The 55,310-nt window shown below is 42.1% G+C and overlaps 1 protein-coding gene across 5 annotated transcripts; it reads right to left on the reverse strand.

Annotated features, from left to right (window-relative positions):
* Positions 1–12,357: 12,357 nt before the first annotated feature.
* Positions 12,358–39,598, reverse strand: NAPG (NSF attachment protein gamma). Of its 5 annotated transcripts, none has more exons than XM_063653402.1 (14): positions 39,352–39,598; positions 34,682–34,749; positions 32,388–32,472; positions 31,625–31,642; positions 30,681–30,711; positions 25,307–25,416; positions 25,124–25,190; positions 24,779–24,849; positions 22,304–22,381; positions 18,776–18,854; positions 16,801–16,880; positions 16,085–16,214; positions 14,928–15,105; positions 12,358–12,917 (listed from the first exon to the last, which is right to left on the reverse strand). In XM_063653402.1, the coding sequence occupies exons 1-13, from the start codon at positions 39,405–39,407 to the stop codon at positions 14,962–14,964; spliced, it is 1,017 nt and encodes a 338-aa protein (XP_063509472.1). In that variant the 5' UTR covers positions 39,408–39,598; the 3' UTR covers positions 12,358–12,917; positions 14,928–14,961. The 5 variants fall into 5 exon arrangements, with proteins under 5 accessions (XP_063509472.1, XP_063509471.1, XP_054316351.1 ...); XM_063653401.1 differs by having other exon boundaries at positions 12,358–13,984; XM_054460376.2 differs by lacking the exon at positions 22,304–22,381 and having other exon boundaries at positions 12,358–13,984; positions 39,352–39,596.
* Positions 39,599–55,310: the final 15,712 nt, after the last annotated feature.

Here is a 55,310-nt window from a genome sequence, read left to right on the forward strand (position 1 = left end):
ACAACTGGGTGGGGCTGAAATTTTAGAAGAGTCATGGCTGAAGATAGGGATTGAAAAAGCACTGACCCAGAGTTGAAAAATTAAAGCCATGAAAAACTGGGGCTAAAAGCAGGTGGAGGGAGAAACAGAGCTTGGGAGCTAGGGTCCCTTGAAAGGCAGGTGGGTCAGGGCCCCTGGAACTGAGGTCCAGGTCTCTGATGACCATCAAGTCAATGCCAGTCCCTCTAGCCCCCAGACTGTAGCCCCTGATGGTGAACTATAAACATCTTGTATCCCACTTCCCATCCACGCCCTGGGGTGCACCCTGGGGGCCGATGACAGTGTCAGGCATTCCTGTGCTTGCCATGGGCCAGCACCCCTGGGTGGGTGGGGATGGGCTGAGAGCCAGGCTGCTGTGGAGGAAACACCTGAAAGAAGGTCTCCCCATCCCCCTTCAGTGCTGCCCCCAAGACCTGAGCTGTCTGTGTTGTGGTCACCCCCAAAGTGGGTGAAGGGAGGATAGAGTTTCCCAGGTAAGATGGAGCCTGCGAGAGCCCAGGGACCCTGTACCCTGGCCTGGCGTGACTCGGGAGGCGGATCTGGTGCAGAGGCTGAAATTCGAGAATCATCAGAAAAATTACCCACAGGAAACACTGTGTCCACAAAGAGAGAAAAGAAAAAGGGGGAGCCCCAACCCCTATTTAAAAAGTCTGGAAGAGGAGAAGGGGCCCCCAAAAAAGGGAAGAGGTGAGCCAGGCTGGGACGGATACCTTTGGGAGGGTCAGCAGACGCCCCCTGTTCTGCTCTGCTCTGGGAGCCCTGCCCTGATAGATCCTGTGTCTACGCTAAGCACACGCCAGCCGGGCCTCACAGGAGAGCACAGGTCTTCCCTCCTGGTGGTGGAAATGCAATCACAGCCTGAGGCCCAGAGCCAGGGCCCAGGGCAGGGCACACCACACATAGAGGCTTGGACCAAGCATAGAAAAGGGGTGGATTTCACCCTCAGGGATGCTGAGCTGAGCCCAGCGAGGACATGGCATTTTCTGGGCTGAGGACAGGTCTGCTGAAGTCAGAGGCAGTGCAGTCGGACTTCAGATTTGTACTCTTGCCACTGTCACCTGGGATAAATGCCGGCCGTTTCACCTTCATTGGTTCCTTTGAGAGACCAGATCTTTCCCTTTGGAAATTCGGAATTTGAAACATAAAACTGAAAGAGCAGTGCCAGCCTGTCCATAAACCGGGTCCCTGCCGTCCAGAAGCTGCCAAACCACCACCCAGCCTCAGCCTGGCGAATGGACTTGGCCATGTCAGGGTTGTTGGGTTCACCTTCTACATCCTTCCCAGAAAGGCCCTTCTAAAATGCCTTCCCAAACGTGTGCCAGGCATCATTCTAAGTGGCTTACATATGTTTCCTCATCCAATTCTCCAACAACTCAGCTGTGAGGACTCCAAAGAACCCCATGTACAGGTGGAGAAACAGAGGCCCAAAGAGGTAAAGTCACTTGCCCAAGGTCATGTGGCCCGGGGCACTGGCATTGACCCCTGCAGGGTGGCTCCAGAGTCCTCTCCGGTAACCACTGGACTACGCTGCCTGTCAAGGGTGGATCAGCTCATTTGGGGTCCTTAAGCTCCTTGAAGCATAAATCGTGTTCTGTTCTCTTTCGTCTTGGCACATCCTGACAACCATGCTAAGCAGGAATGATCACCGAAGAGGAATGATCACCGAAGAGGAAGCTAAGTGTAGAGGGGTTTACAAGTTTTCTGGCATCACACCTGGAATTGGAATCCTTGTCTATTAATTCCAAGTCCTCGGCCTTAACAACAGCAACAGAAGTAGACTTTTACCCTAGGTCTAGGGAGCAGAACTACAGCATGTGGCTGGAAGAAGCCCCTGGCAGCAAACCCCACCCTGGATCACAGCTTGGCAGAGAAAAACACCAGGGACTTAGGAGCAAAAGATTTCATTGTGAACTTCTACTCCACCAACTCAATGATTTAGGGTAAATTTCTTCAATTTGTGGAAACGATCCTGCCCTGATAATGGTCTTCCTATTGCCCAGGATTGTTAGGCATTGAAAACTAACGATGCCCTCTGTAAACTGTAAAGTGCTGTGTGGCTGCCAGTGCGGTTGTGGTTGCCAATGGTAATACCTTTTCTCACTAGGGCTGTGAGGGTTATGAAATGGCTATTTCTCACCACGGTAAAAATTCCTTCTCTCAGGTAGGCAAGAGCTCAGTGCTGCTGTGCAGCAGAAGCTTGAGCTCAGAAATCCTTCACATCACTGCCTTTGAGGTGTGGGGTGCACAGCATGCGGGTAGTACATCATGGTTGTGTATTCCTGGGATTTCGTCCACAGAGTGTGAGTGGATGTTTTCTGATAGGTCACTACAGTCCAGTGTGTTACAGACGTGCTGAGTCACACAATATTCAAGGGCTTTCTTGTCTATAGCAATTCTCAAAACCTTTAATAGGCTGTGGCATGTAGTTCCAGAAAATATTACATAGAGTTTCTTAAACATTTTCAGCTGGGTTTTTTTTTTCGGAATTTTTTTCAAGGAGCATCTCCTCAGAATAACGATCTGTGACTCACTCTGAGAAATGCCGCATGCTGGAAAGAGTTAAGAAACAAACAGTTGAGATGAAAAAAGTACTGGGCGGGCCCTCGATTCTTCAGGAGGCTCATATCTTCACCTGTGGAGCTTCTAGTGCAAATCCATCTCCCCCTCTCGCTCTTTCTCTGCCCACTAATCGCTTACATATCATTGTTACTGGGAGCAGCAAAGCCTGTCTGGGCAGGGTGGTGGATATCCTGAAGTCAACTCCCACAGTTGTTTTACTGAGGAACGTTCATGCCTCGCTGCTTCCAAGCACTTGCTGCTTAATGATCTCTGTGTAACTCAGCCTGTCTTCTCCGGCAGGGTAGGGGGTATTTCTTTTTCTTTTTTCTTTTTTGAGACGGAGTCTGGCTCTGTCACCCAGGCTGGAGTGCAGTGACGTAATCTCAGCTCACTGCAAGTTCCGCCTCCCGGGTTCATGCCATTCTCCTGCCTCAGTCTCCTGAGTAGCTGGGACTACAGGCGCCCGCCACCATGCCCGGCTAATTTTTTTGTATTTTTAGTAGAGACGGGGTTTCACTGTGTTAGCCAGGATGGTCTTGATCTCCTGACCTCGTGATCTGCCCGCCTCGGCCTCCCAAAGTGCTGGGATTACAGGTGTGAGCCACCGTGCCCGGCCAGTAGCGGGTATTTCTATCAGAAACTTTTGAATGTCTCTGGGATGCTAAACTAGGAAAACCTTCCTCTACTCCAATAATCTAGTTGGAAAGGGAAGAAAGAGCCAAGGACTTTGTCTTTCGGTAACATTGTGAACTTTCAAGAAGGAGAGAATAAATCCAGTGAGTCAGACAAAAAAGATGACAGGTTGCTTGGGGGCGCAGACAATATGCACCCTAATGTAGGCCTGTGTAGGAGTCCAGGACTCAGATAGAGGCAGGCAAATGAGGGGTGACCGGTAAGAGCTGCTTCCAGAGCTTCAGAGCAGACCTCCATCCTGCATGACCTGTAGGGGGAAGACGGGTCCTCTGGCTGCTGCGGCTAAATTGCCAGGGTTGGTTTGTCAGACACTCCTGCACTGGATCCTCTAATGCAGGGTTCTGTGGCTTGGGGCTAAAACAGTGCTTAGATGTGCCTCAAAAGAATATTCCAGACCAGGACTATCCAATAGAACTTTCTGCAGTGATAGAGATGCCTTCTGTGTGTGTGTGCACTGTCCAAAATGGTAGCCAGATGGGGCTATTGAGCATTTGAAATGTGGCTAGTGTGACCAAAGAAGGGAACTGTATTTTATTTTTCATTAATTGAAATCCTAACAGCTGGCTATCCCATAGGACAGCGCAGATCCATGATGGTGTTTGCAGACATTTCCTAAGTGTTTACGGCACAGGGGTGAAAAAGAGGGATCTTGTATTTTCAAATCTGTCTGTGGTTCCCAGGAGGCGACAATACCCCAACCCAGGGTGCAGCCCCTGCACACGTGTGAGGACATTTTTGGCTTATCATGGTTCTCGGGGGATGCCATGAGTATTTCCTGGGCAGGGCTAGGGATGCTCAATGACGGGCAGTGAAAGAACAGACCACACAGAGAACCACCCTAGAGAAGCACTGCCCAGGACAGAGCCTCAGCCACACTCAGAACAGCTGTCATCCACCATGTCATTTTGTCATGGCTCAGGGCCAGGAAAGGGACAAGGGGTGAATAGAATAAGCATTTGCATGCCGAGTGTCTGTGCATGCATGTGTACTTCAGAGAACACACCCTAGCTGCAAGTTTTCATCTGATCGGTAAGCGCAAATCCCATGCACCAATTCTATAATTTATCCTCACTCTCTGTCGGTAGGGTAGTAGGCTTGGGATTGGTCCGCATAAAGTCTTGGTCACAGTGGGCCCTGGTGCTTTCAGGACCAGCTTTCTCCCTGCTCTGGAATCTGTAAGCTTGCTCTGCAGCGCCACCTGGTGGTTAGAAAAATTCTGACCCTGGACTCTCCTTGATAAACCTGAATTGTTTCTTATGCCAAAAACAGAGGCAAGGCGGGGAATAAACTGCAAATAAACGTGTTCGTTCCATTCCAAAAACGTTTGCTAGTGGAAGTCAGCATGAGGTGGTTATGAGCTCCAATGCCAGGGAAGTGCTCTGGAGAAGACCCTGACAACCAGAGGGCCTCACTGTCCCCGAGAGCTCACCAGGCACAAGCATCTCCCAGGGGACGCCCTGGCTCAGCTCCCTCCCAGGAAAGCCCCCTCAAGGCTTCGGGACAGACCTAACTTGGTTCCACCATTTTCCCTCCCTCCCTGCCCGTTTCTCATGTGGGCTGCCGGCTTCCCTCCATCTCACCTTCCCTCACTCTCTGCTTCCCTTCTGTTCTGTGATCTACTCATGTCGCACCCCTTGTGGCTTCTTCTCCAGACTTGCAATGTGCCGTCTCTGCCCTGTTTCCTTCATTCCGTCTGTAAGCGGGGGGCTCATGGCTGTTGCTCGGCACACAGCCTAGGCTGGAGCGGGGCAGGGTGAGGAGGCATTTCAAGGGGGCAACCTGCACAGCCTGTGGCGTCGTCACCAAGCCAAACATGCCCTGTACTTCAGAGAGCAAGGGCTGAAAAACGAAGCCTGTGGACACAGGCACGCCAGGTCACAGCTGCTCAGAGGTGAGTCAGGGATGTCTGGCTGAACTCGGGCTCTAACTTCAGCAGCCTTTCCTGTGTACTCTATGGGGTCTCCGGGTTTGCTACTGCAGCCTGAGAACATCCTGGGCTTCCTCAAGCCTCCCCCTGCTCCCCACGATGGTGTCCTCCCCTCACTCCCAGGGGGAATCTCTGAGCTTAATAATTCAAGCACGCTCAACTGTGACAAGGGACCCGTGTCAGCATGGGAAATGTTATCTGCCTCTGTTGACTCCTCAGTAAAGAATCTCAAAGGCCTCAGCAAATGACTGCGTGGCCTGTGAGAACCCTTGCCACCCTCCCAGGGTGGACCTTGGATCTAAGATCCTCACAGCCCATGGCAAACTCCTTCAGGATGGAATAAAAGCCAGGGTCAGGGGTGCAAGAGGCTCCCAGGTGCACATCCAGACATGAAAGCTGCACGCCACAGGGGGCCACTCATGCCTCACCCGAAGCCCCTGCCACCCGGCTTCCACATGCTGAAGTTTGGCTCAGACATTTTGTGCTGGAGTCCCGGCAGCTCCACAGGCAGGTGGCCAGTGCAAATGTACAAGGCCCACACTCTGAAGGCCCTGCACGCGGGGACGTCTTGAAGTTCTCAACAACTATCTTAGAATTTACGTTTTGTAAGCTAAGTTTGATGGGGCAGTGGAGGCTGCATCCTCCTGCAGGGTCCACCCAATAATGGGCCATTGGCAGCCCACTCCCTGACCCTGCCCAGAAAGTGCAGCTGCCCTCCCCATCAGAGATGGGCACAGGGAGGGTTGGGCTGGATGCACACCTTGTGCGTCACAAGGCACACGTCCACGCACCCATGCGAGTCTGTTCCTGAAGCACGACATGGAATAGCAAACGAAAAACACCATGGCAGGTCAACAGAGTGACTGCAGAGGGAGGTCTCTGCATTTCCTGCATTTTCATTTTGCACTGGGCCCTGCAAATCATGTAGCCAGCCTGGCTGAAGAGCACCCCCTAACTCCAGGGTCACTGCTGGCTGGAGTCACCCGGACCAGGATGGATTACCAGCAGCTTCTGGAAACTTTTGGCACCCCTACCATTCCAGCTCATTTGGGGAACACGTACACGCATGACCTGGACCAGGTGGCTGTGCAGCTAAGAGATGTCAGGGAACTCCCTCCAGATGCCTGCACCACTCTGACTTCCACTTGTCAAGTAACTTTTGTCATCCTGTCCCTATTCTCACTGGAATTTCTGGTGACCATCAGAGCAATCTGTGCCTGTGAATTTTCTGTCTCTCCTGTAGCTGTCTACAAGGCACATGGGGGAGGTAAGGAGCTGAGAGGAAGGGGACAGAGCCAGGGTCTGGAGGACAGTGAGTCCCTGTGGGCCAGAGGTCACAGCTCGCCACTCTGTCCATATGGAGACTCTCAGCCCATGCTCACCGAAGAACAAGGACTGAGGTGTGAGGAGCCTCACGTGTCTCAGTGGGACTATGCTAACAACTTTGCCCCACTCACTTCCTCTTCTTGTACTGTCCACTCTCTTCTCTGATAACAGGGATACATTAACTCACTCTTTTTGTCAAGAGAATCAATCAGTTAGGATCGTAGCACTACATTATTTAAGATGATGCTCAGCTCCGAAAATAGGAATCGTGGTGTGGGCACACTCAGTCCTTCAGTACTAACAAGTGCTCTTTCATCATAAGCCAAAACTTTGTTGGTGTCACTTCTAATTTCATCCTATCATTTAGGTCAATGATAGAAACATACAAGCACTCAGAAAAAAAGGCCAGATGCTTGGAAAATTCTGGTCTTTCTCCTGTACAGATCCTGGAGGAGAGGCATTCGGGTTGGCTGGGGGATTTGCTTCCCATTCTGGAGAATGAAGCCTCCAGAGGCATGAACAAGAGAATGAGATGTTCCAAATAGGTTTGTTCTCAATTAATCTATGACCAAAAGCATCCCAAAGACTGACAGGGTCACGATGCTAGGGCACAAGACCGTCCTTCACTTATGGGCCTGAATCATAGGCGCAATGGTGGTTTTGTGGTTCTTCAGCTAAGGACACTTGGCTTTGTTATTGCAGAACTAAGCATATATCATTGTTTTATTTAGGACTGGACCTAAATCACACTTAAAAAATGAAACACGAGTTCAATTTTTAACACAGCCCTTTCAAAGATAGGATTCAACAAGCGGTCTATGAGATAAGCCATTGAAGTGTTGACTGTCCCTGTCAAGGTCTTCAGTGCAAATCATGTAAGGTGTAGATTGTTCCACTTCTTGAATTGTGAAGCCCAACCTCTAGAAAGGGCTATAGAAGTACTTTCAGTAAAGAGGAGAAGCAAGATTTCTGTGTATAGGTTCAAATATTTGAACAGGGCAGTTCAGACCAATTTTGCTTCTAATTTCTTCTTTCCCAATCACTGCCCACCTCATGTATCATTCCTGTGAAATCACTGCCAAATCTCATCTTAGCTTCAGGCAATAAAAGCTTTTGGTTTGGCTCTGAGATTTGGAAAAGTTGGCATCCAAGAATCATGGAAGAGATCCATGCTGGGCCCTGAGAGGCAGGTAGCTGAAAGCATTTCCATGTGCTTACGTATTTCTCAAAGCACATGTTGAAATCCTGAATGTGCCTTGGCCTACTATCTAGTAGGGTGTGTTCAGTCTCTAAACTAGGCATGGAGGGCTGGGGAAAACAAAGAATCCCATAAGTTAAATAAAATTCTTCATGAACTGAGTAGCATGGCATCTATTTGTTTTTAAAAGTGTTGGGTAAGTATTGGTGAGTAGAAATGAGTGGGAACCACATTACTAAAGGCCTGCCAATTTCAATCAAAACAGAATGGCATTTGCTGAGTGATTTTGTTCATATAGTTATTAAGTTATTGAAAGTGTAATATGTGCCAAGCACTGTTCTAGGAAGAGGGAGGAAGGGTACCATGGCTCTCGTGGAGCACACTTTAATGGGGGAGACACACAACGAACACATCAACACACAGCACAACTTCCAGAGCCGGAGAGTGCTATAAAGTCAAATCAAATAAGAGCAAGAGCAATCTGGGGTGAAGGGAGGCAATTACAGGTAGAGTAGCTGAGGACAGTCTTAATGTTTATCGTCTACTTTTTTTTTTTTTTTTTTTGGTGAGACAGAGTCTTGCACTGTTGCCCGGGCTGGAGTGCAATGGCACGGTCTCGGTTCACTGCAACCTCCACCTCCTGGTTCAAGCGGTTCGCCTGCCTCAGCCTCCCAAGTAGCTGGGATTACAGGCACCCGCCACCACGCCTGGCTAATTTTTTGTATTTTTTAGTAGAGATGGGGTTTCACTATGTTGGCCAGGCTGGTCTCGAACTCCTGACCTCGTGATCTGCCCACCTCAGCCTCCGGAAGTGCTGGGATTACAGGCGTGAGCCACCACACCTGGCCATTGTCTACTGTTTTTCAATCGCTCTTTACAAGAGCTTTGCACCTGTGAACTCTAACCCCACAACTGCCCTGTCAGCAGGTACCATTGTCCCCAGGTTATCCAGTGAGGAAGCTAGGGCATGGCAGATGTCAGCCTCGAGGCGACATCCCAGAGTGGAGAAGGACCTAGACAAAAATCTGCAAAACGGCCCCTAGGCAGAGACCTAGACAGGCAGATCCTGTGGCCAACTGCGGAGTGCGCAGGCATGGGGACAGGATAGTTCCTCACAGACTGTCCTCAGCCACCATCAGGCCAGGTCGAAAACCAAATGAAGTCTGCTAAAATGACTTATGCTTTAGTCTGAAATGCATTGCACTGGTTATCAGGAAAGTTTGACTGTCAGAACAGGAACTAAGTTCACTTTCTCAGCCATCATCCTAACGTTTATTGTCTACCATTTTTCAATCACTCTTTACAAGAGCTTTGCACCTGTGAACTCTAACCCCACAACTGCCCTGTCAGCAAGTACCGTTGTCTCCAGGTTATCAGGTGAGGAAGCCAGCCTGCCTGGACCCCACAGCCCGCTGTGCGGTCGCAGTCAGGAATCCAAGGCAGACAGACTTGCTCAGAGCCACACTCTCCAGCACCACACAACACCACTGCCATCGGCTTCGAAGAATCCCAACAGGAAAGCCAAACGTGCTTTTTAAGAGATATTAGAATAGTTTACAACAAAAGGTGCCTTAACCCAGGTTCATATTCTTAAACATGGGGAAAAGGAAGAATTTCTTTAGTAAGAGTCAAGTGATGTCCAAATCCCGGGCTGTTCTTTACATGCTCAGGCCCTGAACGTTCACTTACCGATGCCGCTTCTGCAAGGATGCTCCCCAGCCAGCCAGGCACTGCATCTGATGTTCCCCACAATATGGTTTACTACTTGGATCAGGATTAAGAGAAATGTTGAGATCTGATGGAAAATGTTAAGTATGAGACATGAAAAAGCAAAGGGAGAAAGAAATCTCTATGACAGAGGCCCTGATTTCAATCTTCCTGGATGTTCCAACTCCTTAGTGCAGGAAAATCTGAGACCTGAGATTACCACAGGATGAAAGCCATAGCATCTGAGCTAGGAAACCAGCCAGTCTGAACCACGCTGCTTAGTTTTTAACAACCAAATGCTCACATTCCTATTTAAAAATCAAATTAAAAGCTCAAACTCCAAGTTGGCCTACTGTTGTTTTTCATTTAACATAAATGACAGAAAACCAAGAAGCCAGTTCAAACAGTATCTCCTATCGGGAATATTAACATCAGAAACATTCAGAGTAAATTAATTCCTCTGAGTTTGTTTACTCACCTGAAAAATGGGGATAAGAGAATGACTGTCAGGGCTACATGTAATAATATGGTGAAGCCACCCTGAATGTGTGTAACAGCATAACAGCAACTGCTGTAGGATTGACTATATTGTTTTCTACTAAAATCCTATAATGAGAATTAGGAAAAGTTAATCAAAAATAACTTCAGATTGACCTCAAATGCTTTAAGATATAAGTAGATTGTATCATCCCTAGCATAGCTGGTTCTACTCTCCCTCTGCCCCACAGGCGCCCAAAGGCTCTGGCCCCTTTATGATTTGGTAAATGAATGTAGGTCAGGTGTCTCACTTCTGGGATGAGCAGCACATTGCTGGTACAAGACCATCTTGAGTTCCTTTCTCCTATCACTGGGATCTGTGGCCCCTTGTTCTGCCCTGAGAGCAGCAGACATGGGGCAGAGCTGACCTGTGGTGGACATGTGGCACGAATGGAAACGAGCCTTTGTCATGTTAAACCAGAGATCTGAGGGTTATTACTGCAGCATAACACAGTCCGTCCTGACCAATCAACTTTTTATGAAGTCATACCTTCCCTGTAATGAGACCATCTTATCTATAGTGGTGGTTGTTCCATTAAATTTATCAATATAAAGCCTACTGAATTATGAATTTATCAATATGCCTACTAAATCGTGGCCTAAAATGCATGAAACATGAAAAGACACGGGAATCAACTGAACAGTAATAGATACTTCAATCCAAACCAAGCAGGGGAAGATAGTGCCTTCAACCTGATTGTAGCTGCAGAATTCTTTCTATCCAAATCCCACTACAGAATGTTAAAATAGGTTACAAAAAACCATAATAATAAACCCAAGGATGAAGACTTTAAAATGCCATGGTCCACTGCTTTGTGAAACTGAACTCCAAGCTGAAAGGCACAGTCCTGGTGTCCCCCACTGACATGGTACAAAAACTAAAGTAAAAAAGAAGGCCGACCATGCTCATCTGAGTATGCACAGAACCTCCTGCAAGAATTTAGCACTCATGGCACACATCTCAGTCTTCGTGCTCCAACTGTGCCGTGGTCCCAACAGCATTTTGGCCCTCCCAAGAAGGTAAATTTGTTCTTCTTATTTGGCTAAATTAAATGACTTACCACTGGGTTAAGTAGAGAAATAAGTATTTCATATTGATAAAGTCAACTTTAGTGATAATAGTTTCTAGTTGTGTTTAGGAATAAATTTTATGATCATTATGATAATCTGTGCAGGTTTATATTTAAGGTTCTTAAAACATTTAACAAAATCTTACATATTAATCTTTTGATTTTCAATGTTTAATTGTGATTGAGAATTTTTCACATACAGTATTTAAAAATCTGAAACCTCAAATTACCATATGTGTATGTTGGATTTACTAGCTTTACAAGAGTTAAGTAGTCAGAAAAATTTTTTAAAGTTTTAAGGCTGTTTAAATTAGGCCCTTTGAAAAATTTAAGAGTCAGATATTAAAAAACTACAAAGGTAATGTAACTATATGGGAGCTAATTAGCCAAGTTTGTGAAGTGGAGGTAATTATCTAACGGCATTTTATTCAGTGTCCTTGAGTATTAATTAAAAGCCATGTAAGTTGTTTCTATGCACAAAACCTTGTTGGAATAAAAACAATTCAGTGGAAAGTTTGTTTTCCTTTTTCAAAATTGGTGATTGCCTCAGTCCTTTTTACCTTCAAGACGTTTTTAATGTCCTTAAATTTAACTCATCACATTAAAGTCATTATTGAGGCTTTCTTGATGAGTCGAATGAAAGCAATGCGAGGGGTGACAGCGGCAGGTGGACTTTGCTTATCCTTCCTGGCTATCCCCTCTTGCTGCTACAAACACAAGAGTGACCACAAACCACATTCAAGACACTCCAAGGTGTCCTGGAAGAAATACAAAATCACATGACGTCCAACAGCCACTCCTTCCGCATTCTTTCTTACTTCAACTTCTCCTGAATCCAGGTATCAAATTATATTATTAATTTCCATTCCATGAAAGACAGGGATAATATTACATAGTTAGCATCCAATAAATGTCTGATTGTAAGTAAATCTGCTAGTATTTAAGGTGCTAATTATGTAAACAATTTCACATCAGTTCTCTTAGCCTCCTAATCATATATGGTTTTATCTCACTTAACCCAATCAAAGAATTACTCTCTTGGAAGATGTATTAGTCTTCCATCTCTCTAAACAGCAGTATGTTGTAGTATTACAATAACTGAATGACTGGTATTTTAAGAAGCTCAAACAGTTTAAATTCCCAAAGGTACCTTACTCCCAAACAGCAGAAAAGACAACTGCAGATAACAAAATACTGTCCTTGTAAAATAATGCTGAAGTCATATAATTAAGAGAATGTGTCCCTGGAAAAAAGAAAATTTAACAAGCTAAACAAAATAAATAATACAAAGAATAATCATGTTTATATAGTTTCAGGTTTTATTTTCGTAATTATCTTCCTATAGAAGCAATAATCTGTATTTCCATAACAACACATTTAATATTCTACTTATCGGAGTTGGAGAAAATAGGAATAAAGCAGATTCCATACAGAAATACCATACTCTGCATATGTACAAATAAATTCAATATATTAAATCTATTTTGTAGCTGGACTTCACTTACAATGTAACAGAACATTGAATATTAGATTCTGAGCATATTCATGCAAACTTCCACTTTGGTGAAAGTGATGACAGTGGAGTTCTGGAAGACAATTTTTCTTGTAAACACCAAGTTTTACACTTTGGACTATGCTCTCAAGATAGAAACTTATGTGAGTGGAAAAAGAAAATGTATAAATGTGAAACAAATATTCTTTATCACATAGAATAACCCTGACAACAAAGAATATCCCCAAGTCCTGGTTATTCAATCCTCTCCATGGGCAGGAAAGGTGAAGGAGGCTGCACTTGGACAGAGTCTTTTGTGTGGTTTAAAGCCCAGCTGCGCTGCTGCTACAGAATGCACTTCATCATCACCTTTTTTAAAAAAAGTTTTCAGTACATAAGAAGAGTAAAACTAAAAAATTTTTTCCCCAAGACTTTAATGGGTAATATGATCTATAAATAAATAGTCTACAATATCTTTAAAGTATTGCCAAATCTGTTTAAACAGATTACTAATTAGCTCAAATGAGCATTAATGTAACACTCCAGAAGTTTCCGACTGGATCTAAAGGATACAAGCTGCAATGATGGGATCTTTGAAACACTGCAATGTCCTTAAATGCAAATGTCTACATATAGCTTGTTCATAGTTAATCCCAATATCATTAAAAATGAGATGCTACCTGAAGAACTATGCCAATAAATTAAGGAAGAAAAACATTAAATTTATTAGCATTTTGTATCAGACTTACAATAAAGACTGTATACCAACATCCACCCACCCAAGACCACCTCCCAAAGGAGGATGTTATTCTGTCTAAACTCTCCCACAGAACTGTGATTAAAATCACTTCTGATACGCTATCTTAGTGTTTTCAGAAAGTCTAGCAAAATTAAGCAACCTATACCCAAATAAGGTATGACTCTAAAAGAGACAGAGACAGGGCATGAATAAGCAGGAAATTACTTTGGCAGTGTGTACCTGCAGAACACACACTGCTGGTGTTTGTAGCCTCTTTCCAATTAATAGATTATGAGATGGGTCTAAGCCACACAACAGGGTGAAAAAGGAATGTTTTGAAAACAGCATTTTAGGAAATAACTATAAAGGATCAATATATTGGCAGTGTGGTGTTTTAAATATTGTCTTCTAAAACAATTCTTCCCTTTCAGCTAAGTTTTCATAGTATATAGCATTTTCCATGTCAAGTTATGACGGAGTTACAATCAAAATAAACCAAATTATTTTGGAGGGAAGAAATATATCTGTATTAGATTGATGGAAACATTACCTCATTCTTACAATGTTAGAAAGATATTCGTAGGCTGGGTGAGGTGGCTTATGTCTACAATCCCAGCACTTTGGGAGGCCAAGGCAGGCAGATGGCTTGAGCTTAGGAGTTTGAGAACAGCCTGTGCAACATGGAGCAACTCCATCTCTACAAAAAAAATCAAAAAAAATACAAAATAAAAAATAAAAACATTAGCCTGGCGTGGTGGTGCACGCCTGTAGTCCCAGCTACTCGGGTCTGAGATGGCAGAATCACCTAAGTCCAGGAGAGGCTGCAGGGAGCCGTGATCGTGCCACTGCACTCCAGCCTGGGCAACAGAGTGAGACCCTTAAAAAAAACAAAAAACAAAACAAACAAACAAAAAAAAAGGTATTCATTACCCATTAGCTCCTATTTGGTCAAGAACCAAGTAGATTTGAAGACAGTCACTGTATGTATATTTTAGATAGAAGAAATACCCACACTTCAGAGAGGACTGAAGATATTTATAGATCACTTTAATATGCTACCTTCAAAATTTTTCAAACTCATAATATATAAGAGCTTCAATGCATCTTTTATTGGGCTAAATAATATTGTAAGGCTCAAAATAACTTCCTGTCCCCATCTCATCTCTGAAAAGACTTAATAATTTAAATGTATCTAACATCATGGGGGATAAATTTCCTTTTCAAAACAAAACAAATTTTAAAAATAATTTTTTATCAGTAAACATCACCTTTAGCAGCAATTATTAAATGAAACGTAAAAAACAATTCACTAACAGTAACTTACAAGCGTCCAAGAGAGAATACCTACGCTTATTACTCTTTTTGTTTAGAACATAATTTATGTATAATTTGGCTTGCAAATTTTTTAATCAACTGTATTAAAACATGACAGTACATTTTCTGTTAATTCCTGCTGGTGTCTTAGAAAAGCTCTTATGGAAAGAAAAAGATATGCTTCACAGGTAATGGATACAATGAGTGATTTGGGAAGATGGTAACTAAAAACTCGTCTTTATTAGGATCCCAAATCATGACTGTAAGGAAGTATGGATATCCCTAATCTATTCCCAAGTCCTTGAAATGGCATGTCAGGATTTTACCTTTGTTTCCCTTTTCTTTTCAGCAAGCAAAATACTAGCATAGTCCTCCTGAGTATTCATCTTCCTCTTCATCAGCAGCTGTGGCAGTGACACCATCAGGCTTGGCCTGTGGTGTTGCGGGTGATTTCTTCTTGATTCCCCCTCCTGGAACCACCAAACTCAGGCCCAGCTTAGCATACTGTCAACAACAGAACGTGTTCTTGAAAGCTGGATAACTAGAATCCTGACATGTTTTACTCAGCTCTAAAAAGACACAGCCTGGCTCTCCACCCTCACGAGCACCAATTCTCCCATTCAGATGGAAAAAGAAACCCAACAATGCTGTTCCCCAGATGCCTCATGACCACGGTGGGACAGGTACACAACCAGTAACAGTTTCAATTATTAATTTTTTTAAATTAAAAATTTAAAAAAATATGTATTTTCAAAACCTATGTAAGACATTATTTAGAAAAAAATTTTTCTACATATACCATTATAATAAACAACTGAAGGCCTTCAGTTGATCTGATACTATGATGATACTCTAAAGGCCTAAGGCCAAACAGGTACTTACAAATCTACTGAAAAAGACAAATGAGAAAAAATAGAAACTTATAGTCATGGTTCACTTTATGTGCAAGACATCATGTGAGGATATTTCTCACACACTGACTAATGTTTTCTTCACAACAGTCCGGCAAGACAGGTACTAGTGGCTTCATTTTTACAAATAAATTAACTGAGGCTTAGAGATAATTAATGACCTGCAACACACAGCTAGTCCTCACAGATTTCCACAGGTCTACTGAATTACAAAGGCCACTACAGAATGGGCCTCTTTCAGAGAGTCCGTCTAAAAGAAACGAATAAAAGCAAACTACAGAGGACAACAGATAGAGGAAAAGTTGAGAAATGAGCCTCAATTTTAAAATATGTATATGGTCAACAGAGTTAGACGGGTGAGTAAATGGCTATAAACCACACAACTAACATCTACTTTATCTAAATCTATGGTGAAATTCAATGCAAGTGGTCAGTTTCCTTATGAGTATTAGTTTGAGAAGAAAAAAAGAGGTAGGAAAAAATCTCCTAAGTACATGGGTAAAAAATAATCTCACTAGAAACCTCTTTCTTTCAAGAGAAAAGATGAAAGCTATGCAAACAGGTCCACTTACATCATTGTCCATGTACTTGAAAAGTGGTGAGTTGCACACATCTGACACTTGATCTTGGTCTTGCTGGTCATAACCTTCAAGAAGCTGTTCCAGGGCAGCACAGTCTTCACTGCCATTGAACCCAGGGATGCTGCAGCAAGCACAAATCACACATCTTCACCTTCTCCTCAAAAGAACACATCTCAGGCGGAATGATTCTGCCCCTGGCATGTGACAATGTCTGGAGACATTTTGGTACTTAAAAGTGTGGGAATGCTAGTGGCATCTAGAGGGCAGAGACCGGGAATCCCGCTAACCAGCCTACAGTGCACAGGACAGGCCCGACCACAAAGAATTATCCAGGCCAAATGTTAACAGTGTTGAGATTAAAACTGCTCATGTTAAACACCGAGAAAATTCCTCATTTTGATTTCTGTAACATAAATCTGAGAATTTTTTCCCCCTTTTTCTTGTTCTTTTTTTCTTAGAAGGCAAATAAAATGACTAAAATGACTAAAGTCATTCACTTCCATGAAGGTCCCCAAGAGAAAAATACAGGAAAGGAAAAAAAAAAAAAGTGTAAAATGCCCACTGTAAAAGATGAAATGGTAGATGAGCACTCCTAAGATTTAGAAATAACAGTTTCACGGCCAGGAACATTTGTCCTAGCAGCAATCTTAGTTGTAGAAACAGAGGTGTCGACACTGCAAGTCAAGAGGACCCAGACAACGTCTTACCTATAGCTCTCCCGGACACATCTTTCTGCAGCTACATAGTCATTTCTGTGTAGATGAACTAAGACTTGAGCAATTGTTTTCTAAAACAAAAGAGAGGATCATGGTCAAATTTATATCTGTTTAATAAAGTCAATATCCTGGCAGTATTAAAAACACCTGGAGTTTAACTTTCAGAGTCTTTGTTTGCATAAACAGAGATTTATAAATGCTATAGTAACTTCCATGGGACACTTGAGGGGAAATATCCTAGAACAGTACTTTTCCAACTCTCATGTCCTGGGATTTGGCTGCTTGGGGCAAGCCTGGGATTCACCCATTTCTAACAAATTCCAGGGGGCACTCTTGCTGCTGGTCTGGGGACCGCACTTTGACACAAGCCTTAGATCACAACCACGTTTTAAAGAGAATCTCTTTCAAATATCCACACAGATTCAAGCTTGAAAAGTGAATAAAAAAGAAGGGGGGGGGACCCATAACACCACAATGATACTTAGAATCCTTAAAAAGAAACTAGGAAAAAGATGTATGAGTGAAAACTTCAGATAACAGAAACAATGATAGTATTGATAAGTCAACAATAAAAGCAGTAATAAGATCAAAGATATGACTGATAAATTACTGGCAAAATAGGTCTTCATGAAGTATTTTTCCATCTTTTTGGTCTCTATTGTTTAGGTAATTTTTACTGATCTGTCTTTAAGTTCACAAAGTCTTCCTCCTGTCATCTCTGAGATTAAGCTTATCCAATATTTTATTTCAATAATGTATTTGCCAGTCCTAAAATTCCCATTTAGTTCATTTTTATAGTTTCTATAAAAATAATTTTTCCTATAAAAAACAACAGGTCCTCTTTTCTATTCATTTCAATTGTGTTTATCTTTACCTCACGGAGCAACTTACAGTTGCTTCCGTCTTTATGTGATAATGCCAACAACCCTGGTCACTGCCGGGTTGCCATCAGTTGTCTTTTCTCCTGAAAACTGGTCATATTTCCAGGTTCCTGCATGTTGAGTAATTCTGGATTGTACTGTGAATGTGATGCTGCACAGCCTCTGCTTAATTTTCAGGAGAGTACGGATGTTTTCAGCAGGTAATCACCCCAGTTAGGTTCAGACTACATGTAGTGCCTTGTTTTTGGCGGATGGAAGTTCTACACTTAATTCAAATCCTTTGCTATGTGGCTTTGGGCCTGTTCCATCCATGCATAAGCCCTTCAGAGGGTAGTGCGACACTTCGACAGTGATGAAATCTTAGCTCTCCAAGCTTTGCGCTGCACTGCTACTTTGGGGCCTGTCTCAGCACAGCTGAAGAGTAAACCCAAGACTTGTGTGGGCCACATCCACACTCAGGGGACTCCGTTTCCAGCTCTCTCCTTTCTGGAATTTTCTCCTTGCTCTCTAGCTCATTTTCCTAGTTCCTCTGGCAAAAGAGACTGGGGTCCTTGTGGAGTTTTATCAACCTGAGCCATCATCACAGTGCAGCTCCATGCCTGGGACAAGCTTGGAGCAAAGCCAAAGGGGAGGAAAACAATGGGACCTCTTCTCCCAGTGCCGGTTAGAAAGATGGGGTTTCTTTTGGAGTTTTCATTGTTGCAGCCTTTGCTGCCCAGCTCCACAACTGTGGGCTTCTCTCAGGGCAGGGCAATGCTGCAAGAGGAAATGGAAAAAAACCCGAGAAACTCACTCCCATGGTGGTTGTTTCTCCACGTGTTTGCTCCTCTCCTTAGTCTGTCTGTTTTTGTTTACTTTTCAGAGTTCAAGGGTGGTTACTTTTGTATTTTATCCAGTAGTTTAGTTGTAATCAGCAGAGAAACAAGCTGTAGTGGGCTTACTCTATTTTGGTCAAAAATAGAGGCCCATGAAGTATTATTTTACAAAAACATAGAAATACCAATAGAATCCTCTTAGGTACTTATTCATACCAGTATAAAAAATCATCTAATGTAATACCAAAAACAAACACTTTCAAAGAATACCTTATAACAAGTTGGATAATTCTCTATTTCCTTATAAATATTTTTTTCTTTCTGAATAGAGAGTGCCGCCTCATCAAACCTAAAACGAAACACAGAAATGTAAAACAAGCAGGTCTAAATGATTTATAGCAGAGGTCCCCTGTGAAATGTACTTGACATCATAGATTGTAGAGACACCAGGAGGACAGGTATTGTTAGCAGCTGCCCCAGGACCCAGGTTTCCACACGCTCTGCTCATCTGGCTTGCCTTTCAAATGTCTGACTCCCCACTTTCAGGCTGCACGCTGATGGAAAAAGCAAAAGAACTCAAGGATGGCTTAGGTCAAATGGGGAGTTTTAAGCTTAGTAAGGACTGTCCAATAACGAGTGTCACAACTTCTTCGTGATACGTATTTGAGACGATCTTTGATTAAATCACCCAACATTTCTTTCCTCCCAACTGAAAGAACATCCAGACACCCGAGGCACTCGGTGCCTTCCCCCACTGTGTCCCTCCATCACATACTCCGCTGCTGCCCCAGTGGCCCTAGCAAGCTCTGAGGTGCCTAAAAGGGCAGCATTGAGGGGAGGCAAGTTAGAGACCTAAACAAAAGCCTTCCTGCGTCTTCAGTCTTCAACATTCATCTTTTCCATTGACCCTCATACAGTCTCCTTTTCTTCCATTTTGCCCAATGGCAGAATGAAGATGAAAGCAAGGAAAGGGGTCACCAAAACTTTTCCCTCAAACCCTCCAGGCCCTTACCACCCTTTTCTCATTCCCCCAGCCCTAATTCCATCAAACCCTAATCAAATCCTCCCCTCCCTGCAAAGCTGTAGTATACTCCAAATGCCAGGACTCCCTGAGTAGCACAACTTGAGACTGGGTGAAATGTACAGTCTTTAGCCACTGCTCTCATCCCAATAACAGTCCAAGATTATGGGAGCAACTACCAGGGTCTGGGCATTGGGAATACATACAACCAACAGCCAAAAGGGGCAAGAGTCTGTACTATCGGGATTCAAAGGGAGGTAAGTGGTATTGTAAACCAAAGTAAAACTACAACAATGTTATGCTTGTTATGCTATATGCTCTATTTTTCTGTCTTTTTTTTTTTGAGACTGAGTCTCACTCTGTTGCTCAGGCTGGAGTGCAGTGGTGAGATCTCGGCTCACCGCAACCTCTGCCTCCCCGGTTCAAGTGATTCTCCTGCCTCAGCCTCCCGAGTAGCTGGGATTATAGGCGCCCACCACCACGCCCAGCTAATTTTTGTATTTTTAATAGAGATGGGGTTTCGCTATGTTGGCCTGGCTGGTCTCGAACTCCTGACCTCAGGTGATCCACCTGCCTCAGCCTCCCAAAGTGCTGGGATTACAGGCGTGAGCCACCGCACCCGGCCTGTATGTTATCTTTTTAAAAATAGTTGCTTGTACACACAGACACACACACACACCACACACACAGTGGCTTGGCTTATGCTATTATGGCTACTTACATCATGAGTTAAACTGAATCTTTATGGGATGCACGATGGCAACTTAGTGCCTTATAAAATGACACTCATAGAAGAAATGCATTCTGAATTTCCACAGGTCAACTTGATAAATTTTTGGAACAAAGTCAATTTATAAGCTGGGTTTGGTAGCAGAATTCTAAGAGTGCTCCCGATTCTTGCTCCTTGTAAACATTTCCTCTATAATCCCCTTTTAAGTGTAGGTGTGACCCTTGGAATATGATGGGCCATCCTGTGATTAGGACACAAATCAGCTGACTTCGAGTGAATCACTGTCTGTGTGGGCCTGACTTAATCAGGTGGTCCCTTCCTTAAGTTAGAGGCCAGAGTGCTCCCTGATGTCTCGAATTAGCAGCAAACTGCCATGCTGTGAACCACCAAGGGGGGGCACACGGCCAGGAACTGAAGGTGAATTCAAAGCTGAGAGCAATTCCTGGCCAACAGGCAACAAGAAAACAGGAATCTCTTTCACACAGCTGCAAGGAAATCAATTCTGCCAACAATCAATGAGCTTGGAAAAGGACCCAAGCCTGCGGTGAGAGCAGCCCCCTCCGACACCTTGATTTCGGCTTGGTGAGACCCTAGCTCTGCTACCTAGCTACACTAAGACCTAGCTACACTGTATCCAGACTTCTGGCCTCGTGAAACTGTGAGCTAATCAGTGAGTATTGTTTTAAGCTGCTAAGTTTGTAGCAATCTGCTATGCAGAAATAAAAAATTAATGCAAGGCGGACTACAGCTACATGTATCTGTATCATTTATAATTGTGACCCTGAGCTTATAACAGATCCTGTTTTATAAAATAAATTACGGTCAGAATATTCTGTACCCATTGTGTCTAGATTATGTCATTCTATTAGCAATCTCAGTATTTTAAACTTTTCATATATTTAACTATAAAGGGTGCATTCTTTACACATAAACTGTTTATTTCCTTGACATAATAGCATTTCTATGTGCTAATACATACTTACCTAACAAAAGAGACAAGCACTTACATGAGTTTGTAGTCAAAAAAGTTGATTCACTTTGCTAAAAGGCCATGAAATTAGCATACAAAGCCATCTATTTTTAAATGTATCCAGAAAAGTATTAGTTACTTATTATAATGAAACACAGATGCTTTCAACTTTTCCATCAGTTAATACTTAATATTCCTAACAAAATGACAAGAATCTGGTTTTGCTGAAAAAAGAATAAATTGTTTTTATCTTCCCCAAATGAAACAAAATTGAAACCCCATAGAAGTTATGTGCAAATGGCAGAAAACTGTCACAGAACCTCATTCATCCCCAAGCTTTCAACAGACACCTTCCTCACCACAACTCAAACTGTTCCTCTGGCCCCAACTATTTCCTGAACTCCAAAACCTATTTTTAACTACTTACAGAAATGTTTAGTTTATGTGTCATATTCCCAACTAAGTTTGTTATCATCACTGATAAGTTTGTTTCTATATTCCTTACCTCAGTTATTAACGGCACCATGGACAGAACAGTTATGCAAGACAGAAACCCAGTGATTCTCCTTAATAGCACACACCCCACCCCTGAACATATACACACTCAACCCTCCTTGTGTTTAGGATCTAGTGACTGTCTCAGACAACTGGTGAGAAGCAGCTCTTTTCTTGGCTAAGTGATTCTTCTAGGAGGGGTTTGGGTTCACTGAGACCACACACCTTGTCTCAGAGGCACAGACCTTCCTCTCAGAGGCACAAGGTCATGATCAACTTGCTGGAAAGGCCTTTTCTTTTTTTCTTTTTTTTGAGACGGGAGTCTCACTGCAACCTGTGCCTCCTGGGTTCAAGCGATTCTCCAGCCTCCCAAGTAGCTGGGATTATAGGTGCGCGTCATCACGCCCGGCTAATTTTTGTATTTTTAGTAGAGAAGGAGTTTCACCATTTGGCCAGGCTAATCTTGAACTTCTGACCTAGGTGATCTGCCTGCCTTGGCCTCCCAAAGTGTTGTGATTAGAGGCATGAGCCACTGCACCCAGCCTGGAAAGGCCTTTTCTAAAAAGGAACAAGGGCACTGACCTTGGACTGACTTTAAGACCATCCCAGATGTAATCTAAATGAAACTCTGAATCACTTCTGAATTTTGACTCTCCAGAACTGAAGGAGAAGCAACAGATTAATATATTAAATAGATTAACTTTGCTATACTAACATAAAAAGTATTAAATTAGGACATCTTACGGACTCATGTTAATGTAAAAACATAAGTGCACTAACTAAATATAACAAACATAAAACTTTAGACTCCATGCCACACAGTCTATTAGTAGATGTTGCTTGTGTGAAGTATAAAATTACCACCTGTTCAGTTCTTTTAGGCAACTGATGCAATCAAATAATAATCTAAGCACACAGTTAGTATTTTCAATTATCACATAAATCATCTCAATAATCTCTCCATCACTATAAACGCTCCAACCCTGCACTATTTAAGTTCCCAATAGAAGTACCATGACAGTAGACTTAATTTTTTCATACCAAGGTACCCAGTAACACTTTTCAAAAGATTAAATTCCTTTGTGTTCCTGCACAAATTTAAATTAATTTTTATATTGTTAATACACTTCAAAAATGTATTTCCATAACATTTTTGTTCAGCACAGCAGAAAGTATCATTTTAAAATACATTTTTCCTAAAAAGAAAAAAAAAAAAACCCAATAAAACAAAGTCATGAATAAAAGCCCTAGATTTATAAATGTGCCCTTTGAGCACATCTACACAGCATTCTCACTTCTGCTGCTCATTCAACTAGCATTCTCCCCTCTGCTGAGGCTTTGAAGGATTTAACTCAGTAATTGCTTTAAAACAATGGCTTTCATCAGATGTGTCCAAACCGACTGGCAACACTGGTAATGTTTTGAGGATGATGGTGGCCCCCATCCCTAGTGGAGCTTTCTAAAGGAATATGCACAGGCAGCTGGAAAACGTTCCTCATCTGACTTCCCCTGAAAAGATCCTGGCCTCTCTCCTTTCCTGTGCTACTCCCTCTACAACACAGCTTTAGATAATCTATACCTTGAGAAACAAAAAGAAAGATGTGGAAAGCAGAAGCATTTCAGGGGAGCTGATGCAGTCTGGACTCTCACATAGGGCTGTCCTTAACTTCTGCCCCTTCCTGCAACTTCACTTCCTCCACCTTCCATGGGGTCTTATCGTAACGGGCTTAGCGCTCTAGAAAGGCACTGGGAGTCTTGGAGTCTTGTCAGGGAGCATCAGGAGGTGAGAACAGATGAGAAAAGAGGTAAACTATGCAAAAACTTGCCTGCTGGCTGCCCTGAAAAGAATGAAGGACACTGTTTCTAAGACATGGGGTCCCTGCTCACAAGTCAGAACCTTGGTATCACCTCACAGTTCAGCTATTCTGCCACAGCCATAGCGCCATCACCAAGAACAGCTCTGCTGCTGTAACAAACACTTTCAGAACTAAAGTGAACCATTTTTAAGTTGGGAATTGTCAGAGTTAGCATTTCATTCACTGATTTCTGGGAAGCAACGAGTAAGTAATAAGATGAATAAAGATAATGACCCCGGACTGACATTTAAATTAAACTTTGCTTCATGATTAAAGTCCTAATTTAAAAACAAAATGAAATTTCTATTCCATTTAGACAAAAAAATACTACTCAGTGAAGGAAGGTCCTATAAACAAATTAGTTTATCTAAATGAGACTGTTTAATAGTTAATTCTAGATTAATTTATTCTCATGTTACTCTAGACCGGTTTACACTGTATTTCAGAATCTGCAGTCTTCATGAAGAAAAAATTTAATTCAGTCTCGGATAGGATAGATTCATCAGTCATTTCTATTTTGATTCCTTGACATATTAAATGGATCTTGGGTGTTTTCTGTTACTGGGAAGCTTTGGGCAAATTTCAATTAAGATATCTGCAGACTTACAATCTCCTAGAGATATTTATCTTAAATATTATTGAGACAAAATTTTATTAATGAAAAAAATTGTTTACTAAAAGTAAACTGAGATAAAGTAAAAAAACAAAAGGAAATCCCAATAGGATTTTAGCTTTCTGAGGTTCAACTATTTGTGCTTCAGGTCATATGTTGAAAGGATAACAAGGTAAATATTCTAGTAATGACACTATTTGTCAAGAACCTGTCAATTTTCATGGGTGAGTGTTTACGCATCTTTGTCATTTATCCTAATATTCTTATTTTTCCTTGAGAGAGATATTATAATCCAACCAAATAACAGATGAAGAAAACTGTTTCCTTTCATGCTGCTGAGCCAGGGTTCAACCAATAAAACCACAGTGCATGATAAATTTGGGCATTACACTTTCAAAAAACAGCAGATCTTTTAGTATCTAATTCAGTGTGCCTACTGTCTAGTAAATGTTAATATTCTATTGTGTCGCCTGGTGTGTCTACAGCTCATACCAAAAAATTAACAAGCTATCCCCCAAATTACTTTCCAGTTCCAAATGTGGATTCAAAGTATAGTTAAACACACAGCAGTAGTTTTTAAAGACATACCTACGTCCTCGTACTAGTAGTCTGGAGGCTTTTCCTAGTAATTCAACTGCCTGTCGTAAGCGTTCTTCATTCTGAAGGAATCAAAGAAAAACAAGTGTTGGCTGCTTTAATGTTGAAATGTTTTTATCCCATAATATTTATTTTGTAAAGAAGTAATGGCACTGGATCAAGGGGGGAACACGAAAGCTGCTAGTTCATTTCACTACTCTCTAACAGAAAAGAAATAGCGCGCAACTGTGAGCAGGGAAAAGTTTTAAAAGTAGCCACTGCACTTCTCTATTTTCCTATATATTATTAATCTAAACAATCTAAGTAATTAAAGAAAAAAATAAGATTCAAACTTACTTCAAACACATTAGCTGTCTGTTGATATAACTGTACAGCTTTCTCTGGATCAACATTTTCTATAAGCCTGAATTAGACAAGAAAACGCGTCTTATATGAGAAATGGAAAACTTGTTTTTCAGGGACCTCTTTAAAACAAAAACACAAGACTTCTATGCAGAGACTTGTCCATCTCACACTCACTTTCCAGCTCGCTCCAAAGCCATGGCTGCTGTGTCTGGGGTGCCGTTTTCTAGGTACATCATGCTGGCTTTCTCAATTAGCTGAACAGCCTCTGGTAGTTTCTGCATCTCCTTTGGGCAAAGGATATAGCAGACAGGTCAGCAAATGTGTCAATTAAAGAAAAACAGAGTTAACAATCTGAAACGCAATTATTTTTTATTTTAAGTTCTGGGATACATGTGCAGAACGTGCAGGTTTGTTACATAGGTATACATGTGCCATGGTGGTTTGCTATACCTATCAACCCATCATCTAGGTTTTAAGCCCCGCATGAATTAGGTATTTGTCCTAGTGCTCTCCCTCCTCTTAATCCCCAGCCCCCGACAGGCCCAGGAGTGTGATGTTCCCCTCCCTGTGTCCATGTGTCCTTGTGGTTCAATTCCCACTTATGAGTGAGAACATGCGGTGTTTGGTTTTCTGTTCCTGTGTTAGTTTGCTGAGAATGATGGCTTCCAGCTTCATCCATGTCCCTGCAAAGGACATGATCTCATTCTTTTTTACAGCTGCATAGTATTCCATGGTGTATATGTACCATATTTTCTTTATCCAGTCTATCACTGATGGGCATTTGGGTTGGTTCCATGTCTTTGCTATTGTAAATGGTGCTACAATAAACATACGTGTTTACTGTATAAACATACGTCTTTATAGAATGATTTATGTTCCTTTGGGTATATGCCCAGTAATGGGATTGCTGGGTCAAATGGTATTTCTGGTTCTAGATCCTTGAGGAATCCCCACAGTGTCTTCCACAACGGTTGAACTAATTTACACTCCCACCAACAGTATAAAAACTTTCCTATTTCTCCACAGCCTGGCCAGCATCTATTATTTCCTGACTTCTTAATCATCGCCATTCTGACTGGCGTGAGATCTCATTGTGGTTTTGATTTGCATTTCTCTAATGATCAGTGATGATGAGCTGTTTTTCATGTTTGTTGGCTGTATGTCTTCTTTTTCTACAAAGAACTTAAATTTACAAGAAAAAACAACCCAATCAAAAAGTGGGCAAAGGATATGAAATGCAATTATTTTATCCCTAATTCATGAAAGTAAGTAACTCAAAAACATTGTATAGCAATAAATATATTTAAAATGAAATGCTTCACATGATTACTCTCCCAATCAAGCTTCATTAAACTCAACCAAAAAGGTACCAGGTAATTTCTACACAGAGTTCATCATCACTTCACAGACCTTTGGGAAATCTATGAAAATAGAAAAAACCAAAAACCTTGCTCTTTACGGTTTTCTAAGCATTTCTTATTCTTTAAACATTTACGAAGTCCCTACTACATACAAGACCTATGCCAAGGATCACAAACTGGCAGCCCAATGATCTATCTCACTTCCAAGTGTGTTTTGCTTGATCCATGCAGTATTTTTAAATTAGATACTTTCATGAAAATTGTTTTATGGCTTTCTTCAAAAAAATATCAAAAGCTACGGCATCAGCAGGCTTGCATCCCTGTATGGCAACAAGCTGGGGCTGGGCGGCACTGTCCCGCCACATGAGCATGCACCTCCTGGTGCTTCTCCCCGCTCTTCACTTCCAAACGCCCTCCACGTCCCAGCTGCTCATCCATTTTAGTTATTCCTCTATACCCTGAGTTCATCTGAGTTTGCAACCCTCTTCCATGACTGATAAATTCTGTATCTTACTATTAATCTATACATCTCAGGTTCATGCAGTCCTAATGTCTAATATCTCCAAATCAAACATTTTAAAAATAAACTTAAAAAAAAAAAACACCGTTTAAAAGCTAGTTATAAAGTTTACATAAGCAACTTATTTAGTGTTGACTTGCTGTATCTTAAGGTAGGCTCCACACTGACATCTCATGGGTGGTTTACAAATCTGCCTATTCAGTCCCTTGCTAAGTTGACAAATTCATTAGGATACCCTTAACAAAACTGGTCTCATTTTCACCAACCCCAAAACATAACTTTATTATTTAGCTATGGAAACTAACAATAACACAGACTGAAAGATACTGTATGAAATAAGACTGCTATCATTCACTCAAGCAGAATGAAATGCTAATACATTTCCAAACCTCAGTGATAGAATAAAAACAATACATTTTTGTTATAAAACCAAAAGTCAATGAAAGAATCTGAGTCTACAGTATCTGCTGAAAAATATCTGAATGAACAGGGGAGGTAAACCTAATAAAATCTCTCTCAGACATGTTAGTCCTGAGGGTCATTTTGACTTTTAAAGAATACAACTGAACCCTGAACAGCAGAGATTTAAACTGTGCTGGTCCAATTATACGCAGACTGTCTTGCTCCTCTGCCACCTGAGACAGCAAAACCAACCCCTCCTCTTCCTCCTCCTCCTCCTCCTCTTCCTCCTCCTCAGCCCACTCAAACGTGAAGACTATGATGAGGATGAAGAGCCCTATGATGCTCTACTTCCACTTAAAGAACACTAAATATATTTTCTCTTCCTTATGATTTTCTTAATATTTTCTTTTCTCTAGCTTTATTGTAATATAGTATAAAACATATTCCATACAACATACAACATATGTACTAACTGACTGTTTATATTATTGATAAGACTTCCAGTCAGTAGTAGGGTAGTGGCTCACGCCTATAATCCCAGTACTTTGGGAGGCTGAGGCAGAAGTATCACTTGAGCCCAGGAGTTTGAGCCCAGCCTGGGCAACACAGTGAGAACCAGTCTCTACCAAAAAAATTAAAAAATTAGCAGGGCATGGTGGCATGCACCTATAGTCCCAGTTACTCAGGAGGCTGATGTGGGAGGATCACTTGAGTCCAGGAGGTTGAGGCTGCAGTAAGCCATGATTGTGCCACTGCAATCCAGCCTGGGCAATAGAGCAAGATCCTGTCTCAAAAAAACAAAAACAGGCTATTAGTAAAGTTTTTGGGGAGTAAAAAGTTACACGTAGATTTTCAACTGCACAAGGGGTTGGCATCCCAACCCTTGGGTAGTTCAAGGGTCAACTGTATTTCCTCCCCAAATTTATCTACCCACTAATTACATATATAATGTGAATCTACAACATAAAAGCATTTGGGAGGATAAAAAAAACCACAGGAACTATTCGTCATGAGTTTTACCCAGTAGATGGAGCAAAAAATACATTAGAAGGCAGTATAAATGGCATCCGAGTCCTATTTGTTGTTTAAAAATTAGCAACTACATCTTCCTGTTTTTGCATAAAATCAAGTGAGGCTGTGAATAAGAGATCCAACCACAATATTGATACTTCTCCATAAAAAATGATGAGCTGCCTACTTGAAAGTTATACCCTCCACCATAAATATGCCTATTTTCAATGGCTGTGTGCCAGTGGAGCACACAGGATATGAAATTAGAGCAGTCATCAAGTGACAGAACCAAAGGTTGATCCAACAAGTTTCTGTGGCTTCCCTTGTGCATCTGTCTACAAAATGGCACACCCCAAGCCTTTCTGGTGAATCAATGTGAAGGTTTGTATGACAAATTGGTAGAAATTTTAGCCCACAGAATTGCGGACCATGTAGCTCAGGGGTCCTGTGCTCCCAAGACTGTCCAAAGGCATTTAATTTAAATATAAGACAATGCCAGAAAGCATTTTCCTTCATCTGTTTCCCTACCCACTAAGTTAATTTTCTTTCATTCAAAGTAGTGCCTTTCCAACCCTCAAATTAAATAGATACTTGAGCAATGGAAATGATGCCTGAATAATAACTTTAGATGAAGATTCAAGTCTTAATACAGCTGTTGTAATATAAACTGAGGCTGTGAGAATTAGAGTGTTTGAGCATTTCTTAAACAGGCACGAAGTACACTAAGAATGTAACAGTCACCTGGGAGCTTCCTAGTTCTCAGAGGAAAATGAGACACAAGAAGACCAGAGCAGATCCCCAGGTTCTTTGGCCATAAGAGAAACTCTAGTTTCAAAGGAACTGTGGTTAATAACCAAACTTGTGGCACCAAATACCAATTCAGTTGCATGTTTGGCCAGAAAAGCTTTATTTCAATGGATATATAACAGTTTATAATAAGGAAGCATCATAATTTATTTAAACACTTTCCTACTATTATTACTTTCAGACAAAATCTTGCTCTGTTGCCCAGGCTGGAGTGCAGTGGCGCGATCTCGGCTCACTGCAAACTCTGCCTCCTGGGTTCAAGCAATTCTCCTGCCTCAGCCTCCCGAGTAGCTGGGATTACAGGCGCCCACCACCACGTCCAGCTAATTTTTGTATTTTTAGAAGACACAGGGTTTCACCATGTTGGCCAGGCTGGTCTCGAACTCCTGATCTCAGGTAATCCACCCGCCTTGGGCTCCCAAAGTGCTGGGATTACAGGCGTGAGCCACTACACCCAACCTCACTTTCCTATTATTCAAAATTTAGATAATCGCCATTTCTTCAAAAAACAACCTGATGCATAAATCTTTGGTCTCTCTCTCTCGATGACAGATTCACAGAATTTAAATTCCTGGGTCAAAGACTATAACATCTTTTAAATTAAGTATGTTAACAGCTATTACTAACATTCTTTAACTTTTCGGTATTTTTTATTGTTCTACAATAAACATGTGTTCACTGAAAAAAATGAGTAAGTTCACATTATAAAAGTCATAGAAATTAAAAACAAAAGCTTTACTAAGGTAAAAGTTCTTAAAAACAAAGCTTTATAATAAATACTTGAAAGTAGCTTTTACCATTTTAGTAGAAAAAAACATTTTAAAAAAAGAAAGACAAATACTTTATTTCAACTGCCAGCTGGCATACTTTGAGAGTCAGCATCATAAAGTAGTATATTCTGTCTCACCACAGCAGGACATTAATTCCTGGCCTGCTTTTGAGGAGCAGAAGTACAAACAGTGGCACAGGTACATTAGTTGGAATATTCCATGCAGAATGAATTAAAGTAGCAAAAGCTTAAATCTGTGGTTGTTTCTGCTGCCAACTGTTATTCACACAAGTAAACATCTCTTCTATAACCCATGTATGATAATTTTTTAATATTTATAAAATTTTGCTACATTTAGATGTCCTTCTCAAAAGTAGAGAAACTTCCCATAGGGCTCTTTTTATAGCAATATACATCTATCCTGGTTATACAGCTTAGAACATTACTGTTCCCAGTTCACTCCAATACATTTTCTCTTAAATTTCACTTTTAACATTCCTTAAGATGTACAGAATGCATTCTATGGGTCCAATTAATGTTACCGTGGACAGAAAATCTTAACTTAGCACCTCTTGCCTTACAGTAAGGAAACTCTTCAACTTCAACATAAATTCTTGTTTAACACCTTGTAGTTAATTCATTTTACCTACACAACAATTGTGACATAACATTACTGACCTTCAACATCATTCCAGCTTGCTCATAAGCTCTGCAAAGAGAATATAATTTCTCTGATGAGATCTTAACGAAATAAGGGGTAGAAGAAACTTTCTGGTGAGGAACTACTGGTAAGGAAAGTGACTTCAATTACAGTGGGCTCATGCACAACATATCACTTCAGGCTTATATTACCACACAATATAATTTTTTATTCTTTTTTCGTAGGGAATAGTGGCTTAGAACATCAGACATTTGAGTTAAAGAGATTTTATTTTGCAGATGCAAAATTAAGTAAGGCTCAGTAAGGTTAAATTAATTTCCATCTGACAAACTTAAACCTAAGTTTTTCTTTTGTTTGTTTGTTTTTGGGATGGAGTCTTGCTGTGTTGCCCAGGCTGGAGAGCAGAGGCACAATCTCAGCTCACTGCAACCTCCATCTCCCAGGTTCAAGCAAGTCTCCTGCCTCAGCCTCCCCAATAGCTGAGATTACAGGCACGTCCCACCACATCCAGTTAATTTTTGTATTTTTAGTAGAGACGGGGTTTTTCACCAAGTTGGCCAGGCTGGTCTTGAACTCCTGACCTCAAGTGATCCACCCGCCTCGGCCAACAAATAACTACTCTCCACAAGGCAGGAGAAAGCTTCCTGCTTCATTTCCACAGGCACTATTAACTATCAAACAGAGTAAAAAAGAGATCCTAACTTATTTTTTTCCCCCATAGGCTACTGAACAAAATGCTCCTAATAAAATATTATGGCAAATTTAATTTAAACTCTTTACATCTTAGAGTTAGGAGTAAGTCTTAGTTTTTAAGGTTTAGGTAAAAACTGAAGCAAAGAGAAATGATTATTATTTAAATCAATACAAAATTTATAATTTGGGAAAAAATTACCAACCTACAGAAAAACAGCAAGATTTAAAACATAATTTGCAAATACATGAAAACATGAAGAACACTTACTTGGCAGCATGAAAAAGACTGAATGGAAGTAACGAAGTCAAAGTGAAGGAAAAAAGAAAAAAAATCAATAGTTTCTACAGATCTACTATTTAAAGATAGTTAATTAAATCAATGACCCAGTTGGTTCCAAAAGACAAATCCTACAAACAGGTAAAAAAGAAGTAATTCAATGCCTGTCGATATCGTTTAAAATTACATAATTCCCCAAACCACTGACAAAACACTGCACAGATTTTAAACTATTTCTATTATGCAATAATCTGAAGTTTTACTGAAGTACTAAGTTATTATGACTACAGTTTGCAAGTTAGAGAAACAGTTTTTATTGATAAGTTTACAAACACCTCAAGAAAATGTACTGTTTTAAACTACTTATAATTTTTATGTCAAATACCTAAGGAAAACTGTATTTAAAAAAATTGATACGGTAGTTCACGCGTTTTCAATACCTGTGCTACTTCTTCATTCTTCAGCACATGTCTACAGATTCACTTTACTTCATCCCAAGTAAAACCATCATCAAGTAAAACCACAAACAATAGAAAATAAGTTCTCAAATGTAGCTCTGCAAACCACTGTGGACCTTATAATCAAACTTCATTATGAACACTCCTTCAGAGTTTAAAAATACAGAATTTTTCTAATCATTTTCTAATTTAAAACATTTTACCTCACAGGTAGTAAAGTAAATTTACAGCAAGACAAATCGGCTTGTCAATATCATCTAATTGTTTAATTTCTTTTTAAAAGTTGAAAAAGATACGCCCTATTATTTTCATGGGCAACAGCTTCCCTCAGGCAGGCATCTTTTGCTTGCTCAAACTGTTTGGCATTTTTAAAAGCAACAGCTGAAATAGAAAAAAAAAAAAAATTGATTCTCTATTTCCATCATTAAAAACCTCAAATGAATCATTACTGAAATCTGCATTTTATATGAAGTATTACAAACATACTTACTTCAAATACTTAGGAAGTATCCTAAAATTATAAAATATTACTTTTTTCTAAAGCAATTTCCTTACAACTTTTCCAATTATCAGTAACTTAGGAGTATTTTTAAAACTTTTTCTTTTTTAATTGTTGACTACTGGCAACACATCAGTGTTACTTCCACTCAAAATCAAGAAGTCTTTCTAACACCAACACTCCCCAATACTCCCTGGTGACCGGCAGATTCTTTAGTCACAAAAGACAACACCTTACTTCACCGGTTTTACCTTTAAACGGTATTTTGGGTATAGGTCATTCGATTAGGTAGAAACTGAAGGCCAATAAGCACATTTAACAGTTTTTTATAATAAACCTTCCTTTTGGCACAATCTTTAAATGTCTAACAATGCATTTTTTTAAAAAAACAATCTTTTATACTGTTTACTATCTATGAAAAAGATGTCTCACTGTTCAAACAGCTAAAGTATACTGCAAGCTGTCTTAAAACTGTAATCATCAAAGCAAAACAGGAGTGCTTATAACATATGATCTTACAAATTTTGGAAAACTTATCAAGGGTTGCTTACAAAGAAGCAAAAAGCATAATGCTTTAAGAAAAGTGTTATTTGTTAAAAACACTCTTAAAATTCTCTTTAATAAAATGTGAAAACCAAATACTGAAGCTATTCCCCTCCCTGCTTTCCATATGTTGCTTTTTAAAAAATTTATTCTGATTAAATAGGTTTTCCATAAGCCCTTAAAGAAAATAAACAAAGGATGCTTCAGTGGGAAAACATTTATTTTTGAATGTAATTCATGATCTCAGAGGGGCAGAAAACAAATCTGTGTTAAATTTCCCTCACAGACGAAACTTGCAAAATGTTGTTCCCTTCTGCTACAGACGCCTCCTTGCATGAGTAGTCCATAAAATTCATACAAAGTTTGAACTTTTAATAATTTTAAAGTATAAGATAAACAATTTGCATGATGCAAAAAAACAGAATTTACTCAGATTTAAATAAAAGTACTGAAGACTCATTTGCTGTTTAACCAAAAGCACTTGCCCCAGATGATCTCTATACTAGGCTAACAAATGTGATCAGGGCTATCGCTGAAATACAACTGAAAATGTATTCAAGGTACTTCAAAATTTTGTTATATTTATACTCCAAATTATCACAGATATGCTTAAAGCTATCATTCTGTAATTCAGAATGCTTAATTTTTAGTAAATTCCCTTTCTGTTGCATATTTTAGATTGTTTGTATCTTATATAAAGATAAATTGATTAAAATACATATATAGCTTAACACTTCATGAACATTGAACAGATACACTCAAAGTGAGGTTCATAAAAGACATAAAATACCAAGCAAATATATGATTTGCATATCTGCTTAAGATGAGGCCAAGTTAACAAAAAATTTAACAAACTCCTAATTCAACAGAAAGTATAATAGAGAAATATGGCAAAACTCATGGATATAGTATTCAAATAACTGGAGTTAAAGAATATATAAGCAACAAAATTGGAAATCATCATTCTCAGTAAACTATCGCAAGGACAAAAAACCAAACACCGCATGTTCTCACTCATAGATGGGAATTGAACAATGAGAACACATGGACACAGGAAGGGGAACATCACACTCTGGGGACTGTTGTGGGGTGGCGGGAGCGGGGAGGGATAGCATTAGGAGATATACCTAATGCTAAATGGCGAGTTAATGGGTGCAGCACACCAGCATGGCACATATATACATATGTAACTAACCTGCACATTGTGCACATGTACCCTAAAACTTAAAGTATAATAATAATAAAAAAATAAAAATAAATAAATAAAAAAAGAATATATAAGCAACGCTAAAAACCCGCTACTGTGTATCACCAACCCCGCCCCATCCCTACTGTCATAGACAGCAGGTACCAGGAACTCTGACTCAGCTCTCAACACATCTGAAAATAACAAGTAGAAAAAAACTCAAGAGCTTGCACAGTTGTTTTGTTTGTTTTTTAACTATTAAAGCCTTGTAGAAAGCATATGAATAAGTATTATGGTGAAATGAAGTTATGAGACTATTTTAAGATTACATACTGGAGCAACCGGACTATAGTCAAAAATACCTGCTTTTCCATATTCAGAAGCGGCACTGTCATAATCTGGCTTCCATTTTAAAAAACCAGTTTTCAGGCTAGAATGAAAAAAAGACACAGTTAACAAGAGCTACCAACCACATTTATAAGTCAGATCTCTGCTTGTAATGACCTTCTAGGTCTTTAAAAAAAAAAGAAAAAGGAGAAACCATCAGGCACAAACTCTGTGTCACCCGCCTCCATCCAAACTTAGGCCTAACAAACACAACCTCACCTCTTTCACTCCCACTGTCACAGTATGTGGTTTTCCTCCTAAAGGTTCTCAATTCATGGTCCCTGGACCAGCACCATCAGCACTGCCTGGGAACTTACTAAAATCATAAATTGTTGACCCCATCCCAAGCCTACAGCACCTCTGAGGTTTAACGAGCCCAAAGGTGCATTAAAGCTTTAGAATCTCTGAAGCACAGTATTGACAGCAGAGGGATTCATGAAACTTAAGCGCAGACAAGAGGCTACAGACATAAATGGAGGCATCATAAGCATATGTCAAGAGCATAGATGAGATCAGATCCCCTAGTGAGACTGCAGAGAGAGAACAGAAAGACTAAAGAATACAATCATTCAGTGAAACAACAGAGGAAGTAGGGGAAAAAAAAAAGTGAAAACTCGCCACCCATAAACAAGAAAGATAATCAGAAAGGGAAGCATATTACAAAAGCCAAGAGAAACTGCTTTCCAGGATCACTACTGGCTTCTTGGATGTCAAACCAAAGGACAATCAATTTTGAATCCTTATCTTACTTGCCTTTTCCTCAATATTTTATTTTTTTTCTTATTTTAAAATAATTTCAGACTTAGTTTAAACTAATTCAGTAACTGTCAAACTTGGGTGTGCATAAAAATTGCCCCAACCATCTTAAATTCTAAATTTCATTCAATTAGTGAAGGCCTGCTTGCATAGAACACTGCTTGCTTCAAATGACTCAGGGGAGTATCTTAACTGAAAGATGAGGAATCCGTATGAGCCCTCAGAAGTACAACCTTCATTGTGTGACAGCCATGGGAACTGCCAAAGTCACAGCTTTTTTTTTTTTTTTTTTTTCTTGAGATAGGGTTTCACTCTGTCACCCAGGCTGGAGTGCAGTGGTATTATCCCGGCTCACTGCAACTTCTGCCTCCCAGGTTCAAGTGACTCTCGTGCCTCAGCCTCCTCAGTAGCTGGGATTACAGGCTGGCGCCACCACACCCAGCTAATTTTTGTATTTTTAGTAGAGATGAGGTTTTGCCATGTTGGCCAGGTGGTCTCGAACTCCTGGCCTCAAGTGGTCCGCCCACCTCGGCCTCCCAAAGAGCTAGAATTACCGGCATGAGCCACTGTGCCCAGCCAGCTACAGTAACATTTTTTGCCAATTAAATTTATTTAACATATTTAGCATCTAAAACTTGTTTGTGTATATAGTGTTACAAGATTCAAATTAATATAAGCAATTTTTCAAGCTTACCAAGAATGTCACTGTTCAGAAAAATAATATCCTTAAATTGTGGTGTGTCTACTCAAATCTACAAAATTGAGGAAACATGCAATATGCAAAATGCTAACCCTCTGTTCCTATCCCAAAACAAACATTATATTCTGTATATTAACATAATTTTTTTAAACCCACTAAAAACGAGATACAATCATTCGGTCGCCTAATGTGCTATCCATGGAAAGACCCAGAGAGTTTAAAACTGGGCAAACCATCCCAAGTCACATGAACACCACTAATAAGGAAGAAAGATATACAGCTAATTTAGGTTTAGCAGCTATACCTGTTAGTCCTTTTGACCTTTTTCTCCAAAGAATCAATAAGGAAATTGACCAATTTCCACAGAAAAAAAGAAAACAGCAAAATTACCATCTGTGTGGGGATCAATTTACAAAATTACTCAGCAATACTGAACTATATCATCATTAGAAAATGGAGAAAAAATCAAATATCTCCTAAGATCCTGGCCCATTTTTCCTACCACCCATTGAGTAACTCTGTCTAGCAGCATTTCAAACTAACACTTCAAGCCTGAACTCCACACCTCCCCGCCCCACCTCCCTGCCCCAGACCTACCCACCAATCACATCCATTAATCTATATCCCCTATCTTGGCTGAAGGCCTCTCCCACTTGTCTCCCAAGTTAGAAACAGAGGAGTTAACTCTTCATCTCTATATGCAGGCACCTCATTAAAGCATGTCAACCCTATTAACAAATGTTACCCAATCCTACCCCTGTACTGTTACTTGAATTCAGGCCATCACCACCTCTCCCCTGAAGTCAACAACCCACTAACATGTCTGGCAGTACCTTCATGGGAGAGTCACCTTTCCTCCTCTTCCATTACCCGCATCCTGAGCATATTACCTTTTCCTTGCTTCCTATCTCTACCATACCACACTGAATACTTCTGTTCTAGCACTGAACATACTATTTTTAGTACTCTGTTAACTTGTCTGCCCACCTGTGAATTCTAAGCTCTTGAAGAAGGGACCACTTTTGGTTACTCCAGTATCCTCAGTGGCTGGTACAGGTACAGAGAGACAATTTTGCAAATGTTCATTTACTGAATATGTCAAAGTCCATTCTCCACACTGCTGCCACATTTCTTTTTCTTTTCCTGTTTATTTATTATTATTATTTTTTTGAGACAGAGTCTTGCTCTGTCTCCCAGGCTGGAATGCAGTGGCGCGATCTCTGCTCACTGCAACCTCCGCCTCTGGGGCTCAAGCGATTCTCCTGCCTCAGCCTCCTGAGCAATTGGGATTATAGGTGTGTGCCATCACACCAGGCTAATTTTTGTATTTTTAGTAGAGACAGGGTTTCACCATGTTGGCCAGGCTGGTCTCGAACTCCTGACCTCAAGCGATCCACCAGCCTCAGCCTCCCAAAGTGCTGGGATTACAGGCGTGAGCCACTGGGCACAGCCTGCTGCCACATTTCTTTCACCAAAAGCAAATCTAACCGAGTCCACTGGTTAGATGCCTACAATAGCCATCTGAGAAGCTGTCCCTTCAGTCTGGCCCCAACTCTTTTTCACTCCAGCTCGTCCTCTGGCACTGTGACTACACTACATTCACTGTTCCCAGAGCACATTTTCAGGCCCGTGTATAATACATACACGGTTGTGCACAGAATCTCTTTCACAAGATTTTCCCTCTGTCTAAAACATTCTGTATTTTTCAAGCCCTGCTCACAAATCATTTCCTCTTCAAATTTTCTCAGGCAGAATAAACTTCTCCCTCTGGGTTACCTATGCACAGTTAATACAGCTTTTTTTTGTGGTCCCTATTCCACACACTATTACTACAATTTTTGCGTTTGCTCCCACTAGAAAGTCAGAATGTTGTGGGAACCTCCTGCACCAGGAGAGCCCCAGTACCTTACACACTGACTGCCTCGAGTCATGTGATAGAGCTTGAGTTTTTCCACTGTTTGAAAACTGGCTCTGCGATCTTTCACCTGTGCAGTCTGGGGTAAGTCGTTATGAGGCTTCCCTGAGTCTCATTCCTCTACGAAAAATTAGAATCTCTATTTGGAAAGTTATTGAGAAGATCTCAGCTTATGAAATTATGCATATGAAGCACCCACCACAGAGCACAATGCTGACTTTTTCTTTTTTTGAGACGGAGTCTCGCTCTATCGCCCAGGCTGGAGTGCAGAGGCGCGATCTCGGCTCACTGCAAGCTCTGCCTCACGGGTTCAAGCCATTCTCCAGCCTCAGGCTCCCGAGTAGCTGGGACTACAGGCGCCCGCCACCACGCCCGGCTAATTTTTTGTATTTTTAGTAGAGACGGTTTTCACCGTGTTAGCCAGGATGGTCTGGATCTTCTGACCTTGTGATACGCCCGCCTCGGCCTCCCAAAGTGCTGGGATTACAGGAGTGAGCCACCGCGCCCGGCCTACAATGCTGACTTTCTATTAACTGTAACTGCCAGATAAAAATGCACTGGAGTAATGAAACGGGGGGAAAGAGGCTGCCAAAAGGATGAATTAAGGAGAATCAGTTCAGTCCCACAAACATTTCCTGGGTGCCTACTACGTACTGTACCAGAGGTGGCAGGACATACACATCAAAGAACGAATGAAGCACAGTCTCTGCCCACAGGGACAGTAAAATGCCAGATGACAAAGGTTCACCGAGGAGTTTTTGGGGTAAACCTATGGTCCCCTCCACACAGGGGGTTCTTCTAGGGCGGTGGTTCTCAACAGGGCGATGTTGCTCCCCAGAGGACATTTTGGGTTGCCACAAATGGGGAAGAGGTGCGACCGGCACCCAGCAGGTAGATGCCAAGGATGCTGCTAACTAGCCTCCGATGCACAGACAGCCCCCACCACAATCTTCAGGAGCAGAGCGCCCAAGTAGAGAAGCCCTCGCCCCGCAGCACTGCGCCGCGTCCCCGCCCACACCCGCTCTGGGGAGCGGACTTCCGGCGGGGTGTACCCACGGCGCTGCCCGAGGCGCAGCGGAGCTGACCCCGACCCCGGGAGCGCGACCCTGGGAGTGTGACCCAGGGGACACCGAGCCCCGGCAGCCCCGCGGGCACCAGCGCGCCGAGCCCCCTCAGCCCTGAGCCCTCCCTCCCGCCCCGCCGGGTGCTAAGGCCGCGCCAGTGAGAGACGGACCCGGCGTCCACACACAGGCCCCCGGAAGGTTCTCACTCACTATTTCTCTGCTTTGGCGAGGTGTTCCAGCCCCTCGTTTATCTTCTGAGCCGCCATCTCCACAGTCAGGTCTCTGACGTGGAGAGACGGTGACCCTGCCTCTTCCTTCAGCGGCAATAATCCGCCCAAATAGGCGTGGGAACGCCGAGGAGGAAGCTGGTGCAGCGCGACAGTCGAGCGGCTACGGAGGGCCGGAGGGCCCAAGCCGCTGCGACGAAGCGGTGCTGCGAGCCTGCCGGGGCGCCCCGCGAAGAGACATTGCGCAGGCGCAGCGCGTCAAGGCTGGCTCCACCCAGGGCATCTAGCGCAGGCGCGGTGAGATACTGATGGGGCGTATTCTTTCATTCCATATTTGCAAAGCACCTAATATGTGTCAGGCACTATTTTAGACGCGGGAAGATCAGCAGACAAAAACTCCCGCCCTCTTGAAGTCTTGCTTTTTCATTGATGTGAAACTGCTGTGGATCCTGTTTGTAGGGTTAATTGGCCTTATAATTTATTACATCTGAAGTTTCTCTGTATCACAGATAGAATAGTATTCTATCCATTCTGCCTTTTGGGTATTAATCGTATGTCAGTCAAGAAACGAAACAGACTTGTAAGCCCTGATTACTGTAAAATAATCCGCGCCCGACGCAAATAATCGCTCTAATATTTCAAGCCGTGATAAGTGCTCTAAATGGGAAGTTGAGGGATCTAAAGTCGCATACAGTGGTCTGGTGAAAATAGTAACCAGTAATACAGTTGGCTCCATTCATAATTCATGGTGATTTCAATATCCACATGGATGATTCCTGCAATGACTATACAGCCTCTCAGCTTCCAACCTCCTGTGATCTTTCCCACACCAGCGCAGCCACACATTCCTGGGATCACAACCTTGACCTTACTCATAACTGTGTGCCCTCCGTAGTGTCAGTTTCAAGCAGCTCACTTTACTTCCCCTTTCCATTCCAGCTTATACCTCCTAGTGCCAGCAATTACTTAACCTTCACCAGATTCCTCACCTTTCCCTATCCCTCTGCTTTTACATGTCCCTCTTTTCCCAGCATAAATTCATGTCCCATCATTTTAGTGTGTATACTCTCAACGGCCTTGGCTCCCTCTCCCTCCTTTCTCCAAGCCAGGAAAAAGCCCCAACTCTCCACCTACTCTGGAACTGCTCTTGAGCAAGTGAATTTGACTGGAAAAAAACAAACGAGGATGCTAACATTACTCATTTTAATGATCATAAACATTAAGCCGACCTTTGGTGCTGCTGAGCAACTCTCCTATGTTTCCATGGTCAAATCACTCACCCACTCACTTGGAGGGCTGTTCACACCTTCCTTCTCAAAACTCCTACACAATCTTTGCTTGCCTGCCAACTCTCACTGTTGAATAGAAAATGACAATTCGAAGAGTTCTTCCCTTTGGCCTCACCACACAATCTATCGATTTTCCTGCATCTATTTGCCAATCAATATTTTGTCTTTTTTCTAGTGACAACAGGTGAACTGGCCTTGGATTTTTTCTCTATCCTCACTTTCTTATTTAGTACCCACATACAAGATCCCTCTTCAGTTGGTTGTCTAGCCTGGGCTTCCTTATAGGAAGGCAGCAGAATTTCAAGACAGTGAAAGTAGAAACTTCAGGCTACGTAAGGCCTGGACTCCCACTGCACATTACCTCTGCCACATTTTATTGATGAAAACAAGTCATAAGACAAGTTCAGATTCAAGAGGTAGGAAAATAGAGGAGTGTAAAATACTGTGGCCATGACCTCCAATTCACCACAACTCTGGGATGACTGATTAAATATAAAAGGACTGTTACCAGTGGAAAGCCTTATGTTTTCAAGTGAATTTAGATTTATTAACCACCCAATACCATCACCCTCTAAAACCATTGAAAGTGCCCAGAAAGTTTTCTAAGGGATCTACACCAAAAGCCTATAGCCTCCTCCACATTCTCCCTTATTTATTCATTCATTATTGAATTATTGTTTACTGAATGCCCACTTTGCACAAGACACTAAGCCTACACACCTAGGACCCAATTGTTGAGCAAGAGATACAATGCCTTCCCTCATTGCATTCGTGATCTATGAGAGGATACAATATTTAACTTAATTTTACTTTGGCATCAACAAAGAAAGAATGGAAAAAAAAAACCCACAATAGTGATATAGCAGTTATTAAGAAATACTTTTTAGGCAGATAGTAATGGTAAAAGTTCTCAGTGGAAATTTTCCTGTTTTAAGAAACAACCCCTGAACCATCTCTTTTCTAACAGAAAAGGCAGCTTGAAGGGCCAGGCCCGCAAGCTTTGATATGCAAATGTCAGTCATTAGAAACTGGGTTTACTCAACATGGCGATTCCACCATCTCTTCCTTGTCATCAGGTGTACCAAGTGTCATGGCCACCTCCAGATAACACCATGTGTTCAGAACATCACGGTGACCCGTATTTGCATATTAAAGGACTAAGGTGGGAGGGCCGGGTTTTTCGAGAGCTACGTAAATGACACACCTGGTCAAACCAATCCTCTGGGCCCTATGCAAACCAGACACCGCCTCCTCCAGGATCCCAATATAAGCAACCACTTTTCCACTGCACACTGGGTTTTCTCTTTGTTCAAATCCTCCCTGTCTCTGTCTCTGTATGGGGGAGGTGTTTTCTTCTTCCTTTCTTCTTTCTTGCCTATTAAACTTTTCACTCCTTAAAACCACTCCACGTATCCGTGTTGTTAATCCTATCAGCACGAGACCAACAACCCTGGTGTTCCTCTAGTCATTGGAGCTGTATCAATAGCCATGGGCATTCAAGGGTTCTATGTTTCAAAGGACCCTTGACCAGGGAAGCCGTGGTAAGTATGTGCTAACCTGCACTGCATCACCGTAAAGGGGAGAAGAAGAGGGAGAATGGGGACAGTAAAGGCGTAACACAAATGCCCCCACTTTCTTCCCCTCCCCTTCTCTTCCTGCGATAAAACTGAGGCGGGAGTTGAACAAGGGGAATTTAAACTGAGAAGTCAGCTTAGAAGAGCTGAGAATGGAAAGCATGGACCAAGTGATGATAGACTTAAGACATGTAGTTTCCCAAGCTAGAATTGGTAGTGTGACTCAAGCCTTGGTGACCCATAAACGTAATTCTTGTTATCACAGCAGCCACCACCAGAACCTCAGCAAAAATTGTCTTTGTGACTTCAACTTACCTCTTGCCTCTTCTCCTAAGGCTCTTTAGACACTAATGTCCTCCCTCACCCACCCCGTCAACATACAGACTGGCTGGCTGCTGGCCCAAGTGATTCCATCTGAGCCAATCCTCTCCTCTAGTTCTAGAAACTCTTTTTCTTTATCCTGCCTCAATAAAAATGTGCATTCCTGAGTGATCTACTTGTTTTGATGTGACTAAAATGATTCACATTAAAGTGTGAATGAGGCTTAAAATAGAGCTTGCAAACCCCATTCCTTCTCTCATGGTGGGCTTAAGTCTCTGAGAGTTCTTTAAGCCTGCATCCCCAGGTTCCTTGTCTACACAAACCTGCTTCCTTCCCCTAGCCTAGTCTGCTGCCAGGAAGCAAAATCCTTGGACCTACCTCCCACAGCTGAATGTTCCAGTCAAATAAAAGGTCTTTGTCATTTCTTGGAGAGAGGGTTTGATTGGTCAAATGAGCTCTATTTCAAATCAGGAATCATAAATAAGGAAGCATAAGAGCTCCTATATCGCTAAGTTTTGTTTGTTTGTTTAATTGCTAGTACCTTGACAGTGTTATTTTACCCTTTTCCCCCACAAATATACTGTTATATTATACAAGAGATGCACTTCTGAGACCCAGCCCAAGAGATTAGCCATGAATCATAAAATTATTTCTCTGGGAAAATATATTCTGAGTTATAAATAACAAATTTACAAAAAACCTTTGGAACAAATTCTGCTATCATTTGACAGTTCCTTTCATCAGAATACGATTTTAGAAGATTGTTCTTGGCTTTTGTTCTGATAAAACTAATAGAAGCCATTATGATCTGTATTTTTTTGGGGGTTAAGTGTTAATGAATACATTGACTTTTAAAAATCACCACTGAATCTCTATGAGATTAACATGGAGAATTCATTCTCCAGATTCCTGTGTCCAATGCCTGCTTAGCAGCTCCACGTAGACATCTAAAATGTCATATATAATCTGTTCAAATCTGAGATCCTGATGCTCCCACACCTGCTCTTCCTTCAGGCTCAGCCATGTGGGTTCATGGCAGCTTCACCCTCTCCTTGCCCAAACATTTGGAGTCACACTCCTCTGCTCTTTCTGTTGCACACCACATGCAATCTGTAGGAAATTCTGTTGACTTTGCCTCCAAAAAGTGCCCAGAGGCAACCGCATCTCTTCGTCTCCCTGTCCACAGCCACCGCGTGGTCTGTGAGTTGCCATCGTCTGTGACTGCACTCACCATCTGTGTTCAGAACACAGCGCAGTGTGAATTCCAGAGCAGAACTCAGTCAATTTTGGCTGAAAGTCCTGTGTCATTATGGAAGAAGAGGAAGAAGTATTTGGACACTCGGAAGGTGTTTTCTTTCAAGTTTGGCCGTGGCCCTTCTTCAAGGTAATTTCTTTTCTTTCTTTCTTTCTTTCTTTTTTTTTTTTAAATTATTCTTTCTTTCTCTTTTTTTAGAGACAGGGTCTTACTCTGTCACCCAGGTTGGAGTGCAGTGGCGTAATCATGGCTCACTGCAGCCTCAAACTCCTAGCCTCAAGCAATCCTCCTGCCTCAACCTCCCAAGTAGCTGGGACAGTGGGTATGTGCTACCACACCTGGCTATTTTTTATTATTATTTTTAGTAGCGACAAGGCCTCACTATGTTGCCCAGGCTGATCTCAAACTTCTGGGCTCAAGCAACCCTCCTGCCTCAGCGTCCCAGAGTGCTGGGATCACCAGTGCACCCCCCTGCACCCAGCCCTTTCCAGTGATTTCTTTGGCTTGTATTTGCTTCTATTTGCTGGGCTTTCTCCACATTCCTCTGAACCTCTCCTGCTCTAACCTTTCACAGAACCATCATTATTAATTTTTTTTTATTTTCAATTGAATTTCAAAATCAAAGCAAGAGAATAAATGTTTGAAAAGGAGAAAGAGAACGGAGCCACACCCACAGGTGCCAGCCATTGAAGACCAGGTAGACTGGCATCCCCTAAGCATAGCATAGCTTCCAGCACAGCAGGGCCAGGTGGGGGCGGTGGGGAGACGGGTGCCAAAGGTGCCTGGAGTGGGAGTGGGATTAGCAGCCTGGAGCTTGCCTGAGCTCCCAGGCACCTGATGGATGCTGGCAGCTAAAACCTCCACTAAACCCTAGGGCCCCCGGTCACCATTTGCCAGAAACTCTACAAAGTGCTTTAGAAACACTGTTGTTATACCATCTCACATATGAGGACTGAAGGTCAGAGAAGCTAAGTAACTTTCCTAAGGTCACACAGCAAGTAAATGGGAAGATGGGGACTTGAACCCAGACCCATCTGACTCAAAATCTATACTTGGCCCACTATAAAGGATCAGAAAATGGTCCTTATTTTGTAATAGTTTAATAACCACTCATGCAACACCGCTGCTTAGTTGTATGGACCAATTATTGATTTTCAAATGTTTTTATGGGGGAAAAAATAGTCAATTTACTACGTACCTGGTACTTTACACATACCTGCTTTGAAATTTTAATAATAATTGGAAAATGAGAGTTGGAAGTTTGTTAGGTTTGACTGAAGTAAGCTGTCAAATGGCTGAGAAAGGGCCACCCCTAACAGATGCACCAAGCGTATTATACTGAGAAGTCCCACTTAGGTACACGTTGGCTGGGGAGAGTCCTGGCGTTCATTCCTTCTCCCGCGTAGCCTTATGGGTCTCTTCAGTAAACACATGGTGGCGCTACCTGCACATGCCTTTACAAGCTGCAAGCCGTCCAAACAAAAGTGGTTAGTTTCTGCCTCTTGGGATTACAGTCAGATTCTGGCAACATTTCGCATTCATAACAACTTTCCACATAAAAGCGATCTCTCTCACTGTTTTGTACACAAAGTGAGGCAGCATTGTCTGAGTACAGTAATGTTGGAAAGAGATGAAGCATTGTAAATGTTTAACAACAGATCTCTGTTAAATCCACTCTAACGAACACAACCGTTTTGATGAATATTATTTTTAAAGAGAGAGAAAAATACAGATCTTCCTTTGCAAGCTATCTTTGAATAAAAGATAAAACCAACATACTGAATTGGCTTAGTGGAAACCCATCATGTATTTCATTAGACCACTTGCAGATAGCCTAGTGCTAACCTATAAATCTTCTCTCTTGAAAACCACATCCCATAGATATACAGCAATCATTTTCTTTCAAGGAGGATATATTCAAGCAGTTACATTTTGTACAAATATAAAGTAGGCAAAATTGAAAGAATACAACATAAAACATGACTCGTTAATGAAGTTTGTGAATTACTCATTCACAAACTGCATTAATGAATTTTTTTAAATAATATGTCCTCCAAATTAAAAATTCCTCAAGAAGTGCACATTTGGAAGCTGCCAGGAATAAAGAGCTGTGGACTGGGTTTATGCTATTCATTCTTTAGGCACTCATTCAACAAGTATGTGTGGAATGGTTTCTCCATGCAGGCACTGTTCTAGGCTCTGGGAGACAGCCCTGAACGCAGCAGGGATTCACAGAGCTGACATTCTAGCAGAGGGCATATGGGTGGGGTTGTGGAGTCCAGTAGGAAACTGGCTAAGGCGGTGTAGACACAGTGCCAGAGGGGGTCAACACTCAGGAAAACAAAGCAGGATGTGGGAATGGGAGGGCAACTGTGAGTGTGGGGTGGGTTTCCTCACCAGGTAGGTGACAATGAAATAAAGCTCTGAAGGAGTGGTGGCTTGAGACCTGGGATATTTGGACAAAGATAGTTGCTGATAAAGAAGGAATAGCAAATTTGTGAGGCAGAGTGTGCGGGTGCCTGGCCCCACATTTCAGGGAAGAGTGGGGAGGCGAAGAGGTTGCAGGGGCCAAGGGTGACTTGGCTAGAAAAGCAACACATGACTCCCTTTGTGAAGACTGGATTAAAATTATGCAATGGTTGCATTAAGTTTGAAAATCTTCGGGGACACATTTCTTGCAGCTTCCCTCTACTCGTGTAATTAGAAATGAATAAATGTTAATAAGGAAGCTGAAAAGGCTCTAATGGTCTAGGACATCATATAAAGCTTACTGGAACATGAAGTTCTCAAAGTGTACTAGGATTGCAAAAGCAGCCACAGGACCCTTATTTTCCAGATTCCTGTGGAGCTGAGGAGGAGGAATCACAGCCTAATGGTGGGACACATGGCAAAGGAGCATGGAGCTGTGTGCTAGCAGGTGCACAGCAGGGTCATGGCCACTGTTGTTCAGTGGGGCCACCAGATCACAGATGAACACTGCAGCCATCTCACATGTGACTGCCCTCATCCTTCATTTCCTATCCCCCACTGCGTGGAGCTCTTGGGTCACAGTTATGGCTGGAGGAGGCTGTGGATTCAGAAACGCAGTTGTGGATAAGGAAAGGTTTAGCACTGCCCACAAATGAAAAGAGACCTTCCAGATTTAGAGAAAAGGAAAAAAGCAAACAAAACAAAATAAAAACCCTCTTTTCTCCAGCCCCCAACATAATCAGAGATGAAAGAAGACAGTTTTAGCCTGTTAAATAAGAAAATAAACAAGAGCTTGAAATGGATAAGTTTTTTCTTTTAAATTTGTTTTTGCAAAGGGTTTTTCTTCCCTGAAAAACAAAATACTAAAATAGCAAGTTGTGTTTTCATTTATAAATCCTTCTCAAGAGGAAATCTAATAATAACAAGGGGTTTCCATTGGATTCCAGCTTATTTCATAATGTAAATATATTTCTATCCTCTGGGGAAAAAAGCTTCCCCAAGCCAGGTATTTCTCGTTTAAATTTGTGATTTTATTCACTTCCATTTTTCCCTCTTGTTTTACCTTGAACAGCCTCTCAAACTGAAGAGGAGTGTTCAGTTCTACAGCTTATTAGATAGGGCCTCTTCATTCAGCCATGCAAAGTTTAGAAAGAACGTGGACGATGACTTGCTATGTTTTGTTCTACATCCGATCAGAAGAGTAGCTTGTGGCTCAAAAAGTCTTATCTTAGAAGATCAAATGTCCATCTTTTAAGAGAGCGGGGCTGTATACTAGAAAGAAAAATGGATTAGAGTCAGTCGTACTTTCAAACCTCAGCAGTATTTCTTATGTTATTTAAAGACATATATTATCTGGTTTCTTTGAGCTTCAGTTTCTTCTCCTACAAAATAGGAAGAATAATAATGTGGTGGATTAAAAATGGCAGCCAAATCTCTGACCCTCTTCCATTGAGAGGGGGACTCTGTCCCATCCTCTTGAATGCAGGTGGGTTTTGTGACTGCTTTGACCAAAAGAACAAGGATGTGATACTGTGCCAGTCTCAGGGCCCCATCTTCAAGGCACAGGCAGCTCCCACTTCCCATCTCTCAAAACATGAAATAGCTCTTGGAACCCTGAACAGTGCAACTCCCTTGAGGCTGCCATGATGTGAGGAAGCTCAAGCCACCCCGGTAGAGGTCTATGAGTGGAGAAGCAATGGCCAGCTGCCCCGCATCTCCCAGCCGCAGCCATTAGAGCCATCCCAGCAGAGCTTCCAACCGTGAAGCTGAGCGGAGCTCCTCTGACTGTGCCCTGTCCAAATTTTCCATCCACATCATCAGGAGATACAATAATACTGTTTTAATCCACTGAGCTTTGAGATGGCTTGTTAAGCAGCAATAGATAAACATACTAAATGATTATGTTGTGGAGCTACTGTCAGTTTTACAAATAATACCTCCAAGGCGCCTACACAGAATGGACACATAGGGAACAGTCAGTAAATAGGAGCCATCATTCGTACCGTTGTCTCATGATCTTCCCACAAGAGCGTTTATTAGAAATGTGATCAGAGAATCCTTTCTGAGCCCACAGAAGGCATTGAAATCCCTCACAGCTGACTTGCATGGGAGTACACGGGCTTTGGGATGGCAAATCCTTCCTAGCCCAAGCCAGTCAGGTGCAGGAGAGCCACTAAAACCCTGCCAGTGCCGGCACTGCCATTAAACACGTGTCCTCTCAGTAAACGAGACGTGCTGTCCCTGCATTCCAGAAACATTGCAGCTCCACCTTGTTCTTGTATTTTTTCCTCTCCTATAAATCTCCCTGGTTACCTAAACTCAGTAGGCAACTAAGCACAATTGAGTTTACAGAAGGCAAGGTGACCTAAGAGATCTCTGAATGTAGCTGTTGATGTCCAGACTGCGCGGAGAGCTTGCCAGCCAGGTTGAGAGCCTCTCAAGCACTCATGGTCCCCCTGCCCCCAAGTGACCTTCTCTCTGGGGCACAGGTATTTAGGAGACACTTCTAATGATGACTGTAGACATCTCGGGACCATTGAGACACTGGTAATATTAGGAAATAAAGTACTTTCAATTGAGTGAACTTGAAGGATTCAGAATCCCAAGATTCCTTAACCTCTCCTGCTCAAGTCCACTGCTCCCCATCTTGGCTGCCGTCAACACCTTCTCTTGCCCGGCCTGCTGGACAACCTGCTCTTCCTGATTAGTCGTTCTGCCACCAACCTGGCCTCTGTTCAATGCATCCTCTCCTCTGCAGCATGGTCTTCTTGGAGCACCAATGTCAAAGTGCAGTCACGCACCTCTTTGTTTTAGTCCTTCTTTACTAATGGAAGAAAAATTTACCAACTGGAGAAGCCTAGGTTTCCAACCCCTGTGTGCCACCCCGCACTTTTCTGACTGATGGCTCAGGGGTTAACTCTTTGGGAGGAGTGAGGGACAAAAGCCAGGATGACATGGCCCACAGCCGATGGAAGCAGCCAAGGCCAGCTTGGAGGGGAGGGGAGGAACTTCTGCTTAAGGATTTCTTCTATTTCTTACAGTCAGCCTCTGGATCTAAACTGGGACTCTTAAGATCAGTCCAAGTTACCAGGACCAGAACAAATAACTTGGAATAAGGTGCTTTTTTCCATGAGTTCTTTCAAACTGTTTGAGTAAAAAAAAAAGAGATGTAACTAAAAGCAAAAAGTTACAAAGCAAAATGAGGGAGGGAAGAGACTTCCAGTCAAGACTCACATGTTCCCCAGCCAAGCTGAGACCAGGCGCTCAGCTCTTGTGCTGATGCTTTAGGCTGTCTCTGTCCCCTAAGGAGAACAGCTTAGGAGCCGTCAGAACCTGCTCAAGTTCCATTTAGAAGCCAAGTGCCCACTTTCCCACTGTGCCCTATGTTGTTTTCCTGTTACCAGTTTCTCCTGTCTCACTCCTGCAGCTCAGGTTTTCAGCTTCTCCTTTTCATCCTCATCTCCAGCATCCCCACAGGAACCTTCCTGGACAGGTTTCTGTTGCTCATCTGAAGTGCAGGCCCTAGCTTGCTGCTGCCCTCCCTCTGGCCTTGTTGCCTTTGGAAGGGCATTCTCTGCATGGCTTCTTGTTGCCCTGGGTTGGCATTCTGCCACCCATCCCACATCATTCTCAGAACAGAACCACAAGTGAGCTGACAACTTCCATCCAGTGAGTTATGTAAAAGCCACACCAGTAGCCACACAGACACATGGGACCATGATGAGGATGTAGCATTTGCAGGCAATTCCAGGAAGAGTTTCTACCTTAACAATGACTTGCTTTAATTTCCTCTGTTCCTGAGCTTCAGTGCTGATCCTACAGATGAAGAGAGAAAGGTCCTCCTCTCATGGTGCAGGCTGAGGAAAAAACAGCAGTACACCTGAACATGTCTGTTTCCAAGCCATCTCCAAGCTTCCGTTTCAGTCATTCTTTGAGCTGTGGCCTTTACCACGGCAGAACTTGAATTTTATGGTGTTGACCTTTAAATCCAAGATGGAACCTATAATTTAGATAAGCGCTGACCAGCAGATAACTTCCAGTTTAGACTACAGCATATGTCTTTGATATTCAAAACAGGATCCAAATCAGTGTTCTTACTGAATTATAATTTTCTACATCTTGTTTATTAAAAATATGAATTTATGAAAACAGCAGAACTTAGCAACTTTAACCTGTCCTTTATCCATGTTTCAAGACTCTTGTGTTGTATGAGAAGGCGTTACTGTGAACGTGCCCCTCCACCCAACACCTTGCACTGGCTTCCCTATCAGGTGGGCCAAGTTCAGCTCCCAGAGACCAGTTTGAGGCCCTGGCCAGCCTAAGTGAGGTTTCAGGAGTTGGCGGGAGGGTCTGTCTGTCTTTTGATTCTCACAGTAGCAAGAGCATGGACTACCTTACTGTTGAGACATTGAAACAGGAAACACATAAATCTTCCCACTTGTTGCTGGGACTATCTGTGTGTAATTTTCCCAGAGAGATTCTTTTTTTCTGCATCCTGAGTAAAGAATTCTCTTTCTGATTCTTAGGTAAGCATTGGAGTTTTTTGCACAGAATATCATTCACAATGAACTTTGCTCCTGACAATAGTTTTAGATAGGAAATTAGTGTAACATTTATAGTAGGACAAAATTCTATATGTTTTATGTAGAATATTTTTAGGTGATTCACAAGAATTTTTGAAGCTGAAGTTCTGCTCTTTTTAATCCCAGAGCTATGATGAAATCTGTTTACTCTCTGTTCACATTTCGTAATATTCCAAAACTTTGAATTCTGTGTAGAGCAGTTTTTAATGAAGCGAGGCTCTAAGGCTGGTAGGGGACCCAGATGGCACATGCAGTGTTTGCTTGCTCATCAGAACATGTTTTGCCAAAAGTGTTCCATGTGCAAGGCACTGAGATCTGCCAAGGGCACCAGCAGGGACAAGTCGGGAACAGTCCCTTCCCTTGAGGAGCTCACTTTCACAGCAAGAGACAGATAGTAAATCACAATTTTAGAAATTACAAATATGGAAAGTGTTGCCAAGGAGACTAAACCTCCCCCCTCCAAGGGGGTGAGGCGTGGGGTGCATTAGGGAGGGCTGGGCATGAGCTGCATCCCAACAGCACAGGGAAAGCTGGGGGATAATAGTCTTTCTCTCTCTTTCTCTTTCTTTCTTTCTCTCTCCCTCCCTCCCTCCCTTCCTTCCTTCCTCCCTCCCTCCCTTCCTTCCTTCCTTCCTTCCTTCCTTTCTTTCTTTCTCTTTCTTTCTTTCTTTTCTTTTTTCTTTCTTTCTCTTTCTTTCTTTCTCTCTTTCTTTCTTTCTTTTTCTTCTCTTTCTGTTTCCCCTTCCTTCCTTCCTTTTTTCCTTCCTTCCTTCCTTTTTTCTTTCCTTTTTGTTTGAGACAGAGTTTTGCTCTGTCACCCAGGCTGGAGTGCAGTGGCATAATCACAGCTCACTGCAGCCTCTACATCCTGGGCTCAAGTGATCCTCCCACCTCAGCCTCCTGAGTAGCTGGGACCACAGGAGTGTGCCACCATGCCTGGCTGATTTTTAATTTTTTAGGTAGAATCAGGGTCTCACTATGTTGTCCAAGCTGGCCTCAAACTCCTGGGCTCAAGCAATCCTCCTGCCTCAGCTTCCCAATGTGCTGGGATTACAAGCGTGAGCCATGGCACATGGCCAGGGATGACAATCTGAGGAAAGACTCATCAGTGGAGAATAAGCTTCCAAGAGCCTGGGATCCTGGTGCCTGAGAGTGCCACTTGCAGTTAAGGTGTGAGGCTGTGGATGCCAATCTAAGAGCAGCTAGCACAGCACTTTCTGCAAATGTGGCACTCACTGTAGTATCCATCAACTGAATAAGTGATGTTTCCTTGACATGTTACAGGGTGCATCCCGAGCCTGAAGGTTGGGGGAACAGGTTGAAGACTGATGATACGAGATTTGGGAGGAAAGATAAGTTCAAGTAAGTCTGGTATTTTTCACATTTGGAGGTTCAAAATTTTAAAAATGAAGATTTGGGGTTGACTCTTGCATTGTAAGCAATTCCAGGGAAGGATCAAATGCTTCTTAAAATGACAATTATTATAAAAGAAAAGAAAGAAGCAGTGCTCATCTGGCTGTGGCTTGATTGCCTTCAGTAAGGAAATCAGCCTCAGCCAGGCTGGCAGGGCACTGAGGAGCAGTGGATGCTCCCCGCATCCATTCATGGGGCTGCATGTCTCCTTCTGTGGCGAGCAGGCTGTGACCCGGCAAGGAAGAAGCCCCTGTGAAGCCCGGATGCTAGTGTGTAGGGCAAAGAAGACCCAGAGGGCATACCCGCCCCACCCACACACACCACACACAGAGAGACACACACCACACACACACACACACACACACACAGAGTCCCATGGGGACACACACAGAAACACTCATATACCACACAGACACACACATCACACAAGCACACATATACTCAAACATACATAGAGACACACAGACAGTCACACACAAATACAGACACAGATTCTCACACACACATACGCACACACCCATCTTAGGAAGAGCAGGGATTTATTTCCCAGAGGAGAAGCTGCCCTGGATTGAGGACTTTAAGAAATCCCTCTGCCAGAGGATAAGAAGAAAGGAACAGGGAGAACTCAGGAGAGAGGGCGGCATCTGTGGGTTCGCATCTGGAAGGCCGTCCCTTCCCAGGCAGCACAAGGGGATCCGCGACTGAGGGAAATAAGAATTCTTAGCCTTGTGCTTCCAATGCTGAGATCCTCCGGACTCCATGCAAAGCCTTGCCATTGAGGTCTGCTGTCATTGGTCAGGAGTAGACTGGCCGGGCAGGAGGGACCCTGGAAAAAGTAACTCCTCACTCCCAGCCATTGTGTGAGAGAGCTGTCATGAAGGTGAGAGACGCGGCCATGATTAACTTCAGAGGAGAGAGAGACCTATGAGGCTGGGTACATGGAGACCCTGTAAGGATGAAGATGGTCATGGTCACCCCTCCCCCAACAAGGGTCTATCCAAGAACATCCTTGGATACATTTTGTAAAGCAAGGACCCTTCCACATGGAGGTTACACAATAAGTGGTATTGCTGTGAAGGAGAGCAATTTAGAGTTTTAAACTTGGATAGGTTTAACAAAAACCATCACATCAAATATTCAGCAGAACATACTCCTCATGCAGACTGCACCCTCTGGGCATTTATTGACACCTAATAAGAGCATACCTTAATTACGTGAAAGCTCTGGGAACGGACAGTTAAGCCTCTTTGATGGGAATGAGACCTGGAGTTTATGACTTGCGTAACTAGGAGACTTGCTCCATCAATCTGCCTTTCATTAGCACATAATAACATCTCATTTTTATGGAAAGTTCCTTCAGTTAATTTTCTTAATTAGATTTAACTGAAGGATGAAAGTAAAATCTTGCTACACAAAGCCCTGGTAAGGAAGACCACTGTGTTTAATGCAGTAATTCAAACATAAAAGCCACATACATCAAAGGTACACACAAATAAGAGAATTATGTTTTCTAAAGATCCTTGGAGCAGTGAAGGCTAATTTCAGATGGACCCAGGGTTGTAAATTTAACTGAAAATGTCCATGCTTGGATGGAATGTGGGGCATACCTAGGGTATGTAGCATTGGTATCCTTAATCCATATTCTAAAAGATACACCAGCGTCTATATTCCTAACTGGAATGAGTGTACCATGCTGAGCAATAAACAAGTGAATTCCTCTGTGTTTAATACATTTCCCACAAATGAGAAATCTCTCCCTGCTGTCAGAAACAATTGTGCTTTTTCCTGAGCAATTAACTTGTTCAAGTCATATGAAATTTTAAGCCATATTACCAAGTTAGCATCTAGAAAGGCTGACATTAAATATGGCTCAACTACAGCTAGAGTTTAAGATTTGACAGCACATACTAAGTATTCCAAGGCCACATCTGGATTGTTCTTGTTTTCACAGCCCTACATTCTGGTTGTCCAGATGCACTCAGCTATTTTTATATTTTATTTGGTCTTCTTGAATTGTAGGTATTTCCGTAAGCTGCCTTGAATCATTTTTGGAATAAAGTGGGATATAAATAAGTAAATAAAGAAATGCTGATTGCAAATTAAAAAACTCAAACAATTTAACCATACAATATAAATGAATGCAATAAGATGAAAGCCAAGAATATAAATCAACCATTCAAAAGCACAAACAATAAAGCACTAAGATAATCAAAATATAAGTTGACAGCCCACTTCTCTGCTCTAAATACAACCACTTGCTGTCAGACCAAGGTGATGTTCCCCATTTTATCTTTCCCTGAAAAAATGTCCAGCTCTTGAAGCTTCTCGGTCTCTTATGGAAATAAAACTCAACAGTCCTGGCTTCAACAGCAATCTTGACATGCATTAATGTCTTGCCATGCAGACTAATCTGGTTCTTCCATTGCAATTAAGTATCTTCTATGAGCTTTGATAAGCACTGAATCTGTCAAAGGTAAAATATTTCAGCAAGTATCTTCATGCAGTATCTGCTATTTTGTGAGTTACATATGATGCATGCCTTAGATGCCAAAGACAGAGGTAAAGTTGACATTGCACTGGGATAGCTTCCAGATAGATGCAACAAGTACATATAAGTTATTTATTTCTGAAAAACTTTCAATCTTCGCAAGTTCTTATACTAATGGCTTATTGAATCTTTGCATTTCTACATCATGTAACATGAAAGAGATAAGTCTGGCTTCCAAATCTTTGAGAATATCAATTCTAAAATGAATGTAAATCTTATTTTAAAAACTATAATTTATCTATTTCACCAGAATTGGTCCCGGATAGGGGAAGTAGTGGTACTAATATTATTTTCATTGATTCATCTACATTTCTTTTATTCAGCATTTTCATAGAAATGCTAATTTGTCAAACTGGAGCTTGACCAAAGGAGCAAGAATGGAGCAGTGACTTAAAGCAGTGGTGTCCAAGTGGTATCAGGAAAGAAATTACAAGTCTTCCAAAATGGAATGAGAAGCTTTGGAGATCTGAGTAATGTCTCTGGAAGCGTC

Source organism: Pongo pygmaeus, chromosome 17, assembly GCF_028885625.2.
Source record: "Pongo pygmaeus isolate AG05252 chromosome 17, NHGRI_mPonPyg2-v2.0_pri, whole genome shotgun sequence".
Lineage (NCBI taxonomy): Eukaryota > Metazoa > Chordata > Mammalia > Primates > Hominidae > Pongo > Pongo pygmaeus.

Excerpts from the sequence above, each read along its gene's own strand:
- NAPG (XM_063653402.1), bottom strand. The coding sequence starts at position 39,407 with ATGGCGGCTCAGAAGATAAACGAGGGGCTGGAACACCTCGCCAAAGCA. Across the intron at positions 24,850-25,123 it reads AGACAGCTAATGTGTTTGAA|AATGAAGAACGCTTACGACA; the intron begins GTAAGTTTGAAT and ends TGATTCCTTCAG. Across the intron at positions 18,855-22,303 it reads GGTCTTAAAGTCAGTCCAAG|GTTTGATGAGGCGGCACTCT; the intron begins GTCAGTGCCCTT and ends GTTTCGTTTTAG.